We start from the raw sequence: 72,089 nt of genomic DNA, 5'->3' as shown, positions 1-72,089 counted from the left end.
AAGGGATGTTGTGCAGTCAAGTGGGGTCCTTCTCTTTGGAACTGAAAGTACCTGAAAAATGTTAAACCATAAACCGTAAGCATGAAGCTTAGTGAGTTACCCAAAATACCACTTACCATACAAATGGGCCCAACCCAATATATATATAAATGGGCAAGCCCAATCATGCAAATGGGCCCAACCCTACATATATATAAATGGGCTCATCCCAACCTATAAAAAAATGTGCCCAACCTAACAAACAAATAAATAGGCCCAACCCAAGATATTATGAATGGGCCCAGCCCAACATACACATGCAAGAGGCACAAAGATATTATGAATGGGTCCAAAAATGAGGCAACCTTGTTGGATCAATACTTGAACCCTTTTCCAAGATCCTTATAAACACCTTGATCTTCAAGATTCACCCACCAAATGAATAAAATAAGCTCAAAAATGATGTCAAGGCTAAAAACAAGCAAAAGGAGGCTATGGGTTCTCAAGGAATGATATGAGGTAATGGAGGCTGGTCATGGGAAGGATTCCAAGAAGTTAGAGCCTTTAAATAGGCTCACAACCCCACAATTAGGGTTTTAGTCAGCAGCGACTATGCCCTGCGTAGCATAACCTACGCCCCACGTAGGTCATTAAACTTGTGTCCAGAATTCAGCACCTACACCCAACGTAGCTTCCCTATGCCCAGCTTAGGGAAAAATTCCCAATTTCCAATTCAACTTCAAACAACCATAACTTATTCCTTTCAACTCCGTTTTCAGTGTTCTTTATATGCACGGAAAGGTATTGACGAGCCTTAAAATCCTATTTAGTTACCTTTGTCTTAACAGATGTCGAACTAAAACCATAATGTATGCAAGAAGCCTGACATATAACTTTTCCCATTTACCCTTTCGTTCTAACACACAAATAAAGGGCTTAGGTCTCATGACCAATATTATCAACATTAAATAAGGTCTAAGGTTTATTTCCTCAAATTCGAAAACCTTTACATGATCGATTTACGGCCCACAATCCTAAATTAAAAAAGCGTCCCAAAACAGGTTGTTCCAACTCTCCCCCTCTTAAACTGGATTTCGTCCTTGAAATCCGTCTCGGTGAGGATATTTGAAAATGACACAAGATAATTCTATAAGCTCCCTCCAATTAATTAGAATTCAAGGCATCTATGAAAAAAATCGAGAGACCACCTAGAAACCCATAATTGCCAACAACAACAAAACAACTTGAAAACACTGAGTTGCACATCTGCCGCCACTTCCCTAACTGTATGACCCAACTCAAAACGAACCCATTCAAACCGGGGAAACTCTCAAAACTGGAAATACAACCCAATTCCAACAATAAACTCCCAAAACCATGAACCTATCAATCTATATTTAGAAAGCATGCTATAAGATAGATGATCATCCTTTCGTCGTACTTACCCCTAGTCCACGACAATGATTACCACCAAACCATGCTTAATGAATACCCAAAACATCTCATTAGTGAATTTTCAACCAATCTCAACTATGGAAATAATGCCCAAAGGACCTCAATACACACTTGACTTCCTGATAAGACATCACTAACCCACAACTCTCACGAGCATAACCATTGTCAATATAAAAATCTCGCATAACATCCAAATTCGCATAATAACTCTGGTGTACAACCAACTGACAATTATCCAATTGACCTTCCAGTATTTCCATCAATAACGACTTAACTCATGAGAAACCATTCTCATAAACGAACAAGAACACTCAAAGAAGAAACTTATGAAGGGACTGCTGACAAATAACCATGGCTTTTCCAACAAGTTAGAATCCTACGAATACCCGACCCAAACTTGTCAACCACAAAGCCCCTAGTAGCAACACCACCACATTCCATCTAACTTATAAACCACAATTTGAAGACTCCAAGTTCATTTCTATGACAACCCGAAATTTCTATTCTGTACAACCATTCACTTCATTAGAAGTCAGAACTGTTTCTGCTAACTATCAAGCTTTTTGGAGTCAGTTTGAGTGTTTTAAAGTTAGTACTTCAAGAGGTAACATGAGAGAGGATGCCCTAGGGTTTATTGTGCACCAATAAAGTTCCAAAACTCCAAGAGTTTGGAGTTTACGGCCTAAACAAGGTGTTTACGGCTGTAAACCCCAAGGGGTATAAATATGGCACTTAGCCATTTTATTCACTTTTTCACATTTTCAAGAACCAAGACTCAAATCCTCTCAAGTATCATCCGATTTTCCTTCTTGATCTTCAACTATGTAAGTGTTTATTGCCCTAAAAAGTTGATATCTTACTTAATCTAGTGATCTTACGTGATTCCATTCGTGAAATCATTCCGTTTGTGTAGATCTTCAAGTGTTCTTAGTTTCACCAAGAACACCAAGAACACACACTAGTGTTCTTAGACTTCTAACACCCTTTCAAGCTTCTACATAGTAATCTTACCTTGGCTTGTTATAAGGCTTGCTACACTTCTTAATCATCTAGAAAACATAAGGAAACACAAGATCAAAGGTGTTTACGGTCCAAGATGTTCTTGGACCGTAAACCCTAATGAAGGGGCCAAAGTGTGCCCTAGTCCCTTACCAAGCCTTGGATACTAGTCTAGATCATATCCTTAAAGTGATTAGGACCTTAAACATCAAAAAGACCATAAACCTTTAGGGTTTACGGCCGTAAACCCAAGGAGAAATGGTCCATGGACCGTAAATTCCACAAAGGAGTGAAATGGTGCCCTAATCACTTCCAAAGGCTTAGACTTCAAGTAGGAATGCTTTTTATGACCTTATAAGCTTCAAATCACAAAATGGTAAAAGTACCATGAGTTTACGGTCGTAAACTCATGGGTTTACGACTGTAAACTCAATAAGATTTGGTCCCAAAACCGTAAACTCATAAAGAGTTTACCCTTGGACCCCAAACTCAATAGCCAAGTCCTACAACCCTTAGATGCAATCCTTAGCACTTATAGCACTTAAATCAAGTGTTTTACATGTCTTAGGATGTCTTAACTTGGTTAATTAGTTGTTTAATGACTAATTGGATACATATATGTGTTATTATATGTTAACTAGGATCCTTGTGTGTGTTCAAGTCTTCACTTGACACTTAGCATCCTATAACAATCCGTTCATCCAAACCACTCACTACAGGTGAGTTCATACCCCTTAATCAACCTTTTAAATGATTTTAAATGCTTTTATGGGGGGGGGATACAAGTTGAACTATTATAGTTATTGTTGGATAAGGTGTCTAAGTCCATAACTATTTCTGGTATGTACTTGACCCGACCCGGCATGGTCCATTTGGGTTGCATGGCACCATGCAATTGGATAAACTAAAATGAGAGAAATAACACTTATGGTTTATTAATATATTATAAGTTCTAATATATTAATAATATTATTTAATTAGTTTGATCAAGAATTAATTTAGAATTAATTAAGTGATCAAAAGATAACTAATTAAATATATGGGTAGATTATGTAAATCTTCCATATCTTATATAGTGGGCTAAGAGGCTCCATGGATTATCAAGTTGGGTTCCACCCATAGGATGCTCCATGGATGCTCCATGGGAGTTACAAACCCATGGGTCATGGAAATGAAGAGTCATGACACATTACGGTTTACATGGTGTAACCCTAGATGTGTTAACACTATATAAGAAACCCATTCTCCACCAAAATAGGCGACACTAAGAAACAAGAGGGCTAGAGCCGATTTTGCAAGTGTAAGATTCTCTCAAAGTTTACTCCTTTGCATTTGGTGTTGTGTGAAGCATTTGAGGCATCACACTTGGGGTGCTAGGCTCACAAGGTTTCAAGGATCATAATCAACAACAAGGTAAGTTATTCTATCTTTCATTCAAGTTAAAAATGTTCCCCATGTATGCTAGATAGGAATATAACCTTGGAATTCAACTTTCCATGATTATTAGACAAACATAGATCCAAGGTTATTAGGGTTGCATGTACACTTAGGAAGTGTTAGAATGCTCAAAACCCATCAGTTATTATATCAATCACATGTGATTAATAACTACCAAACAAGTGGATTTCTTACTTTTCAAACTGTGTTATCAAACTGTTTTACTTCAAATTGATTTTACAAACTCTTTTACATATCAAATACTTTTATTAAACTCTTTTAAACTTATATTCTGTTAAATGTGTATCTATATAGATATAGTTATATAAGTAGGATTGAAAGGACTTAGGACTGATAGCTCACCTTACTTCCTGTTCCTTGTTTGGTTGTGGACTTAAGGTATTCAGGCTATTTGTCCGAAGGTCGTTTGAATCCTAGTTATATATTACGTATATGTATATAGATTTAAAAGTTCCTTCTTTCATTCAGTTCAATACCTTTGGGTAGCAAAGGTATACACACATGTTCATACATTCAAACAACATTACTAGTAAGCTATAATAGGTATAGTTTAGGGAGATACTAATACTATTACTAGAACAGTGAAACATACAAAGAGTCAGTTCATACATGAGTCAATACTATACAGAGAGAACATAACATACAGATAGAGAATACTATGATGAGAAACAAACAATACCATACAGAGAGAACATAAATACATGCTAGACAGGGAGAGAACACACAATACAGCTAGCACATACATATACTAGAACATTACTACAGTTATGTGAGCCACGTAACGGGGCATGGCATTACCTGTCATGGCCGTTTTGTATCCAGAATCTCCTTAAGTGGGGAGCGTATGAATTTGTGTATAGATCTATACTGGATTGACTATCCTACACCTTGCTGCTTGCTACAGTGGGACTTGCAAGTCTACGGGTGCAAAACGTCATTTCTTCCGACGTCTTACATCGTCGTGTTTATAGTCGGTAGCAGAATACAGGCCGATCACATGGTACTTTCAATAACAATTGGTTTAGGGTAGTTAGTACAGCAGTAGTTACTTAATACAACACTACAGTACTATTTCATTTTCCCATTTGCATTCAATTTGTGATCTTCACACAATAAACAATAATGTAAAAACTATATTTTTGGTAAATGATAGTCAGATTTGGGAAAATACAAACTCTTATAAGAGATACACACACAGATACGGTAACACCGGGTTCATGGTATGATTTTATTTAAGTTTTATTCTTATTTTTGCCACGAACTCGGCGAGTCTACGTCCCGACTCGCCGAGTAGCAGCAGGGTGGACACGGGATTTGAGCGGTGAACTCGGCGAGTCGATGCATGGACTCGGCGAGTCGACCCGTCTGAATGAAACTCTATTTCCAGACATTGCACCCGAATTTACCCATTCAAAAACACCCATTTCGTCCCATTTTCCTCCCAGAGAGCAGTAGAGAACAACCCTAGCTCCTTTAGTGTTCTTGAGAGATTTTGATCTTCCAAAGAAGGTTTTGGAGCTTAGAAGAAGAAGGAGGAAGTTGGAGTGTTCCAGAAGTAAAGGTAGAACCGGAATCTTCTCTGGGGAAGGCATCAAACCAGGTAATAAAACCCTCACTTTGCTCATTAGCTCTTAGGTTTGTTTTTGTCCCCAATGGTTGATCTTCAAGCCTTAAAACCCCCAGATTTCGTGTGTATATGTGATAACCAGACCCTAGGAACTGAGACCCATGAGTTGGATCAGTTGCATGTCTCAAAATTGGCCAGAATGGGTGAAGAGTCGAAGGGTACTCGGCGAGTGCCAAAGTGCACTCGGCGAGTTTCATGAAGATGGCCTTAGACTCGGCGAGTTGGATAAACAACTCGGCGAATCCTATGAAGATTGTCTGGTACTCGGCGAGTCGTTCCTCAAGCTCGGCGAGTCCCTTGAATATAGCCTTGAACTCGACGAGTTGTTCTTCCAACTCGGCGAGTCATATGATCAGTCACTAGGATAAGAAGGGTTTAAGTGTAGGAGGTCCAACCCTCCGTAGTCGCACGTGGAATTAGCAATTTAACGTGTAGCTATAGTCCCAGAATCTCCAAATCTCCAGGGTTGATGTTCCGATGGAAGATTGGAGCGAATTGTGAGATCTGTTCGTCGGACTCGGCGCGTCACCCCCTTGGACTCGGCGAGTCCAGTCGCGGGTTTGTTAGTTGACCCCGTCTAGCGAGTCAGGCTGACTCAGTGAGTGGGAACAGGGACCCGATGAGTCAGAGTCGGGCTAGATAAAGAAGGACTCGGCGAGTCGCCATATGGACTCGGCGAGTCCAGTCAATCAGAAGGTTGACTTTGACCAAGGAGTTGACTTTGACCAGTCATTTGACCTTAGGGGTATTTATGAGTACCTAATCCATGTTTACGGATTTATAGCCGGAGGAATTACCGGTGCGGCAGCCAGGCGTAGTCTGAGCAGGTTTTCAGCAGCTACTCTCGAGGTGAGTTTCCTTCCAGTAGGGACGGGTCTAAGGCACCAAGGCCGGCCCGTATAGACGATATGTTAGTATCGGAGTGTGGGCGGAGCCCGTATCTCATAGTTGAGTTTGATTGTGTTATATGCCAGTAAGATAGAATTGCTTATACTTGTTGTCTGTGTGATACTTGTATGTTATTGTTTAGTAGCGGAGTGTGGGCGAGGCCCGTATCTCCATGGATAGCAGAGTGTGGGCGAGGCCCGTACCTCTCAGAAAGTAAAGTGTGGGCAAGGCCCGTATCTCTATGGGTGTGGGCGAGGCCCGTATCCCTTAGTTACTCGTTATATAATTGTATGGTATGTGGCATTATGGGGGAACTCACTAAGCTTCATGCTTACGTTTTATAGTTTTGTTTTCAGGTACCTCTTCAGCTAAGGGAAAGGAGCCGGCGCGGTAGCGACATATCACACACTCTCATGTTTTCCGCACTATGGATTTCCTGGGATGTACTCTGAATATTTTACTATGATGTTACCGGTTCTCAGACATAAATTAATATTATGAATGTTTTGTAACGATGTTTTTATGAATTAACCTAATTTAAAAATGAATTTTTAGCTGGTATTTTCGGGATGTTTCAAGTTGGTATCAGAGCCCTGGTTTGAGGGATTCGGACACACCTTCGGGGGTGTCTGGACTCAAATCGAGGGATTAAAAGATTCTTATAAAGAAATGATTTTCTAAAGACTAAGTAAAAGGGGTTTCTAAAAAGAAAAGGTGTGTGATGTGCGTGACCGGCCGAGCTCAAGTAAGTTTTCCCCAAAGTGCCCATACAAGTTTACGTTATGATTATCAGTTCAGTTTCAGTAGAACAGCATGCTAGAATAGGACTAAGGATCTAGGAATGATGCCTTATGTGCCTGCTTTATGTGTTTCGGCTTTTTGAGAATTGCATGCTAGTACAGATCAGTCAGTATGATAGCCAGAGTAGTATATACTTGATTATGTGTACTCAATGCCCGAATGCTGCTTGCTTTGTGCTATTAGGAGTTCCAGTTGTCTTTCACTAACTAGTGAACGAATATGCTAAGTTACATATTGCAAGGATTAAATAATTTCAGAAGGTTGGGTCTAGCCCTATTTCGCAGCTCTTGTTTGAGTCCAACCGTTGTAGGGTAGGACCTCTCATTCGAAGAATTATCTAGTCTGAGTAATATGTAATAGTATTCGCGAGCTAGTTAGAGAAAGAAAGCAGGGACCTCTTGTGCAGCTGATGGCAGGGAGTGGGATGGCGATTACTTAGGGCGAGAGTAGCATGAGATTTCTCGTTATGAGGATAGATTTGCTTGAGTAGTTTACTGTGTCCGAATGCTGCTTGCTTCGTACTTGTAGGGCTCGGAGTGATGGGAGTTAGCCATTAGGTGAATACGTCACGTCACATGCGATCAGGGTTGAATAATCTAAGAGTGCTGGATTTGGACCTATTGCGCTGCTCTCGTTTGAGTCTAACCGTTATAGGGACGAGTCTCTTACTCGAAGGATTATCTGAGCCTCGTCACATGTGATGGTATTCAGGTGATGGCTAATTGGCATTACAAGGAGGCCTTCAGCAGCTGAGGACTGCTTTGGGTAGAGTCAGAGATTTCCCTAGGGCAAGCCTAGGGCGAGAGTAGCACGAGAACCGCAGTATTAGTAGAAAGGACTTGGTTGAGTTGAGGCAATTCTTGAGGAAAGTACGGATAGACGTGGAAGGTAGTATGGGCCCGTACTACTGAAAGCGGAGGATCCGTACTCGATTCAAAAAGGGCCTAGACGAGACCGGGAACTTGTGATATGAATGTGAGCCTCGTTAGTGGAGTATAGTATAATGGTGGTTATGTTATGTTTTGCAGCATGGTGACCACACGACAGGGAGCAGGAGGCTCAGGATCAGGATCGGGTTCGGGTTCAGGGTCCGAACCAGTTGATGAGGGTCTACGCGAGTTCATTGCGTCAGAGATTACCAGGGGCATCCTTGAGTCGACTCCCATCATCTTCGGGTCGATCAAGGAGGGCATTGTAGAGTTGATGGAGGATCGTCTCAGGGCGTTCAGGAATGATATGGCGGCTAGCCAGTCAGGACCACGCACACTGTCCTTTAAGGACTTCAGGGGCAGTGGTGCATCAGATTTCCATGGGGCGAAGGACCCCATTGCTGCCAGACGATGGATTGCAGACCTTGAGTCTGCACAGCTGATCAGCTTCTGCCCCGAGGGGTCGAAGGTACGATTTGCAGCAGGGTGTCTACGTGACAGAGCTAAAGATTGGTGGGAGTCGGTTTGTGACTCTTTGGGAGCCGCGGCCATTGAGGTTATGACATGGCCGGACTTTGTGACACGATTCAGGGTGGAGTTCGCGCCTACGGTGGAACTCCAGCAGTTGGCACGGGAGTTCTTGGATATGAGGCAGACGACAGAGACAGTGGCGGAGATCACTGCCAAGTTCCGGGAGAGGGCGTTACTGGTGCCCCAGTATGCAGGTGATGAGGATATGAGGAGAACCCGCTACCATGACATGTTGCAAGCCGACATTCGGGAGCATGTCAGTTTTTCAGCTTGCCCTACCCTGGATTCTATGATTGCTAGGGCGAGGGAGAGGGAGATAGATCTGGAGCACATTCGGAAGAGGAAGGCAGAGGAGGGACAGACGATAGGGGCTTCGGGAAAGAAGCCCAAGGGATCAGATGGTAGGCCGAAAGGCCATTCAGGACTGGGCCGCTGCAGGAAGTGCGGCAGGTCGCACGAGGGAGCGTGTAGATTAGGATCGATAGGCTGCTACAGGTGCGGCAAGACGGGACATTTCAGCAGGGATTGTACTGCCCCTGCTCCGGTTATTCAGACATCTGAGTTGCTGTGTTTCCACTGCAACCAGAGGGGCCACAAGAGGGCAAACTGCCCCCAGTTGACAGCAGCAGCGTCAGTACAGGCGCCAGCTCCAGCGACCCTGCGGATTACAGATGGCCGGCAGGGCAAGGCAGAGGCTCCGGTGGTGAGGAGCCGGGCATTTCAGCTGACAGCCGAGGAGGCACGCGCTGCACCCGATGTGGTGACGGGATCGTTCCATGTGAACGGTATTCCAGTCCAGGTGTTGTTTGATTCGGGGGCTACCCGATCCTTTGTTTCTCTTGCACTTAGCAAGAAGTTTCCTGAGTCCTCGGGAATGTTGGAATACCCTTTGGAGGTCGAGATTGCGGACGACCGGTCGGTGCAAGCATCAGAGGTCTTCCGAGATTGTGTGTTAAGGTTGTTCGAAGAGCGGTATTTGGTTGATCTAGTTCCCATTCCATTGCGGGAAAACAAGGTCATTATTGGTATGGATTGGCTGAGTCCCAATGGGGCAGTGATAGATTGCGCGCAACAGTTAGTACGAGTCAGAGCCCCAAGTGGGGGAGAGTTGGTAATTCAGGGTGAGAGATCACAGCGAGGGCCAACCTTCTGTTCGGCAGCGAGGGCAAGGCGTTACCTTCAGCAGGGTTGCGCAGGATATGTCGCATATGTCATGGACACCCGGGAGGCGGGTAAGGCGACGATGGGCGATGTGCCCGTACTACGAGAGTTCGCGGATGTATTCCCCGAGGAGCTACATGGGATACCTCAAGAGCGACAGGTGGAGTTCAGGATCGACCTAGTCCCTGGTGCGGCTCCGATAGCCAAGGCACCGTATCGGTTGGCTCCTCCCGAGATGCAGGAGTTGTCTACACAGCTTCAGGAGCTGTTAGACAAGGGATTCATTAGACCGAGCAGTTCACCCTGGGGAGCCCCGATTCTGTTTGTGAAGAAGAAGGATGGGTCGCATCGGATGTGTATCGATTATAGGGAGCTGAATAAGGTAACGGTGAAGAACCGCTACCCACTCCCGAGGATTGACGATCTCTTTGACCAGCTTCAGGGAGCATCTTGGTTCTCCAAGATAGATTTGCGTTCAGGGTATCACCAGGTGAGGGTCAGAGAGGAGGATGTGCAGAAGACGGCATTTCGGACACGTTATGGCCACTATGAGTTCGTGGTGATGCCTTTCGGGCTCACCAATGCTCCTGCCGCGTTCATGGACCTCATGAACCGTGTGTGTAGACCGATGTTAGACCGGTCGGTGATAGTATTTATTGATGATATCTTGGTTTACTCCAAGATGCGAGAGCAGCATGAGGAGCATTTGCGGGAGGTTTTGGAGACCTTGAGAAGGGAGAACTTGTATGCTAAGTTCTCCAAGTGTGAGTTCTGGTTGCGCGAGGTGCAGTTTCTTGGGCACCTTGTCAACCAGAACGGGATTTCGGTGGATCCGGCCAAGGTGGAGGCCGTGATGAGATGGGAGGTTCCGAAATCTCCATCTGAGATTCGGAGTTTCCTAGGATTAGCTGGCTACTACCGGAGATTCATTCAGGATTTCTCCAAGATAGCATTACCCCTGACCAGGTTAACGAGGAAGGCTGTGGTCTTTCGTTGGGGGCCTGAGCAGCAGACAGCATTCGAGACACTGAGACAGAGACTATGCGAGGCGCCAATCTTAGCCTTGCGAGAGGGCATGGAGGATTTTGTTGTATACTGCGATGCGTCCATCTCAGGTTTGGGGCGGTATTGATGCAGAGAGGGCATGTCATCGCCTACGCGTCGAGGCAGCTGAAGCATCACGAGGCGAACTACCCGACACATGATTTGGAGTTGGGGGCTGTTGTGTTCGCCCTCAAGATTTGGCGTCATTACCTCTATGGGGTTCGTTGTACGATTTACACGGACCACAAGAGTCTGAGGTACCTCATGGACCAGCCAAATCTGAATATGAGGCAGCGTCGGTGGCTTGATGTGGTAAAGGATTATGATTGTGAAATCCTTTATCACCCGGGGAAGGCCAACGTGGTGGCCGATGCGCTTAGCCGCAAGGCGGCGCCGATCAGGGATATTTGCATGCGGATGACAGTGGTGACTCCGCTTTTGGAGCGAATCTGGGAGGCTCAGCAGGAGGCTATGAAGGAGGAACATCGGAAGAGTGAGCGGATTGTGGGACAGGTTTCCTCCTTCGACTATGACAGCAGAGGATTATTGACATTACACCGCAGGGTGTGGGTTCCATACCTCGGTGGCATGCGCCAGGTTCTGATGGAGGAGGCGCACAAATCCCGATTCTCCATTCACCCAGGGGCAACGAAGATGTATAGGGATCTTCGTCTGGACTATTGGTGGCCCTGCATGAAGCGGGATGTAGCATGGTACGTTGAGCGGTGTCTGACCTGCAGGAAGGTCAAGGCCGAACACCAGAGACCGCACGGCAAGATGCAGCCGTTGGATATCCCGCTGTGGAAATGGGAAGACATCACGATGGATTTCATCACCAAGCTTCCCAGGACCGCGCAGGGAGTGGATTCGATATGGGTCATCGTCGATCGATTGACCAAGAGCGCCCACTTTATCCCGATTCAGGAGAGCATCTCGGCTGAGAAATTGGCGGATATCTACATCAGAGAGGTGGTGGCACGACACGGGGTGCCAGTTTCAGTGATTTCGGATAGGGATGTGTGGTTCACTTCCAGGTTCTGGAAGAAGTTTCATGACGAGTTGGGTACTCGTCTGCATTTTAGTACAGCCTTTCACCCGCAGACGGATGGCCAGAGCGAGCGGACCATCCAGACTCTGTAGGACATGCTGCGGGCGTGTGTTTTAGACTTCGGTGGTAGCTGGGATACCTATCTTCCTTTAGCCGAGTTTTCATATAACAACAGCTATCACGCGAGTATTGACCGTTCTCCCTTCGAGATGTTGTACGGGAGGAAGTGCAGGACCCCGATATGTTGGGGCGAGGTTGGACAGAGGGTCATGGGGAGCACTGAAGTAGTGCTCAAGACGACAGAGAAGATTCAGCAGGTCCGGAGCAGGCTTCAGACTGCTCAGAGTCGGAAGAAGAGTTATGCCGATAGGCGCCGATCAGACCTGGAGTTCCAGGTCGGGGATATGGTTCTCCTGAAAGTGTCGCCGTGGAAGGGCGTCATCCGATTCAGGAAACGGGGCAAGTTGGGTCCCAGGTATATTGGACCGTTTAGGGTTGCAGCCCGAGTGGGCAAGGTGGCATATCGGCTGGATCTGCCAGCCGAACTCAGTCAGATCCACAACACTTTCCACGTCTCCCAGCTGCGGAAGTGCCTGGTGGACGATTCAGCAGTTGTACCTTTGGAGGACATCCAGATTGATGACAGCCTGAATTATATCGAGCGGCCTGTAGCTATCCTAGACCGGAAGACGAAGGAACTGAGGAACAAAAGGGTGGAGCTGGTGAAGGTGCAATGGCAGCATCGGAAGGGCTCGGAATAGACTTGGGAGCTCGCGGATGAGATGACGGAGCATTATCCGGAGCTGTTCTGAAAGGGAGCGACAGACTTCGAGGACGAAGTCTAAAATAAGTGGGGGAGAATTGTAACACCGGGTTCATGGTATGATTTTATTTAAGTTTTATTCTTATTTTTGCCACGAACTCGGCGAGTCTATGTCCCGACTCGCCGAGTAGCAGCAGGGTGGACACGGGATTTGAGCGGTGAACTCGGCGAGTCGATGCATGGACTCGGCGAGTCCACCCGTCTGAATGAAACTCTATTTCCAGACATTGCACCCGAATTTACCCATTCAAAAACACCCATTTCGTCCCATTTTCCTCCCAGAGAGCAGTAGAGAACAACCCTAGCTCCTTTAGTGTTCTTGAGAGATTTTGATCTTCCAAAGAAGGTTTTGGAGCTTAGAAGAAGGAGGAGGAAGTTGGAGTGTTCCAGAAGTGAAGGTAGAACCGGAATCTTCTCTGGGGAAGGCATCAAACCAGGTAATAAAACCCTCACTTTGCTCATTAGCTCTTAGGTTCGTTTTTGTCCCCAATGGTTGATCTTCAAGCCTTAAAACCCCCAGATTTCGTGTGTATATGTGATAACCAGACCCTAGGAACTGAGACCCATGAGTTGGATCAGTTGCATGTCTCAAAATTGGCCAGAATGGGTGAAGAGTCGAAGGGTACTCGGCGAGTGCCAAAGTGCACTCGGCGAGTTTCATGAAGATGGCCTTAGACTCGGCGAGTTGGATAAACAACTCGGCGAGTCCTATGAAGATTGTCTGGTACTCGGCGAGTCGTTCCTCAAGCTTGGCGAGTCCCTTGAATATAGCCTTGAACTCGACGAGTTGTTCTTCCAACTCGGCGAGTCATATGATCAGTCACTAGGATAAGAAGGGTTTAAGTGTAGGAGGCCCAACCCTCCGTAGTCGCACGTGGAATTAGCAATTTAACGTGTAGCTATAGTCCCAGAATCTCCAAATCTCCAGGGTTGATGTTCCGATGGAAGATTGGAGCGAATTGTGAGATCTTTTCGTCGGACTCGGCGAGTCACCCCCTTGGACTCGGCGAGTCCAGTCGCGGGTTTGTTAGTTGACCCCGTCTAGCGAGTCAGGCTGACTCAGTGAGTGGGAACAGGGACCCGATGAGTCAGAGTCGGGCTAGATAAAGAAGGACTCGGTGAGTCGCCATATGGACTCGGCGAGTCCAGTCAATCAGAAGGTTGACTTTGACCAAGGAGTTGACTTTGACCAGTCATTTGACCTTAGGGGTATTTATGAGTACCTAATCCATGTTTACGGATTTATAGCCGGAGGGATTACCGGTGCGGCAGCCAGGCGTAGTCTGAGCAGGTTTTCGGCAGCTACTCTCGAGGTGAGTTTCCTTCCAGTAGGGACGGGTCTAAGGCACCAAGGCCGGCCCGTATAGACGATATGTTAGTATCGGAGTGTGGGCGGAGCCCGTATCTCATAGTTGAGTTTGATTGTGTTATATGCCAGTAAGATAGAATTGCTTATACTTGTTGTCTGTGTGATACTTGTATGTTATGGTTTAGTAGCGGAGTGTGGGCGAGGCCCGTATCTCCATGGATAGTAGAGTGTGGGCGAGGCCCGTACCTCTCAGAAAGTAAAGTGTGGGCGAGGCCCGTATCTCTATGGGTGTGGGCGAGGCCCGTATCCCTTAGTTACTCGTTATATGATTGTATGGTATGTGGCATTATGGGGGAACTCACTAAGCTTCGTGCTTACGTTTTATAGTTTTGTTTTCAGGTACCTCTTCAGCTAAGGGAAAGGAGCCGGCGCGGTAGCGACATATCACACACTCTCATGTTTTCCGCACTATGGATTTCCTGGGATGTACTCTGAATATTTTACTATGATGTTACCGGTTCTCAGACATAAATTAATATTATGAATGTTTTGTAACGATGTTTTTATGAATTAACCTAATTTAAAAATGAATTTTTAGCTGGTATTTTCGGGATGTTTCAGATACTAGATGCCTTGGTAGAAGGCTACTGTTAGTAGGAAACATAGAGTTTTCTAGGGGATTTCAAACAATTACAAACTTTTACAAACTTATACATTACAGACTTACAAACACTTTCATACAAATATAGACACTAATATACTTATGAAATCACTAGCTTTAAAGCTGATAAACTCTTTCAAAATAACTTGTATTCTCAGGTCACCAGTAGACAGGTACCGGTGCCAGGTTTTGAGAAGATGGAGCTCGTTCAAGACTCGTCTTTTATTTTGATTCATATTTTTGTTGTCTATATAACTTGACAGGACACACTTGTATTAAATTATATTATTAATGCAATGGATGATGTTGTTGCTTGTTTACTACTATGCATTGTTGTGATACTGTACATGACGTCCTCCACCCCCGAACGTTTCCGCCGTTCCGGTTTTGGGGTGTGACAGATTGGTATCAGAGCATTGTTTATAGTGAATCGAGTATATCAACCCATAAAAGATATACGAACTATAAACACAACGGGATTAAAATACTCTGATAAAGAGTTTATACTTTTAAATAATAAAATATTTAACCAAGTATACATACCTGCATTCATACTAAAATCAGTGACACTAGGACAGTACAAAAGTATTACGATTGTTGGACAGCACAAGTAGACTTAGAGACATATGGTCAACCCTGGGAAGATATAGCCTGATCAACTATATTATCCGAGGAGTGACTCTGATGTGCCTAAGTGTGGTTGTGAGGTTGCAACAAGTCTAAAAAACATACCAACACTACTACAACGAGAATAGTAGAACAGAACATAAACTTAAAATACTAAAGGAGTATTTTGTGTTACTATAACTACTTATCTGAGAACTAAAAAGGTCTTTATTAGTATACCAATAATTGCTGAGTGGATACGCTAAGGTTATATGTACTAGGATGTCATAGACTTAGAATCTGTGATCTTTGCTCTACTTCCTGTTCCTTGTTTGGTTGTGGGCTTAGAGTTAGGGTCACTTATTCGAAGGTCTATCCTATTTTGAGTACATATAACTGGTATGAACTAAACAAGTATTAGAGTAACTGATAAGGATCCTCTTATAATTATCTAGTTAGTTCGTCTATTAATTATTTCTTTATCCCTTTTCTCGCGTAGATTACATGGATGGATTCCATATCCCCGGAGACCCGTACTATCCCAACGAAGGCAATGCTGGATGGCTTGGTGAAGAGCCAGAAGATGATCACCCAATCCCATTGGATGATCATGAAGCTGAAGGCTTTTCTGATGGTTCTGACTCGGAACCTGAAGTCAACAACCTACCCCCAGCTGCTCAAGACCCGAACCCTCGTCCAGCATTTCAAGGACTCACACCTTTGTGGGCCACAAACTTGAACAGATGGAGTCAGGAACAGGGCCAAACCATTCCCTACAATGGAGGCAGAAGCTTCTACAACCTCACCGAGGGAGGTTCAGCTGACAGGGTCCTACCCGTCATGGTCCGTAGGATTGATCGGAACACCGAGCAAGGTCGAGCAACTATCGACCGAGTCGTGGAGATTGACGCCAACTCTGGCGTTAACACAGTCCGCATTCGCCAGCTAGAGTCTGCTCATGAGAGGATTCAGGTCCGCAATGCAGCTCTACAGAGGGAACTTGCTGAAACCCAAGCTGAAGTCAGGGAACTTCGAGCTCAGCAAGCAAGATCTGAAAGGCGTATGAGGGACATAGAACGTCTTCTGTCGGAGTCAAGAACTCACTCTAGTAATTCCTGTTGCCGATAGAGTCCCATCGACTTCTCTTTTGGATATAACCGAGTTTCTGTAAAAACTCTAGTCTAATTTCCTATCCTTGTAAATCTTAGACCTGTTAGGTCTTGATTAGGTCGTAGTTTTATCAAAATTTTCCCATCTTGGTTGATGTAAGGCTTACTTCTAGGCCATTTTTCCCAAACTTGTTACATCTGTAATTCCAGCATTATTGACAGATATCTAATCTCACGGAAATTATTATCCAAACGCTATCATCTGTTAGTACTAGATCTATATTCAAATCGTTCTATTCATTTGTGCTGTTGGGCTATGGAGAGTTAGTCCATGGGTCATTCTCATCAAATTTTCCTATTGAATTCTTATCAATATCTTCATCTTTCTAAACTTATAGTTAAAAAGATGCCTCCACGTCGATCAACGAGACGCGATCCTCCAATCACTGCAACACCACCTGCTCCTCAAATCGATACGGCAGCTCTGAATGCTGCTGTAGCTGCGGTTGTGGCTATAGCCATGGCTCAATATCATTCTTCTGGTTCTACTGGGGGAGGAACCCCTGTTCAATCTACTCTTGGTGAAGCTCCTATGCGCTTGAGAGAGTGCTCCTATAAGGACTTCACTAACTGCAAGCCCAAGTCCTTTAGAGGGACTGGCGGAGTCATTACCCTCTCACAATGGTTCGAGAAGACCGAATCGGTTTTCGAAATCTGCTCCTGTCCAGAGGGGAGCAAGGTCAAGTTCACTGCTTTCACCTTTGAAGAAAAATCCCTGACATGGTGGAATAGCCATGTCAAGTCACTATCCCTAATAGTGGCAAATTCTATTGGCTGGGAAGCTCCGAAAGTGCTAATGATTGAGGAGTACTGCCCGAGGGGCGAAATCCAAAAACTGGAGGAGGAACTGTGGAGCCTAACCATCAAGGGCTCCGACATAGTCTCCAACACCACCAGGTTCTCTGAACTGGTGGCCCTCTGTCCCAACATGGTTCACACAGAGGGGAAGAAGATAGAGAGATTCATATGGGGGCTGGTGCCTCCATTCTAGGGAAATGTTTTGGCTTCAAACCCCACTACATTTGATAGTGCCAAGCAATTGGCATAGCGGCTTATAGACCATGGGGTTCGTACCCCGACCGCAACAACAACCCTGGCCATCTCAGAACCTTCCAAGACCGCTGATTCCAAGCAGAAGTTCTGGGATGACAAAAAGAAGAAGAAGGCTACCAAAAAGCAGTAGATCGTGGCAGTTCATGCTGCGATAGCACCTGCCACTGCTGCTGCTCTGGTAAAGCAGTACGCTGGAAGTTTACCTAGGTGCAACCAGTGTAACTTCCACCACGTTGGAGCCTATCGTGAAATGCAGTGCTCTAACTGCAGTAGGAAGGGGCACACTGCCCGCTTCTGCAAGGCTCTAGCAAAACCAATCACCCAAGTCCCCGGCGCTGGTGTGGGCCAAGCTTGCTACGGTTGTGGCGAGGTGGGCCACTACAATAGGAACTGCCCAAAGGCAGGGAATGCCGGTGGAGTGGGAAGGGTTCTGGCCATAGGCCACGAGGAAGCGTTTGCCGACCCCACAGTAGTCACGGGTACGTTTCTCCTCGATAACTCTTATGCATGCATACTGTTTGATAGTGGAGCGGAGAGGAGCTTCGTGAACCAAAAATTTGCTAATTTGCTTAAGCAAAAATCACGAGCACTTAAAGAATCGTTCACTGTAGAAATAACTAATGGAAAGACGGAGAGCACTAGCAGTATATTCATAGGGTGTACCCTAACACTAGATAGCCATTCATTTTCGATCGACCTCATGCCGGTATCAATTAAAAGTTTCGACGTCATTATCGGCATGGATTGGTTGAGTCTTCATCGTGCCGACATCATGTGTTACGAAAAGGCTGTACGCCTTAATCTGTCGTCTGGAGAAACTCTAGTAGTATATGGCGACAAACCCGGCACGAACCTTCGTATCATCTCGAGCATTCAAGCTCAGAAATTCTTGCGAAAGGAATGTCGTGCATTCCTTGCTCATGTGGTCGATGTGAGCCAAGAAACAAAAGACATTCAGAACATTCCAGTAGTACGCGACTTTCCCGATATCTTTCCAAAATAACTCCCAGGATTACCTCCGCAACGTCAAGTCGAGTTTAGAATCGACTTAGTTCCAAGGGCTACTCCCGTAGCCAAATCGCCCTATCGTCTAGCACCTGCAGAGATGCAAGAACTGTCCAGTCAACTTAACGAACTGCTCAGCTGTTGGATATAGTGTCTAAGTCCATAACTATATTTGGTATGTACTTGACCCGACCCGGCATGGTCCATTTGGGTTGCACTTCACCGGAACAATTTATGGATAATCGTTTGAGAATAGTATAAGTTATGATTTATTAATATATTATAAGTCCTAATATATTAATATAAAATCATATTATTTAATTAGTATTGATCTATAATTAATTTAGAATTAATTTAGAGATCAAAAGTATGACTAATTAAATATGGGCTCTTGTATTTATATAGTGTGGGCTAATGCTTATTTGGAATGGGCTAGGCTTGCATGGAAAGTCCATGGATACTCCATGGAGCTTTAACCCATGGATCTCATGGAAATGAAAAGACATGGGTATTAGGGTTTACATGGATGTAGCCCTAATCCACCACACTATATAAAGGAGGCTTTGGTTCTTGAAATTGGAGGAGTTGATGTGTGTAAACTAAGAGGGCCGATTTCAAGAAGTTTGTGACTATTATCTCAAGTTTCTAAGTTTGTGGTGATTTGTGACTTCCATTTGAGGCATCCACATTATTGGTGCTAGGCACTCAAACTCCAAGCAATCAACTACTACTACAAGGTAAGTAATTCTACTAGTTTTATTTGATTCAAGTACCCCATGCCATGCTAGTTAGGATAAGAACCTTGGAAAAATAATTATTTGCATGTATCTTAGTCAAACATAGATCCAAGGTTTCTAGGGTTGCATGTACACCATAGGAGTGTTAGAATGCTGAAAACCCATCAGTGGTATCAGAGCCTGGTTTGTTTATTTGATACTTGATGCAAAAAAAAAAAAAAACTTGAAAATCGAAGTTTTGTTCAAAAAAAGATCGTATCAAAATTTCAAGTTTTGTATATGTACTTACGATTCTTGAAATTTTTTGATATGAACATTCATAAACATATGAGTTTAGAAGATCATAGAAATTATGTGCTAATAATTGATTAGATTAATTCTTGATCTTTATGTGTTTTAATGGAGTCCATAACTAGTTCTTAAGTTATAGATAACCAAAAGTCACATTTATAAATAACCATTAAAAGAACACATAGGTTACAAAAAATGAAGAGTCTTCATTTTTAATAACCATTAACTCATAAGTTATGAGAAATGAAAATTCTTGAAAGTTTACAAAACGTGCCCTCAAGTTTTGGAACATGTAAAGTCATATTAAAAACTTTAGTTCCAACCTCTAGAATTTTAAAAGTTAAAATTCAACCCTTATACTTTATAATATTATAAGTTTAATAATATTTATATATGTATAAGATCAAGTCGTCTTACCGCTAGTACGCCTCATTCACGAAGCCGGTCTATAAGGGGGGTATAAGGTTGTTGCCTATAAAATGGCAACTTAATGGGTGTCCACTCTCACCCACCGCTTCCTTGATCGGTGGAGGGTCGTTAGCCGAACGGGTAGGACAAGGACTTATAAATTCTCATTAAAAGTATAATGATAATACTAAAGTAACTAAACTTTATTGAATTCACAATCTTAGTTATTTTAGGAAAATGTGAATAAGGTGCTAATCCATGAAATTACACTTTACACTTTGTTTAAGTCGTTAGTGGAGCATGTGTGGTTAACCGGCACACTAACTTGAACTTAACAAGGTAGGTAAAGGGTGACTTAATGTTTATCATAGTATCGATGGAGCGTGTGTGGTTAACCGGCACATCGATTGAGGGGTAATACATTAAGGGTACCAAGTAATTTTCATGGTTACTTCACACCTTGTTTTGTGATCCTCGGCATCCCAGTCACAAAACTTGAAGGGCACACTCGAGATTGAAACATGCCATTGAAGAAAGTTCAATGAATCTCAAAGAATCTAGGAGTTTCTAAACCAATTAAAACCTAATTAAATATTTCGTTTTTCATGGTGGAAATTGGTGAATCGTCATTCACCTACCTTCCAATATCATATAGCTTAGATTACGGCATCCCTCTTCTAAGTTGTAAAATATTGTGTTGGGTCCTAGCCTTAATATTACATTTGGGTGTTTTGTTAAGGACTATCTCTATATCAAATCTAATCTATTCCCTCTTCTTTTCAGATGTCTTCCAATAACAATGCTTCTGGCTCAAACCCTACTAGCTCCTTCTCTCTCATGAATCTTTGTAGGAGAGTCATCTTTGATGGGTCCAACTTTACAGATTGGATCAGAAACATCAGGATGGTCACTCGGTATGAGAACAAAGAACATGTTCTCGACAAGGAGCTGAAGGTACCTGAGCCAACTGCTACTCCTGAAGAGCTTGCTGAATATGAGGTACATGAAAGAGATGCTACAAAAGTGGCATGCATCATGATGGCCACCATGACAGCCGAGCTCCAAAAGTCCTATGAGGACTATTATCCTTTTGAGATGCACCAGGACTTGATGGACCGCTACCATCAAAGTGGTCGTCAAGAGCGATATGAAATAATCTCCTCCATGATAACAACCCGAATGAAGGATGGTGAACCCATGGGCCACATGCAGAAAATGCAAAGGCATGTGGACCGTTTACTGAAGCTGAATGTGAACTTCCCTGAGGAGTTAGCAGTAGACATCATTTTGCACTCCTTGCCATCGTGTTATGATCAATTCCACATGACATATCACATGAGCAAGGGAGAAGTCACCCTCAGCAAACTTCAAGGACTCTTGAAGACCGCCGAAAGTGGTCTAAAGGGTAAGTCGGTTGTTACTACTCCTACTCCTACTCCAACTGCGGCCAATGTCTTGGCAATCGGGCATGGCAAAGGGAAGAAGAGAAAGAACCCTTCTAAGGGTACCAAGGGTAAGACCCTTGAAGGCTCCTCTTCAAGCAAAACCAAGAAAGGTTTTGTCACTTCTTCTGCTAACCCTAATGAGGCTGAATGCTTCTATTGCCATGAAAAGTCGCACTGGAAGCGAAACTGCCCAAAGTACCAGCAAGATTTGAAGGATGGGAAAGTAAAACCCAACCATGCAGGTATATACACTATATTGTCTAATAAATCACCTCATTCTAAGTCTTGGGTCCTTGATACAGGTTGTGGTATTCACATATGTTGTGATTTGCAGGGACTAAAAAGAAGTGAGAATGTGGAGCAGGGAAAGATAAACTTGATCATGGGAAACAGGAAAGCTTCACCTGTCACCAAGATAGGAGTTTATTCCTTAGTGCTAAATAGTGGGTTTACATTAGATTTGAATAAATGTTATTATTCGCCAGAAATGGCAAGAAATGTTATTTCCTTTCATGCATTGTATAAACAAGGTTTTACCTTTTATTTTGATAATAATAATGGTAGTATTGATGCTTTCTTTAATAATGTTCTTTATTTTAAAGTATTACCTTGTGATGGCGTGTATGAAACTGTATCTGTTGTAGATAATCTAGGAAATAATGTATTGTGTATTAACTCTTCCACTATCTTAGATAAAGCATCCTTATGGCATTGTCGTCTTCGACATGTAAGCAAGAAACGTATAGGCCAACTCCAAAAGGATGGAGTCTTGGAGTCATTTGACCTAAAGTCAGATGATAGTTGTGAATCTTGTTTGCTTGGTAAAATGACAAAGTCACCTTTTACTGGCACTTGTGCTAGGGGTGAAGGTTTGTTGGACCTCATACGCACGGATGTGTGTGGACCCTTCAGAACCGCCACAAGAGATGCTAATCGGTTCTATGTGACTTTTACTGATGATTTTAGTAGATATGGATATGTCTACGTAATCAAGCATAAGTTAGAAACCTTTGAGAATTTCAAAGAGTTTAAGCAAGAAGTGGAGAATCAGTTGGGCAGGAACATTAAGATGCTTCGATCCGATCGTGGTGGTGAGTATCTTAGTACTGAGTTCCTTGACTATCTTAAGGAATGTGGGATTGTCTCACAATTGACACCTCCTAGGACACCACAGTTGAATGGTGTAGCTGAGAGGCGCAATCGGACCTTGTTGGACATGGTTCGTTCCATGATGAGTCGAGCTTCGCTACCAATCTCATTTTGCGGGTATGCCTTAGAGACTGCCGCCCATATCTTTAGTCTAGTCCCTACAAAGAAGGTTGCCAAAACACCTCACGAGGTGTGGACTGGAAAAGTTCCCAATCTAGAACACATCAATATTTGGGGTTGCGAGGCTTTCGTGAGACGCGAGACTCACGATAAGCTCGAACCCCGAAGCGAAAGGTGTATTTTCATCGGCTACCCACAGAATTCCTTTGGTTACATCTTCTACAGACCCAGTCATAATGTGGTCTTTGTAGCAAGAAGAGGATTCTTTCGAAAGAGAGAATTCATGAACCAAGGAGACAGTAGGAGGCAAATTGACCTCGAGGAAATTCAAGAGTCAAGTGGTGAAGGAACCTCAAACCCTAGCCCTTAACCTGAGGAGGAAACTCCTGTTGAGCCGACTGAAGAATCTATACCTCTGAGGCGTTCCACCAGAGTTAGGAATGCACCTGAGCATTATTATGGTTTTCATATTACTGCAGAAGGTGAGACACTTATCAGTGATAACACACTGGTAAATCTGGATGAGCCTAATAGCTACACGGAAGCCATGGCAGGCCCTGAGGCTGCTAAATGGAAAAAGGCTATGGATAGCGAAATACAGTCCATGTATGACAATCAAGTTTGGAACTTGGTTGACAATGTACCTGATCGTAAGATAGTTGGGTGCAAATGGATCTTCAAGAAGAAGACCGACATGGATGGTAATGTACACACTTATAAGGCACGACTGGTTGCAAAGGGTTATTCTCAAACTCCGGGAGGTTATTATGATGAGACCTTTTCACCAGTGGCCAAGATTAAGTCTATTAGGGTTCTGTTAGCCATTGCTGCATTTCATGATTATGAAATATGGCGAATGGATGTCAAAACCGCTTTCCTTAATGGAAAGTTGACTGAAGATGTTTACATGGTTCAGCCAGAGGGTTTTGTCAGTACAGAGTACCCCAGTAGAGTGTGTAAGCTCGAGAAATCCATTTATGGATTAAAACAGGCACCTCGCAGATGGAATCTTTGCTTTGATGAGAAAGTCAAAGAATTTGGCTTTTCAAGGAGTGAAGATGAATCTTGTGTCTATATCAAGTCTAGTGGGAGTATAGTCAGTTTTTTGGTACTGTATGTGGATGACATACTACTCATAGGAAATGACATCCCAACCCTGCAGGAAGTAAAGTCCTGGCTTGGGAAGTGTTTCGCTATGAAGGACCTTGGAGAAGCTGCCTATATCCTAAGGATAAGGATTTTGAGAAACAGGAGTAAAAGACTAATTGGACTTAGTCAAAGCACCTATGTGGACAAAGTGTTGAAAAGGTTCAACATGCATAACTCCAAGAAAGGAGAGTTACCCATCCAGAGTAACGCCAGATTGAGTAAGACACAAAGCCCAAGTACTGAGGCTGAGATAGCAGAAATGAGTCGAATACCTTATGCTTCAGCTGTAGGATCGATCATGTATGCTATGACGTGTACTCAACCTGATGTAGCCTTTTCTTGGAGCATGGTTAGCAGGTATCAGGGGAACCCTGGCAAGGCACACTGGACTGCGGTAAAGAATATCCTCAAGTACCTACAGAGGACTAAGGACTGGGTCCTTACCCTCGGTGGCAGTGAGGACTTGAGAGTTGTAGCGTATAGTGATGCTAGCTTTCAGACTGACAGGGATAATTTCCGCTCTCAGTCGGGCTGGGTCTTTACTCTAAACGGAGGGGCAATTACTTGGAAAAGTTCCAAGCAGGAGACAGTGGCTGATTCCACTTGTGAATCAGAGTATATAGCAGCAAGCGAGGCAGCAAAGGAGGCTATATGGCTAAAGAACTTCATCGAAGACCTTGGAGTTGTACCAGCTATAAAGGAGCCAATGGAGATTTTCTGTGACAGCAATAATGCGGTTGCCTTAGTCAAGGAACCAAGAGATCATGGGAGATCCAAACACATTGACAGAAAATATCACTTCATCAGACATCGAATAGAAGAAGGAATCCTCGTGGCAAAGAGGGATCATCGGATGAGAACCCAGCAGATCCCCTCACGAAGGGACTGACTCGGGCTAAGCATCTCCAACATGCTCGGAGCATATGGCTGAAGGATGATATTAGTTTTAGTAGTTAGATAATCTTGAAATTTGTAAAATGTAATTGACATTTGATGATAAATAAAAGCTGTTATTTATGAGTAAAGTGTTGCTATCTCTTGTCAATCGTTTACTATTATTTCGTTTTGCATGTTTTGACTTCCAGAATAATTATGTTATGGTTTATATCATATTATTCAAACTCTCCACAGTCGGTCATATGTTGGAAGTAGATATGAATCAAGACTGTCATGGGTTGGCTTGTAGAGGTCTAAGATGTTAGACAAAGCGGGGCTACAGCACTCATGAGTGCTCATAAGTTCTGAGTATTGGATTCAACCCACGCTCACTTGTATCACTTCATGGAATTTATCTCGAGTGATCGTGAGACGGTAATATCATATAAGTCTTCAAACCTAGAGATATGATTTGTTTCCTATGAGTTGGTTATGCATTGATTGCACGAAAACGCATTGGTAACTCGATGTTATAAACTGTGCTTTTGTGTGTAATTCAACAAGTAGTAGAGCAAACATATTAGTCGAAGTTTATCTGTTCCTTCTAGGATTAGAAGCGATATCTGGGCCCCTCGATGATTTTGTTTTGACCTATGTACCGGGCCCGGTCAGAACTAAATTGATGTGTTCAGTTAAGTTCTATGTCAAACAAATCAGAAATCGGGAAACAAATGCTGGACAATAAGCAAGACCATGTTCCATGTATTTGTCCGACTGATATCTAGAACAGAGGATTATATGATCACTTATCTAAAATGGCGCTTCATAGTTCAACAGAGTTTAAAGAGCTACGATTGCTGATCGGTTCCTGAAGTCATACTTGCAACTATAGTTATTAGACTTATCCAAGTGGGAGACTGTTGGATATAGTGTTTAAGTCCATAACTATATTTGGTATGTACTTGACCCGACCCGGCATGGTCCATTTGGGTTGCACTTCACCCGAACAATTTATGGATAATCGTTTGAGAATAGTATAAGTTATGATTTATTAATATATTATAAGTCCTAATATATTAATATAAAATCATATTATTTAATTAGTATTGATCTATAATTAATTTAGATATAATTTAGAGATCAAAAGTATGACTAATTAAATATGGGCTCTTGTATTTATATAGTGTGGGCTAATAATTAGTTGGAATGGGCTAGGCTTGCATGGAAAGTCCATGGATACTCCATGGAGCTTTAACCCATGGATCTCATAGAAATGAAAAGACATGGGTATTAGGGTTTACATGGATGTAACCCTAATCCACCACACTATATAAAGGAGGCTTTGGTTATTGAAATTGGAGGAGTTGATGTGTTTAAACTAAGAGGGCCGATTTCAAGAAGTTTGTGACTATTCTCTCAAGTTTCCAAGTTTGTGGTGATTTGTGACTTCCATTTAAGGCATCCACATTATTGGTGCTAGGCTCTCAAACTCCAAGCAATCAACTACTACTACAAGGTAAGTAATTCTACTAGTTTTATTTGATTCAAGTACCCCATGCCATGCTAGTTAGGATAAGAACCTTGGAAAAATAATTATTTGCATGTATCTTAGTCAAACATAGATCCAAGGTTTCTAGGGTTGCATGTACACCATAGGAGTGTTAGAATGCTGAAAACCCATCATCAGCAAGGGCTTTATAAGACCAAGCTTCTCACCCTGGGGAGCTCCGGTCTTGTTCGTCAAGAAGAAAGACGGATCGTTTCGTATGTGCATCGACTACAGGGAGCTCAACAAACTGACCGTAAAAAATCGTTATCCTTTGCCTCGTATTGACGATTTATTTGACCAACTTCAAGGGGCGAGCTTCTTTTCAAAAATCGACTTAAGGTCCGGATATCACCAACTACGAGTGCTAGGGGAGGATGTTCCGAAGACAGCCTTCCGAACTCGTTATGGGCACTACGAATTCGTAGTGATGCCGTTCGGATTAACAAACGCGCCCGCAATATTCATGGATTTAATGAATAGGGTGTGTCGTCCTTACTTGGATCAGTTCGTCATCGTCTTCATCGATGACATACTTATCTACTCTCGTAGTAAGGAGGAGCATAGTCAACATCTTCGCCAGGTCTTAGAAACACTGCGTTCGGAGAAGCTCTATGCGAAGTTCTCGAAATGCGAATTTTGGATCCGAAGAGTCGAATTCTTAGGGCACGTCGTTAGCGAAGAGGGAATACACGTGGACCCTTCCAAAATCAAAGCCATTGAGAGCTGGTCAGCACCAAATACGCCTATAGAAATTCGTCAATTTCTAGGTCTCGCTGGCTACTATCGCAGGTTCATTCAGAACTTTTCCCGCATTGCGAAACCTCTTACAACACTGACCCAGAACGGCGTGACCTTTGACTGGGAAGAGAAGCAGGAGAGAGCGTTCCAAACGCTCAAGCGAGCCTTGTGCACCGCACCAATACTATCCCTTCCCAAAGGGATAGAAGTCTTTGTTGTCTATAGCGATGCGTCAAATCAAGGGCTCGGCTGTGTTCTGATGCAATGAGGTAAGGTCATCGCCTATACCTCGAGACAGCTAAAGACACACTAGTTCAACTACACCACACACGATCTTGAGCTAGGAGCAGTTGTGTTTGCTCTGAAGATCTGGAGACACTACCTGTATGGTACAAAAAGCACTATCTTTACAGACCACAAAAGCCTACAGCATATATTCGACCAGAAGGAGCTCAACATGAGACAACGACGGTGGGTCGAACTACTCAGTGACTACGAATGCGAAATTCGTTATCATCCGGGTAAAGCCAACGTAGTAGCTGACGCCCTAAGTCGGAAAGAATATTCTGGTCGTAGAGTCAAATCATTGACTATGACTATCCATTCACACTTGTCCACGCAAATTAAGGAGGCTCAGCTCCATGCTTTGAAACCTGAAAACGTGGCGGATGAATCCCTGAGAGGGATGGATAAGAACTTGGAAGTCAAGGGTGGCGGAGCTTATTATCTCATGGATCGGATCTGGAACCCGAAACACGGTGGTTTCAGAGACTTGGTCATGAACGAGGCGCACAACACTCGTTATTCCGTCCACCCAGGTTCAGATATGATGTATCTGGATCTTAAAAAGCTATACTGGTGGCCTAACATGAAAGCAAAGATTGATACCTTCGTGAGTAAATGCCTTACTTGCGCTAAGGTCAAGGTTGAATACCAGAAACCCTCCGGTCTACTACAACAGCCGGAGATACCGGAATGGAAGTGGGAGCGGATCACTATGGACTTCATAACCAAGTTGCCCAAGACAACGGGTGAACTTGATACCATATGGGTCATCATCGATAGATTGACCAAGTCCGCACACTTCCTGCCCATCAAGGAGAAAGACAAGATGGAGAAGCTTACAAGAACTTACATTCGGGAGGTAACAGGAGAGAGGATGCCCTAGGGTTTATTGTGCACCAATAAAGTTCCAAAACTCCAAGAGTTTGGAGCTTACGGCCTAAACAAGGTGTTTACGGTCGTAAACCCCAAGGGGTATAAATATGGCACTTAGCCATTTTATTCACTTTTTCACATTTTCAAGAACCAAGACTCAAATTCTCTCAAGTATCATCCGATTTTCCTTCTTGATCTTCAACTATGTAAGTGTTTCTTGCCCTAAAAAGTTGATATCTTACTTAATCTAGTGATCTTACATGATTCCATCCGTGAAATCATTCCGTTTGTGTAGATCTTCAAGTGTTCTTAGTTTCACCAAGAACACCAACAACACACACTAGTGTTCTTGGACTTCTAACACCCTTTCAAGCTTCTACATAGTAAGTACTCTTACCTTGGCTTGTTATAAGGCTTGCTACACTTCTTAATCATCTAGAAAACATAAGGAAACACAAGATCAAAGGTGTTTACGGTCCAAGATGTTCTTGGACCGTAAACCCTAATGAAGGGGCCAAAGTGTGCCATAGTCCCTTACCAAGCCTTGGATACTAGTCTAGATCATATCCTTAAAGTGCTTAGGACCTTAAACATCAAAAAGACCATAAACCTTTAGGGTTTACGGCCGTAAACCCAAGGAGAAATGGTCCATGGACCGTAAACTCCACAAAGGAGTGAAATGGTGCCCTAATCACTTCCAAAGGCTTAGACTTCAAGTAGGAATGCTTCTTATGACCTTATAAGCTTCAAATCACAAAATGGTAAAAGTACCATGAGTTTACGGCCGTAAACTCATGGGTTTACGACCGTAAACGCAATAAGAGTTGGTCCCAAAACCGTAAACTCATAAAGAGTTTACCCTTGGACCCCAAACTCAAGAGCCAAGTCCTACAACCCTTAGATGCAATCCTTAGCACTTATAGCACTTAAATCAAGTGTTTTACATGTCTTAGGATGTCTTAACTTGGTTAATTAGTTGTTTAATAACTAATTGGATACATATATGTGTTATTATATGTTAACTAGGATCCTTGTGTGTGTTCAAGTCTTCACTTGACACTTAGCATCCTATAACAATCCGTTCATCCAAACCACTCACTACAGGTGAGTTCATACCCCTTAATCAACCTTTTAAATGATTTTAAATGCTTTTATGGGGGGGGATACAAGTTGAACTATTATAGTTATTATATCAATCACATGTGATTAATAACTAACAAATAAGTGGATATCTTACTTTTCAAACTGTGTTATCAAACTGTTTTACTTCAAACTGATTTTACAAACTCTTTTACATATCAAATACTTTTATTAAACTCTTTTAAACTTATATTCTGTTAAATATGTATCTATATAGATATAGTTATATAAGTAGGATTGAAAGGACTTAGGACTGATAGCTCACCTTACTTCCTGTTCCTTGTTTGGTTGTGGACTTAGGGTATTCAGGCTATTTGTCCGAAGGTCGTTTGAATCCTAGTTATATATTATGTATATGTACATAGATATAAAAGTTCCTTCTTTCATTCAGTTCAATACTTTTGGGTAGCAAAGGTATACACACATGTTCATACATTCAAACAACATTACTAGTAAGCTATAATAGGTATAGTTTAGGGAGATACTAATACTATTACTAGAACAGTGAAACATACAAAGAGTCAGTTCATACATGAGTCAATACTATACAGAGAGAACATAACATACAGATAGAGAATACTATGATGAGAAACAAACAATACCATACAGAGAGAACATAAATACATGCTAGACAGGGAGAGAACACACAATACAGCTACCACATACCTATACTAGAACATTACTATAGTTATGTGAGCCACGTAACAGGGCATGGCCTTACCTGTCATGGCCATTTTGTATCCAGGATCTCCTTAAGTGGGGAGCGTATGAGTTTGTGTATAGATCTATACTGGATTGACTATCCTACACCTTGCTGCTCGCTACAGTGGGACTTGCAAGTCTACGGGTACCAAACGTCATTTCTTCCGACGTCTTACATCGTCGTGTTTATAGTCGGTAGCGGGATACAGGCCGATCACATGGTACTTTAAATAACAATTGGTTTAAGGTAGTTAGTACAACAGTAGTTACTTAATACAACACTACAGTACTATTTCATTTTCCCATTTGCATTCAATTTGTGATCTTCACACAATAAACAATAATGTAAAAACTATATTTTTGGTAAATGATAGTCAGATTTGGGAAAATACAAACTCTTACAAGAGACACACACACAGATACTAGATGCCTTGGTAGAAGGCTACTGTTAGTAGGAAACATAGGGTTTTCTAGGGGAGTTCAAACAATTACAAACTTTTACAAACTTATACATTACAGACTTACAAACACTTTCATACAAATACAGACACTAATATACTTATGAACTCACCAGCTTTAAAGCTGATAAACTCTTTCAAAATAACTTGTATTCTCAGGTCACCAGTAGACAGGTACCGGTGCCAGGTTTTGAGAAGATGGAGCTCGTTCAAGACTCATCTTTTATTTTGATTCATATTTTTGGTGTCTATATAACTTGACAGAACACACTTGTATTAAATTATATTATTAATGCAATGGATGATGTTGTTGCTTGTTTACTACTATGCATTGTTGTGATACTGTACATGACGTCCTTCACCCCCGAACGTTTCCGCCGTTCCGGTTTTGGGGTGTGACAATTTCTGACAATCCTGGAGAACAATTCCATACCACACATCAACAATGCTTGTCCAAAAGCTCTTAGATCCGATTTTCCAAGATCTTCTCGACCTCGTTCCGCCTACTAGTCAACTAAACAACATAGTTGACGGCTAACCGCTGTCAATGCCAACCTCGCATACCGACGCAAGACCGAACTCTGAACCAAAAACTAAACAGCAAAGACTATACTAGTTTATAAAACTAAACTAAATTAATAGCTCCCATGAATGATCAAAGTAAATAGCTCACCAAACAAAGGGGGGTCTATTTCAATCTAGATAAATGTTGTGGTCCTCCCACAGTCTTATAATCACATTTGTTTCTAAAGCCCAACTGTAGTCTTTCCTGCCATGGTCCAACCATGGTCTTCGATATGTGAATGTTATGGTCCAACCTTAGTCTTATAGTCACTTCCGGCCTATTTCAGCCATGTGAATGCTATGGCCCAAATCGTAGTGTTACAACACTTTCGCAATTACAGTTGAGCGTTGAACATTATTCCTTGCATAAGCTTCAATTCAGACACAACCAAAACCAGCTATCCTCTTTTCCTTGAATATGAAACTCCGAGATGACCTGTAGTTGGGTAATATCTCCATCTAACCCAAGCGGTTCCTCCCCATTTGGATTAGCTAGACTTTGATGACTATATATTCACTCGAATTTCCAAGCTAATCCAATAACCTCACTATCTGGTTCCTAGCATCCACGCCTGACATCACCAACATAAGAGAATATGGATTCTTAGATCAACACTCAAGAGCTCCAATGTATGACTACAACCCATAATGACAAGATCCCGAGAGTTCCAACTAGTGATTACAATCTCTTATCAATAAGCAACCCCAACCATAAAAGCTTCCCAAATAATATCAATATCTCAATCTTAGATAAACCAAACAGATCCCACTAATGCATAACACATCTAATAAAATTCCTCGATTGGAGAAAGATTCTAAAATGAACCAGAATGTTGACAGAACCCTGATCGGTTTAGCCCGAATTCCAACCATGCCGACACGACTTGCAAAAACCAAACTCTACGTAGATCCTTAAGTCAAAAAACATAAGGTCTAGACATTCAAGCTTCGACTCTAACAATGCCTTATGTAATAGATACATTCGAAATACATCACAACTATTTAGAAACTAACCATGTCTAACTATACTTCGACACCTCACTATTAACGTCGAAATCTACACAAGCTAGATCTAACAACTTATTCATCAAGGTGGGAACTTTTTACCTTCTGGAGATGGAGAAGGATGCAAAACTTCAAGATACAAGCTTGCTTCTAGCTTCCAAGCTTCATCACCACCTATTCTTCCTTTGGAAAACACAAAACACACATTCAAGCTTCAAAGTGCAACAATGGAGCTAGGGTTTGCAAGAGAAGACATTTCTAAGGTTGGAGGCTGGGAATGGGGTGAAGAAATGAAACTTAAGGATTAATAAATAGGGTCCAAACCCTCAAGATTAGGGTTTTCGCCTAGACGGAGTACGCCTAGCGTACTCCAAAAACGATGTCGTTCTTTTAAATGGTTATTACGCCCCACGTACCATGCTGGTATGCCTAGCATACTCTGATTTGCCCAAAATTACAATAATGCCACTATGGGCCATTTTTCCAAACAAACTCATTCCAAGGGTCAAAAATGTAATATTTCAAAATCAAGGTATTACGCCACATCTTACACAATTTGTTGCTGCTCCTTTGGGATAGAAGTCGTTGTCCAACAACTCCTACGGTATGCCTCAGCAACCTCCTTCACTCCAACAATCCTCTTTCTTCACTCAACAGGGGCCTCTTCTCTCGGTTACGCCACACCTCATGGCTGTTGGTCCGCTTCAACAACCTCTTCAGCCTCCTTCGCCTACTTCCTTTGGAGGACGATCCTCGCAGCCAGGTCAACAACAGTACACAAATCGCGCCTCAATTTTTCAATCCATGTCGGTTCAACCTCCTCCTAACAATAACTTTTACATAAATTCTGGTGCCAACTCCCACATGACATTCAACCAAGGTATAATGCACTCCCTCACTCCCTGTAAATTAAATTCATTATGGTTGGTAATAATGTTGTTCTCCTTGTGCAATCTAGTGGTCAAATTATCATTCATTTCTCTAATAAATCTATTTCTTTAAAGAAAGTTCTTATCGAGTTTGACCCTTTTGGTTTCATTTTGAAGGACCTTAAAACAAGTGTCTCTCTTCAAAGATGCAATAGTGATCATTACGAATTATTCCTTATTCTTCCTTCGTCAACTTCGTCCGTGCCTGCCTCTTCTAATGTTGTTGTCTCGTTTGACATGTGGCATCGTCGCCTAGGGCACTCTGGCCCAACTATCTTTCAGTTTATTAATTTTTGCAATTTTATTTCTTGTTCAAATAAAACTCTTCCATATTGTGACATCCCCAATTTTCACTGTGACATCCCCATTTTTACGGCAAGAAAAGACCGATTACGTTTATGCTTTTTAATAAAAATCAGAGTAACTTCTTAAGAAAAGTATTACGGAATTTGTTCCCAAAACAAAATATGATATAAATTTTATCAAATCATTTCTTAAAGAAATGTGTTTCTATTACGTTACAAAAACTCGGGATGTCAATCATCGATATAGACCATAAGCATAAACTAAAAAGAAATAAACATCTTAGGCCACAAAACACTATCTGGCCTCAAATCCGTAATCTCTCGTCAAATTATCCAACTATGCTTTTGCCACTACCTGTAATACAATAAACTGAGTGGGTCAGGCTGGGGAACCTGGTGTCACACCCCGCTAAAGCGGAAATACGGGGCGTGGCAGTAGAAAGGGTCTCATAGCAAAAGTTAAAAGACAACACCAACCATAGTATTAAAAATCATTACAAATTTACAATGAGTTTGAACAACTTTTTAAAAGAGATTACAATGTATTTAAAAGTCAACACATGCAAATGCTCCTACAAGTGTTGTGTCTCTACGTGCCTCTTACTAGATGATTCCTGAAAAAGCATGTAAAACGAGCGTCAACTATAAAATTGTTGGTGAGTACTCACACATTTAAAAATGATATTGGTTTCATAAATCGAAATAAAAATTTTGATAAAAGTTTCCACGAATAAAAATATATTGCCAAAATAAGTAAATAAGTTTGCATAAACAAAGTTCGTTGTCATCATGAGAAATAAAGTATGTTGCCCAAATGAGATGCAACGTTCATATTCTCATGGGAAATAAAGTTCGTTACTAAAACGAGTAAACAAGTTTCGTTGCTAAAATGAGTATATAAGTTTCGTTACTAAAATACAATATAAGATTCGTATATGCATCAAGTTTCCATTCATGAGTTTACAACCCAAGCCTAATGACCGTTCCTGCCCCATTCCATCATGTCCATGGTTCCCATGATGTCAGTTCATGGAAATATGTACTCGTGGTTTCGGGCGAGTGGGGGCTGTCGACCCCAAATAGCGCTATCCATAAGACCATCGGCTCAAATATGAGTTATTAGGTTGTATCGGTTCTCCGGGGACTTAACATACAAGTTCATATCACCAAATTCATAGTACAAGTTCATAATAAAAGGTTCATACAACAAAGTTCGCATCATGAAGTTCATAACACAAGCTCATAAAATAATGTTCATAGAAATTGTAGCATGTTTTCCACCCCAAAAGATTAAAACGTAAAATAGTGGCTGTGAATACTCACAATATGCAAAATATAGCAACCAAGTTTATACGAGTCAAATAAATACAATGAACATAGATAGTTTAAGACATGCTTTCCCACCCCCAAAACATTTATAAGAAACCGAAAATAGGAGAGTCGTGAATACTCACAATATGCAAAATATAGCAACCAAGTTTATACGAGTCAAATAAATACAATGAACATAGATGGTTTAAGACATGCTTTCCCACCCCCAAAACATTTAAAAGAAACCGAAAATAGGGGAGTCGTGAATACTCACAATATGCAAAATATAGCAACCAAGTTTATACGACTCAAATAAATACAATGAACATAGATGGTTTAAGACATGTTTTCCCGCCCCCAAAACATTTAAAAGAAACCGGAAATAGGGGAGTCGTGAATACTCACAATGCATTGAGATGATGTTATTGGTGCCTTCAACAACGTTCTACTCGTACCACTACCGATTCCTACAATAATGGTATACTCTAGTGAGTCTCTAATCGAAATCTAACACTAGTATACTTACTACTACAATAGAATTATGCCAATATTGTGTCTAAATTTAATATTGATAAGTTACAAACATTTTTCTGTGAAGTTTAGATTTCTATAAATCAATTTGTTGTATAACAAATTCAAGTGGACTTTCCCATTATTGTAATGTTAAAACTTAACATTTTAGGAGGTGTTCCAATGATTAAATATTTAAAAACCAAGTTAGTTTAGTTCTAACAATTCCAAAACTTTTCATTTCAGTTTTAAAGGAAGTCAAAGACCTTAAGATAAATTTTCTTGAATTTTTGATTTGTCTAACTATTTTTCACCATTTAATTCCTTGAATAATCATAAAATCATGGAAAAATAGTAACTTATCATGAAAAATTCTTATAATTTTTGTGTAACTGTTTTACAGTGTACATAATCTGGGAAAAATATTAATATGTGTTTTCAAAAAGTTTAACATAATTTTTTTCTGATTTTTGTGTATTTATTCTATAAAAATAGAAATAAATAGATAACAGTTTCAAAAATTCACAAAACCTTTTTTTACAAATGTTATTACACATACTTAAGCTGGGAAAAATATAAAAATGGATTTCTAAACTGTTTAACCTAATTTTATGATTTTTGTACATTTAAGTGTATTAAATCTTGGGAAAATAGAAGAAAAATAGCATACAGAAGATAAAAATCATCAAAATTTTTAAGTATCATCCTAACATATTATAAGAGTTTCCGGTAAATTTTCATGAATTTTGGATGAGTAAAACTATTTTTCCTGTTTTTAGTCCATTATAAACACAAAAATTCAAGAAAAATAGATATACATTTTGAAAAATTCCCAAAGTATTTTTTTGAGTCTTAAATATAAGGTACAAGCTGGGAAAAATAAGAAATAATATTTTCACATTCCCTAAAATGGTTTTATGATTTATTGGAGCTAAATAAAAAGATAATTAAAAAGCATACTAAACAGTAACAAAAATCGATGAAACTTCATGAGAGATGTTTATTAAGTTAAAGAGTCATCCAAACATATTTCCAGAATTTATTTACAAGTGTAAGTATTTTATATGCTTTAACACTCTATTTTCTTATTATTTTCATGTAAAAATAAAGAAAATATATATTGAGCTGAAAATTTCCAGAATGCATCTTCAAACAATTTAATTACAATGAAAAACTGTTTTCTTATTTTTGATGTCGAAAAACATGCCTAAAGGCTCAAACAATTATAGAGAAAACTTGATTCTTGTGATTTTGGTAAAGATTATTGATGTTACTTTGAGAATTTTTGCAACATGTTCCAAAGACTTTTGAATCAAGATCTTTTTATACCTCTTAATAAATGATGTTAAGTGTTCAAATAAACTGTTCCTAGATTTCTAGTGAGGAATAAGACCTTTGAACATGCAATACAAAACTAGTATTCACAAAAAGGTGCTGATTGAGCAACCTTTTTGTAAAAATTGTTAAAAATCGAAATATTCGAATTTTCTAGTGAGGTCAGATGGGTTTGAATGCTAACTCACAATATTAAATTTCAGAAAACGAATCTCGAATTTTGGTTAAGAAATGAGTGAGATATGGCAGTTCAAAGTAAGGCAAAGAAATCTGGCAGATTGCATGCATGATGATTGGTTAGAAAAGTGGGTTTTCATCATTTCTTTGAGTAAATCTTTTGAAATATTTTATGAAATCATGATCCATGCATGTTATGGTCATGTTTCCAGAGATAAAAAGATTGAAACTTATAAAAATGAATACTTGCATTTATGAACAAAGTTTTGTTTCTCAAGAACTCTTAACTTGAATTTTATGTTTTAGATCCTTAAAATCGATTTTTGCACTAAGATCATGAACATGCAACCTTGTTTATCATACATGCATGGTGTTAAAACACATTCATGATGTTCTAAAAACCATTTTAACCAAAAGAAAACAAATTTGAAGAAGATCAAGAAGTAGAAGTTGGTTTTTGAAGTAATATGCACATAAAATCATAAGAAAATAGTGGAAACTTGCATGCATGATTTAGTTAGGTGTTTTTACCTTGATGAGTCCTTATGGATGATGGATATTTTTGTGCAAAATGGGTGTTTTTGCTGGAAATTTTCGTAGGTAAAAGGAAGAGAAGGAATGGAGGTTTTAGAGAGAAAAAAAGAGAGAAAATAGGGATTCTATCTCTCTGGATAGCTCATTTCTCTCGTCATCTCTTTGGAGTTATACTCCACCAAAATCGTTCACCAAAATACTGAGATTCATGCTGACTCATGAATTATTTACTGTGAAAATCTCTCCCATAAATTCAGCTTCTATGTTCGTCAGTTTTAGAGAGAAGTGAGAGAGAAGTTTTTAGAGAGAGAAAGAAGAGATGTGTGTGTGTTGGAGAATGAGAGTGAAATGAGGTGAGGGGGCCGATTTTTGAGGTGTAATACCCCTTTCTCTTTCATTTTGTTTTATAAAATTTAAGTTCCTTTATAAAATATCTCAATTTTTATATAAAATGTGCACTAAAATCAAGTTTTTATTCATAAAACCTTGATTTTTGATTTATAAATTAAGGGTAAATGTTAATGAGTTAAATTTTATTTTCCTTGAATGCATTTTCATAATTTTAATTATTATAAGATCATATTATAAGGTTCATAACTATTTTTATAGAATTTTTAAGGTTAAATTTCATAAATTTAGGTGTTTAGGGCATTTAGGGTTTTTGAGAGTTTGTAAATCTTTAGATATCAAAATCAATAGAATCTTTGAGACTTAAATTTATCTTATGGTATTATAACTCTTTTATAGTTATAATAATGTTTGTAACTTATTTTATCGGCTTATTGGCATTCTATGTAGTGGTTTCGAGATTCAAGCGAAATTGAGGAAATCAAGTATATTAATCCTAGTTTTCAACTTTGACTTAAGTTCCTACGAGACTTGGACCTAATTTATACCACTAGGTCAAGTGCATGATGTGTGTATATGGTTCATGAAAAGGTGTTCAAGTCAAGGAGTGACCCGAATTTGGATAATTACTACAGTTAAGTAGTTATAGAATTCACATAACAATGTGAAATCTAAGTATACTGTCCATCGTTTCTAATTGTTTCCAAATTTCCTAGTAGATAATAACTTAGCTTCTAATTACTAAGTCTAGTATGTGTCGTGCATATATGTGCAACTAAGTTTATTCAAATCTAGAACCGACTCGAATTTTGACGGTTGTTACACCTGGTGAGCATATAGGGTTTTCAACCCACAATAATAAGTTCATTATTTATTTTCATCAAATTACTAACCCGATTACCCGTTCCCGTTATCCTCACTTTACGTCCCTAGAGCATCTATTATAAGGGACCTATCCTAAGGAATATCATCGGGATGGACACTACTGCTAAGGGGGTTCCTGAGTCATATGTGTCCGTAAGGCAACCATGGGGGCATGGAGTACACCGTTGAATACTTCGTTCACAAACACCTACAGGTTGCGAGCCTGCTAGCGTTCCACTGGACTTCCTAGAAAAGTCTGTGGTCGTCATTCATACTCCGCTAGATGACTGGAACAACGTCAACATTGAGGCCTCTCATCTTTTTATTTCACCACCCACAAACTATTTTATCTATCCATGTTCTACCCAACATACTTGTAGATATAAAATACATACATGGTCCAGATCTGTAAAATAAAGCTTACATCTTTTATCCAGCATAACTTTCAAAGCATGAAATACATATACGGTCTAGATCTGAAGAAAAAGTCCAGATCTGAAGGAAAGAAGTTCAGATCTTTCATCCAACATAGATCTCAAAGTATATAGTTTATATATGAAGAAAAAGTTTAGATCTGAGATGAAAAAGTGTAGATCTAAAGGAAAAAGTTCCATATCTGAAAGAAAGAAGTTCAGATCTTTCATCCAACATAGATCTCAAAGTATATAGTTTATATATGAAGAAAAAGTTTAGATTTAAGATGAAAAAGTGTAGATCTGAAGGAAAAAGTTTCAGATCTGAAAGAAAGAAGTATAGATCTTTCATCCAACAAACATCTGAGGTAAACAGATAACATATTTATACACATAACACACAATTTATATAAAATACTTCATATGTATGTGTAAGATGAAAGTGACTATACACTTACATGATACGGAGTGATTCGGACAACACCTCGCTTCTAAAAATAATCTTCTTTGACAAAACCGGAAAGTTTGCTTGAAAACCGGGCTCTGCGTGGGCAGAGTTTCAAACCGAAAAACTCTTTTTCTCGGAGACTCCGGGCTCTCCGAGGTTTTCTTCAATTGCTAGGAAGGTACCTAGGATTTGGGGGGTGTTTGGGTGAGTTAGAGAGAAGATAGAGAGAGAAAGAGTTGAGGAAATGAGCAAAATTTTCGGCAGCCCTCGCAGCCCTTTTATAGGCGCGAGCCTCCTCGGAACGCTGGGCGTACCCTCGGTGGTACGCTGCGCGTAGGGGCAGGTGTCTCGCTTCGGGTGGGGCGACGTGGCCGTCTCCGGAACCGCAGAAAAAGTCAATACACTATGCGTAGGCTCCTCGTACGCGGGGCGTACTTGGTACGCGAGTCGTCCGAAGTCTACGCTGGGCGTAGCCACGCATCCAGCTTTGCAATTTGGACACTCGACTTCTAAAATTCATAGCTCTTTCATACGAGCTCCATTTTCGACGTTCTTAATATCCACACGTAGGTAAAAACAAGATCTACAACTTTCCTTTTGACTCCATTGGCTAATTCTCGACCGATCTTAAATTTATCAGTATGAGAAGATTACACTGCTAAACGACCGTGTAGAATTCATAACTTCTACATACGGACTCCGTTTTCGACTGTCTTTTTATCTTTGAACTCCTATTAATGAGATCTTCAATTCTCATTTAGGTTGTGTCGGCCAACAATCGACCGATCTAATATTTGAACTTCGGGCTGTACACTGCTAAGCCGAAACTTCGAAAAATCATAACTTCCTCATACAAAGTCGGATTTGGGCGTTCTTTTTATGGACGCTCTCGGTTTAAAGTTTTCTACGAATTTTGTTTAGATTGCTAAGGCTACAAGTCGTTATATCGTAAATTCACTTTTTACGTCTCCCGGTGTCGTGTCGGTTCCCTCGCGAAGCTTCGACGGGTCATAATTTCTTCGTTATAACTCGGATTTCGGCGTTCTTTATATCCCCGGAATCCTTGTTTCGACCACTACAACATTATGTAACGATATCGATTTTATTTCACACTTTAATTTTGACGCTTATTTTTATCCTTTATTTATTATAAATTTATAATTAAATAATAAGCATATAAATTCACATAATACTCAAATATTTCATCTTTATTACTTCAAAAGAGTTACAATAGTTGACCTAGACTATTACATCATCTGATAATGCTTAGCCCCTAAACGCGGGCGTTACAATTCTCTCCCCCTTAGGATGATTCCGTCCCGGAATCATGCGTCAGCAAACAGATGTGGATAGCGACTCATCATGTCACTTTCTGTTTCCCAAGTGAGATTCGGCCCATTCGTATGTTTCCAACGGAGTAGTACTAAGTCGACCATCTTGCGTCGTAACTTCTTAGTCTTACGGTCAACAATTGCCTCGGGCTCTTCAGTCAGCCTCTTATTTTGATCCATTCTTAACTCTGAGATTGGAATTATGTCGGGAACTTCTCCTGTGATTTTCCTCAAATAACACACATGGAAGGTGTTATGAATACCGTCTAGTTCTTCGGGTAATTCGAGCTTGTAAGCTTGGTTCCCAATCTTCTGAAGAACTTTGAACGGTCCAATAAACCTTGGACTCAACTTTCCTCGTTTCCCAAATCTTATAAGTCCCTTCCACGGTGGGACTTTGAGCAAAACTGAATCCCCAACTTCGAATGTCATCGGTCGTCTCTTCTTATCAGCATAGCTCTTCTGACGATCCTGAGCTGCTAACATCCTTTCCCTGGTCACCTTTAACTTCTCAGCAGTCTGATGGACTATCTCAGGGCCCATAAACTGCTTTCCCCGGCTTCAAGCCAACAAGAAGGCGTACGACACTTTTGCCCATACAAAGCTTGATAGGGTGCCATCTTGATGCTCGAATGGTAACTATTGTTGTAGGAAAATTCTACCAGAGTTAAGTGTTCATCCCAGTTACCTTGGAACTCTAGGGTACACGCTCTTAGCATATCCTCCAATGTTTGAATCGTTCTTTCGCTCTGACCATCGGTCTGCGGATGATAAGCTGTACTTAAACACAATTTCGTACCCAATTCCTCTTGTAGACTCCTCCAAAACCTTGACGTGAAACGACTATCACGATCTGTTACAATCGTTAAAGGAACACCGTGAAGTCTTACTACTTCCTTCACGTAAGCATTTGCAAGCTTATCCATAGACCACCTCTCGTTGGCTGCTATGAAGTGTGCACTCTTAGTGAAACGGTCCACGACCACCCAAATCATGTCGTGACCGCTCTTCCTTCTGGGCAGTTTAGTCACAAAATCCATGGTGACGTCTTCCCATTTACCAATGGGTATAGGTAAAGGTTCTAAACTCCCATATGGTTTCTGATGTTGTGCCTTAACTCTCGCAAATGTCACACACTCGGCCACATACTTCACAACATCGAGCTTCATCGTCAGCCACTAGTAGTAGGGCTTTAGGTCCCTATACATTTTAGTGCTACCGGGATGAATCGAGTACATGGTCTTGTGCGCTTCCTCCATCAGAAGATCTCTTATTCCTCCCGTCTTAGGTACCCAAATCCTATCTTGGAATACCTTCAGCCCTTGACTGTTTTTACCGAACTCCAACGTTTTTCCCAAACGTTCTTCCTTTCGGTCATTCTTCTCTAAAGCTTCTTCTTGAGCTTTCCTGATACTTTTCACAATCGTCGAGACAACTTATATTCTCAACACTCTTGGCCTTTTTCTTTCAAGATTGACTTTTCGGCTTAAAGCATCGGCTACGACATTTGCTTTACCAGGGTGGTAAAGTATCTCGCGATCGTAATCCTTAAGCAACTCTAGCCAGCGTCGATGCCTCATATTCAAATCTTTTTGATCAAAGAGATACTGAAGACTCTTATGATCGGTGAAAAGCTTGCACCTCGTGTCGTAAAGATAATGTCTCCATATCTTTAGTGCAAATACCACCGCTGCCAACTCCAGATCATGAGTGGGGTAGTTCTTTTCGTGTTCTTTCAATTGTTTCGATGCATATGCTATCACCTTATCCCTTTGGGTCAGAATGCAACCTAACCCAACTCTAGATGCATCGCTATAGACTGCGAAGTCTTCAACTCCATCGGGCAGAGAGAGAATCGGTGCTTCACATAACTTCTTCTTTAGCTTCTCAAATGCTTCTTCGTGTTTCTCACTCCAAGTATATGTTGCTCCTTTATGGGTCAAAGTTGTCAATGGAGTAGCTATCGAAGAAAATCCTTGGATAAACCTTCGGTAATATCCGGATAAACCTAGAAAGCTTCGGATCTCTCTAGGACTTTTCGGTCATTCCCACTTCATCACAGCTTCAATCTTTGCTGGGTCAACCATGATCCCTTCTTGGTTAACCACGTGACCCAAGAATTGGACTTCTCGAATCCAAAAATCACATTTGGAGAACTTTGCGTACAGCTTCTCCTTCTTCAGAACTTCTAACACTTCTCGCAGGTGCTTTCCATGCTCCTGCTGGCTCTTTGAGTAAACCAGAATGTCATCTATGAACACTATTACGGATTTATCGAGGAACGGTTTACAAACCCTATTCATCAAATCCATGAATGCTGCTGGAGCATTGGTTAGTCCAAACGACATAACCAAGAACTCATAGTGTGCGTACCTCGTTCTGAACGTGGTTTTCACAATATCTTGTTCTCGCACCTTTAGCTGACGATATCCTGACCTAAGATCGATCTTCGAGAAATAGCTCGAACCTTGCAGCTGATCAAACAGGTCATCAATCCTCGGCAATGGGTACTTGTTCTTCACCGTTCCCTTGTTTAGCTCTCTGTAATCTATGCACATTCTCATGCTTCCATCTTTCTTCTTCACGAATAACACCGGAGCTCCCCAGGGTGATGAACTAGGTCTAATGAAACCATTGTCCAACAACTCCTAAAGTTGCGTCATAAGCACCTTCATCTCTTTCGGTGCTAATCGGTATGGTGTCTTCGCTATCGATGTTGTTCCTGGTAACAAGTCTATTATGAACTCCACTTGTCTATCAGGCGGTAATCCAGGAAGATCTTCGGGAAAGACCTCCGGATAATCACACACGACCGGTATATCCTGCACCTCCTTTTTCTCCTTCTTTGCATCGATCATGAATGCCAAGTATGATACACATCCCTTGGATAAACATTTCCTGGCTTTCATCAGGGAAATGATTCTAGAATTCACTCTACGTTTGTCCCCGTAGACCACAAACGACTCTTTCCCAGGCGGGTTCACTCTTACTATCTTCTTCTTGCATAGTATCTCGACATCATTGGTGCTAAGCCAATTCATTCCCAGTACGATATTGAAACCATTCAGCTCAATAGGTAACAACTCCTCATGGAATTCGTTTCTGTTTAAGTCGATGACGATATTCCTAATGCAACTGCAAACAGGTATGAATTTTCCACTGGCAACTTCTACAACTAGGGCATCATCAAGTTTTTCTATAGTCAATGCTAGTCTTCCACCAAATTTATGTGATATAAAGGAGTAATTTGCTCCAGAATCAAACAATATATCGGCAGGCAATCCATTTACAAGAAAGGTACCTGAAGCGACGTCCGCTGCTTCCTTCGCGGCTTCCAGTGTCATCTGGAAAGCTCTGGATTTTGGCTTCGGTGGGACATTAGGCCTTGCTGCCTCCTTCTTTTTCGGGAAGTCCTTCAAAAAGTGCCCTTCCTCATTGCAACCATAACAAACTTTCTTGTTGAACGTGCACTCGTTGGCATAGTGCCCAGGCTTCCCACATTTAAAGCAAGTGACCTCCCCGTCACATTTCCCATGATGTTTCTTTTTGCACTTTTCGCACCATTTCGCTTCGCCTCCTCCTCCTCTCGAACCAGGCTTCGAAGATTTACTTTTCTTGTTGGATCTTGAAGATCCCTTGAACTTCCTCTTACCTCGGTTCTCTCCAGACCCCTTTCTTTTAGTTGGGTCTCAACATTCTTGGCTTCTCTAACGGCTGCCTTCAGCGTTCTTGCCATTTTGACTGTTGGGCCAAAGTCTGATGGCAATCCGTTAGCAAATTTCTCGATCTTGGCGAGTTCAGTCGGCACCAAGTATGGAAATAACTTCATCTTCTCAGTAAACGCAGTAGCATAGTCATCAATGCTCATTTTCCCTTTCTTCAAGTTTTGGAACTCATTGTTTAAATCGATCAGATCTATCTCGGAGCAGTATTGCATCTTCAACTGCTCTAGGAACGCTTCCCAAGACATCTTCAAGGCTTCTCCTTGTGGCATTGTATCCGCCAACAATTTCCACCAGCTCAAGACTCCGGTCTTCAGTTGTCGAACCGCAAAGACGGTTTTCTGCTTATCACTACAGTTGCAACTTTCAAATACCATCTCCATTTCGGAGATCCAGTCCATAATCTCCACATGCTTTGGGTTTTCGGAAAGACTTGATGGTTTGGCACCCAAGAAGTTCTTATACATACGTCCCTCTCGATCGATTTCCCTCTCCGGGTCGTTCCTTCTTACCACTGGGGGTTCCACTTGACTGACAGTGCGACTGTTATTCCTTCTTCCGACTCTTCGTCATTTTGTTCTGGTTGTTCAACAGGCATTGAAGGTTTGCTTCTGTTATTCAGCAACATTTGTCTCATTTCTTCCCTCTGTTCGGCCATCATAGCCCGAATCATGGCTTGAACTCCAGCCATTGTGACTGGCTCAGGTGCAACTTCGACTATCGGCACCTGCTCAATCACTTCGGGACGAGGCTGCTGATTCCTGTTTCCATTTGCGTTTCCAGCTCCACTTCGGGTTCTTGCCATTTCGATCTATACACCAAATTAGGTGAATTTAGATCTTTATTTATGATGGGCGTTTAAATTCCTCTTATCACTCCGAAACGTTACATGCTAGTTCTAATATCGTAGTCGTACGTTTAGAATCCTAAACACATAAGGTTTCCAGATCCAGTCGGCAACAAACCATAGACCCGAACAAATAATAGCATACAAGGCAAACATAAAGCATTTTAGGCATCTTTTCTAAAATAAACTAGTGCTCGTGTCTAAAATATGGAAGACACTCATCTCACGATCATCTCTTAGCATTCTAAGTTTAAGTCTAGAAATCCTACAAACTCCTAGTTCGCTTAAACTAATGCTCTGATACCAACTGCGACATCCCCATTTTTACGGCCAGAAAAGACCGATTACATTTATGCTTTTTAATAAAAATCAGAGTAACTTCTTAAGAAAAATATTGCGGAATTTGTTCCCAAAAAAAATATGATATAAGTTTTATCAAAGCATTTCTTAAAGAAATGTATTTCCATTACATTACAAAAACTCGGGATGTCAATGATCGATATAGACCATAAGCATAAACTAAAAAGAAATAAACATCTTAGGCCACAAAACACTATCTGGTCTCAAATCCGTAATCTCTCGTCAAATTATCCAACTATGCTTTTGCCACTACCTGTAATACAAGAAACTGAGTGGGTCAGGCTGGGAAACCTGGTGAGCATATAGGGTTTTCAACCCACAATAATAAGTTCATTATTTATTTTCATCAAATTACTAACCCGATTATCCGTTCCCGTTATCCTCACTTTACGTCCCTAGAGCATCTATTATAAGGGACCTATCCTAAGGAATTTCATCAGGATGGACACTACTGCTAAGGGGGTTTCTCAGTCATATGTGTCCGTAAGGCAACCATGGGGGGATGGAGTACACCGGTGAACACTTCGTTCACAAACACCTACAGGTTGCGAGCCTGCTAGCGTTTCACTGGACTTCCTAGAAAAGTCCGTGGTCGTCATCCATACTCCGCTAGATGACTGGAACAACGTCAACATTGAGGCCTCGCGAAACTTCGACGGGTCATAACTTTTTCGTTATAACTCGGATTTCGGCGTTCTTTATATCCCCGGAATCCTTGTTTCGACCACTACAACATTATGTAACGATATCGATTTTATCTCATACTTTAATTTTGACGCTTATTTTTATCATTTATTTATTACAAATTTATAATTAAATAATAAGCATATAAATTCACATAATACTCAAATATTTCATCTTTATTACTTCAAAAGACTTACAATAGTTGACCTAGACTATTACATCATCTGATAATGCTTAGCCCCTAAACCCGGGTGTTACATTCACAGCCAAATAAAACTATTTCTCTATGCTTATTTAAATCAGGGTATTCTTTTGAAGAATATATTAGTGCAAAATTTGTCCTAAAACATTTTTCTGTCAAAATAAATCAAATTAAAATCATTTTACAGAAACATTGATGGTATATTTTATTTCCTTCTTTTTATAGTTTATTTTATATTTTTAGCCCTTTTTATTAAAAATAAAACCGTATGTCATAAATGATACAGAAAACATAAGCATAACTTATCATTACATGCCTTACAACTTTTTATTATACTAACAACCTTAATCTCCTTAATCACTCGACATATACAATCACTTATCCCATAGCCTTATTACCGCTACCTGTGATATAAAGAAACTGAATTGGTCAGGTTTGGGAGCCTGGTCAAAACATATAGTTTTCAACCCACAATAATATAATTAAAATATTTTAAATATATATTTCACACCCAAACAACTAACCCGATTACCCACTCCTATTACTCTTACTCCCTGGTCCTAATATAATGATCTTAAGGGACATATCCTAAAGGATATATGTAAGCAACGAGTAGACAATACTGCCTTGGGTATTCCTGATCAATATAAGTCAATAAAGGCAATCGTAGGGGGGATAGAGTACAACGAATGAATGCACAATTCATTAACACCTACAGGTAATGAGCCTGCCGGTGTTCCACAAGACTGTCTAGAATATTCAGTGATCGTTATCTATACTCTGCTATAATTGGTCATAACAGTACAATAGAACTATAATGGTCACGACCTCACACCATTATTTTATCTTTCACAACCCTTATATACTCAATATGATTTAAGTATGATATTTAAAATAGATCAATACTTTATAAATATATAATTTAGGTACACATAAAAACCAGTCAAGTCATTTTATCTAGCATAGATATCAAAATAAACGCACGTATAAATTAAGAATTTAAATACTTTGTATTTATGTGTAAGATGAAAGTAACTATGCACTCACTTGTTAAAGGTGGATGATTTGTTGAAAACTAAGATCTTTGCCAATACTATAATTATAATATTTCCGAATACTTACTTATAGATGATAAGGAACGACCAAGTAAGATTATATCGGAGGTAGGATCTGTTTGGTATACAAAGGACACTGTTTAAAAATTCCACTTTAAACACCTCATAGATCTAGCCTAGACACCACTTTCGTAAGTGGATTGATCAGTATTTCGATTGAGGTTACTGATAAATCTTATTTATAGGTTCATAATAACAATTATAAACATAAATATAAGTTAAACTTAAAGCATCGAAAGCATAACTTAACTTATAGGTTTTCTAACGAAATAGCGGAAACTCCATGACCAGAACTTCGTCGTTGAATCTTCCTTCTGAAAATATTCTTCCAGAACTTCATCGTTGAATCTCTCTTCTAAAAAGATTCTTCCAGTGCTTCAGCGCTCATCTTACGATACTAAAACTACAGTACGAGAAGTCGAATCACGAGGGACCAAAATACTCGAGGGTGAGAGGAGAAATTCCCGAGAGAGAATGGTGTAAGAAAAGAAGAGGGCTAGCCTCCTATTTATAAGGGTGAAAGTGGCACTATTCACTATTCAATGTTTATTGTTCACTATTCACTACAAATTTTGGTGAGCAGGGTGTCGGTCCAGACTCTACTACTTTCTCGATATCTTCGGATAATTGTAACTTCTTCATACAAACTCCATTTTTGACGTTCTTTATATCCCTGGTTTCATATTTACGAGTACTACATATTTCGTTTACATTGTTTTGGCTAACAAATAACCTATCTTCGTCTCATATCTTATGTCACATATATCTGTGTACTAAGTCGAACGCGAACTTCAAAAAATCATAACTTCCTCGTACGAAGTCAGATTTCGGTGTTCTTTATACTCACGACTTAGTAATAATGATTACTATGATTTTTTTAGATTATTTATTCCAAATAATATTTTATTTTTAAACGCTTATTTAACCCAATTTATTAAGTCTAAAAATAAACTTTTATACAAATATTATGTACACATAATATCTGACCAAACTTCATGCACATACTATATATATATATATATATATATATATATATATATATATATATATATATATATATATATCACCTTTATACAGACACATATCATGTTTGAAGAACTTTTATTCATTAATTTATATTATCGAGCAACATAAGTACAACATTTTTACGAAATGTCTAGCGACAAACACAGACATTACAACTATGTCCTGCATGTTAGTTAGGGAAACATTGTTGATTACCATTTTCTTTATCGTGTACTAAAACTTTTCTAGTTTTTAACCTTATTCATTTTGAGCTATGGACTTCACATGTTGCTAGTCTAAGTGGTTTTAAATATTATATTCTCTTTATGGATGATTTCTCACATTTTTTATGGGCGTTTCCTTTGCATGCAAAGTTGGATATATTTAGTGTTTTTAAAACTTTCGGTCCTATGTGCTAAATAAATTTAAAATTGATATTTAGCTTTTTCAGTTAGATATTCATACAGAATTCAACAACCAACCTCTCTTATACTCTTTCACCACTCATGGGATTAAGATTCATTTCTCCTACCCTGACACGTCTCAACAAAACGACAAAGCTGAACTCATAGTTCGAACTATAAACAACATGCTTAGAACCTCACTCATTCAAGCGTCTCTCCCTTTAAGTTTTGGGTCGAGGTGCTTCTCTCCGCTGCTCATACAATATTCTTCCCACCACCATTCTTAAATACAAAATCCGCTTTGCGATTCTGTTCGGGTTTGCACCTTCCTACACCCATATCCAGGTGTTTGGATTCCTTTTCTACCTACCTACGACATATGATTATTTTGATACACATGACACTGATACACCTGCGTGTCCATTTCCTTATCCTCCTATCACTATTACTACTGTTAAAACTGTGAATGCATCCTATTCTTCCTCCCATCTTTCTGGTCACCCTCTCTTCGATAACTCTTCTGACTCTTCCTTTGGAGCCTCAGACTCTCATTCTCCTCCCCCACCACCTCTAATCACCCATGGTCACTTGCTCTTGCACTAGATCTTTTCGACCAAAACAAATTTTAACCTCTCTACTACTTCTGACATCTCTCTTATTCCTCGTTTTACTGATCAGGCCATGTGTGACTCTAATTGGCATGCTGCCATGAACTACAAAATGTAAGCTCTTCATTCTAATCATACTTGGGATTTCATTCCTTGACAAGCTAACAACAACATTGTTGATTTTTGTTGATTGTATCGTCACAAGTTTAACAGTCAATGTCATCTCAATTGCTACAAGGGTCGCCTTGTAGCTCAGGGTTTTTGTTAACAACCTAGTCTTGATTTTGATGATACTTTCAGTCCTGTAGTCAAACCCTCCACCAGTCAAACTATTATTAGTATCTTAATCTCTCGTAACTGGCCCATTCGCCAGCTTGATGTAAAAAAATTGTTTTCATACACGGTGGCCTTGTGGAAACTATCTACATTCGTCAACCTCTCGAATATGTTAGTATTTAATTTCTTGATCACGTCTGCCATCTTTGCAAGGCTCTCTACGGTCTCAAGCATGCTCCCCGATCCTAGTATCAACGTTTTTCCATCTTTATTTCCTCCTTCGGTTTTCATAGTAGTAATTCTAACTCCTCTCTCTTTACGTTTCATTGCATTTCTGATATCATCTATCTTCTTCTTTATGTATATGATACCATTCTTACTGCATCATATCCTTCCCTCATCTCCAAAGTTATTTTTTGAATTTTCTATCAATTCCCGGTGTATGATGTTGGACCTTTGTCTTTTTTTCTCGGCATGCCTGCCGCTCGTGACTCCTCGGGATTCTTCCTATCGCAATCTATATTTGCTCAATAAATTCTCTCATGTGCTGATATAGCTAAGTGTAATCCTTGTAGCACCCTGGCTGACACTAAAAAAACTTGTTGTTGGGGGCGATCCGTTCTATAACCCCACTCTTTATGGAAGTATTGATGGAGCTCTATAATATCTTACCTTTACTCATCATGATATTGCCTATGTTGTGTAACAGGTCTGTCTTTTCATGCACGACCCCCGTTCACCTCACTTTCATGCTCTTAAGCACATCCTTCTTTAAATCAATGCTACTCTGATACATGGTATTCATATTCTTCCGTCAGTCATTGATTGCTTGGTTGCTTACTCGAATGTTGATTGGGTTGGGTGTCCTACTACTCGTCGGTCTACCTCTGGGATTCCCTGTTTATCTTGTGAATAATATGATTTCTTGGTCCTCCAAACTACAACATGTTTCATGTTCTAGTATCGAAGATGAGTATCGGGGGATAGCTAATGTGATTGATGAAACTGCTTGACTTCAAAATATCCTTCTTTAGTTATCATGTCCGCTTTCTCATGCTACTGTTGTCTTTTGTGACAATATTAGTTCCATGTATCTTGCGTCCAACCCTTCAGCACCAAAGAACTAAGAATGTGGAAATAGACTTACATTTTGTTAGGGAGAGTGTTGCTATTGGTCATATTCGTGTTTTGCATGTTCCATCTCCATATCAGTATGCATATATTTTTTCAAAGGGCCTACCTACACAATTGTTTGTAGATTTCAAAAATAGTTTGAACTTTAGGGTTCCCCCAGATCAAACTACGGGGGTGTGTTAAAGATTTTGTACAGTTTTCTTTATTATAATGTTTTGTATAGTATAAGGGTCTCTTTATAACTTGTATCCATATATAATGATTGCAATATAAGCAACCCTAATTAACAGGTTTTCCACATCAGTACCATAAACTATGATCATTAGTTAAGTAATTGGATGGTGGTTGAAACCTAATATTGGACTCTTTCTCACAATAAATTTTTAACACTTATATATGTTGGGTTTTAAGTACTATAACACTCCTATGGTGCACATACAACCCTAATAGCTTTGGATCTAAGTTTTCTCTAGTTATACATGCAACAAAAAATTATCCAAAGCATGAAACCTATCTATCAAGAAAATTTGATACATGAATCATAAAACTTGTTAGAATAATACCTCTTCTTTGTAGCTTGTAGTTGTTGGCCTTTCAAGAGCTTAGCACCTCAAATGTGATGCCTCAAACAAGTCACAAACACCATGAACAAATGGAGAATAATGAGAGAGAGTTTAGGAGGCACCAAAATCATCCATGCTCTTCTTGGAATCCAAGTTTCACGATTTTAGGGTTTAGGGGTTACTTTTATAGTGTGGAATTCCTAAGGTTTAACTTGTAAACCCTAGTCCATTTACATAAAACTTTAAGCAATCCAATAATCCATATGATGGGCCTTTTGGACTAACTCTCTATGGACTCTCACATAGATTTAGTCCATCCCTAATCAACATGGATCGTTCGCCCAAACTATAAGTATTACTGATTGACTTAATCAGTCCCCGTTAATTTAATCAGTCTATTTTGATCACTAAATTAATTCTAAATTAATTCTTTATCAATACTAATTAAATAATATGATTCCTCAATTAATATATTATTCTTATAATATATTAATAAATCATAAATAACCTCTTTCTCAAATATCCATCATATTAAATTGTTCTGGTAAAGGCAACCCGAAATGGACCATGCTACTATCGGGTAAAGTACATACCAATTATAGTTATGGGCTTAGACACCTAATCCAACAATATACTCATTTACTTTACAACCCACGTTTACATGCCTACAATAGAAGTCAAACAAATAAACCCCCATTTTTACTTTAAATGTGGTTTTCACTAATAAATTGCATAAAATTGACTGAGTCAATATGTATAGATTCAATCCAACTTATTATTACCTTGGTTTATTTAATTTAGCTATTTGGAATATTTATTTATTGGCCATGATAACCACCAAATTGGAATTCTTGTCGATGATTGGTTATTTTTTATCAATCTTCTTTTCTATGCCCAAATCTATTCATATAGTGACTTGGAACTAGATCTCGAGATTAAGGAACCAAAAAAGCGCATAAGAACGGATGCAAGGTTACATGCCTAAACATTCGGATAATATAGGAAACCCGATTTGATTCATTAAATGACACCAATATAGAGCCATACCAAATCTTAAACTCTAAAAATTCCTCCTACTCGTAGAGGAACTAATTCTTCTAACTCAAATACATATGGAAAATCCTGAGAGAACATTGAAGAAAATATAGATATCGATGTGTGACTCCCACAAATTCGGGCTAGATATTTAAGATATAATAAGTAGTATTTAATATAAATAAAATCCTCGAATAGGATAATTATTTGTTGTACGCTTTACGAGCACTAAATAGACATTTTTGGATAGAAGATTGTTGTAACACCCCAAAAATCATGATAAAAATTTTCATTTTCAAAACTATTTAATAACCCATAAGTCTTACAAAACATTTTTTTTCCGAAAAGCCATAATCGTAAATCATAGCATCCCAAATCATCTATCAATAAAATATCTAAGGACGATATGCACAATCACGCCTTCGCCTTGACCCTATAATCTGATGCACCTGAAACCATGAAATCAAACTGTAAGCCAAAGCTTAGTGAGTTTCCCCCAAAACACCTCACACACAAAACACATAAAAGCATGCATACTGGGTCCATAGTCATCAGACTAGATTACCCGTGAACCCTCGGCATAAGTCTGGGTTGCCCTCCGGGCCCACAACTCATGTATGGATTGCTCCCGAGCCCACATCATCAGTCTAAATTTCCCTCCCATCCCTCAGCTTATGTTTGGATTGTAACACCCGCGTTTCTGGCTAGGCATTAGTGTAATGATGTAATAGTTAGGGTCGACAATTGTAACCAATTTTGAAGTAATGAAGAAGAATTATTTGAGTATTATGTGATTTATGTGATTTATGTGCTACATATGTGCCTATAACGAGGTAAGAAAATAATAATAAAAATATGCATAAAAAATAAAATAATAGATAGACCCAATATCTATGAAGAAAGTTGAAGTGGTCATGACAAGGATTCCAGAGATATAAAGAACGCTGAAATCCGACTTATAACGAAGAAGTTATGACCCGTCGAAGTTTTGCAACAAAACTGGCATGGCGCTGTGTATCGTAAAGACTGAGTTTACGATGAAATACTTTTTAGCCTTGGTGATCTAAACGAGATTCATAGTATACATTAAACCAAGAACATGCATATAGAGAACGTCCAAATCTGACTTCGTTAGAGGAAGTTATGATATTTCTTAGATTTGGCATAGCAGTATGCAGCCCGAAAATCAAATTTTAGATCGATCAATTTTTAGCCGACACAACATAAACTAGAATTGAAGATCTCGTTAATAGGAGCTCAACGATATAAAGACAGACGAAAATGGACGTCGGATGACAAAGTTATGAATTTTTAACAGACTTTAACTGTCTAATCCAGTTAAATTATAACTTTAAAAATAAAGTGAAAATTAAGTGACGGAGTCTAAAGGAAAGTTGCAGAACCCGTCGCTACCTACGCGTGGATATAAAGACGTCGAAAACGGAGATCGTATGCGAAAGTTACAGAATTTAGAAGTTAATGAAATTGTGGGTTAAGATGCGAGGATGACACATGGCACGATCCTGGCCGTTGCTTCCTCCCTACGCCTTGCCATCGGATCTCAACATATGGACCGCGTACGCCCAGCGTAGGGCTTCGTATGGCCAGCGTACCAAGTACGCCCTGCGTTCTCCGAAGTTACACCCCACATAACCCAACTTCCCAGCATATTAATAGAGGCGCAAATCTTCCATTTTCTTCACACCTTTTCTTACCAATGTCTACCAATACCCCAAACCCTCTCTTCCATTCCCTAGCACTTACCAAGTGTTAGAGGATAAGCCTGGAGCGCCAAAAGGCTTCGAGAAGAAGAGCTTTTGGCTCAGAAGTTCTTCCCCTGCAGAGCCCTGCTCCTAGCTAGACCCTCTTGTAAGTGAGTTATGCTTACCCTACTTTAAGTATAACTTAGGTTTAAGTTCATTATCGTTACTATGAACCTATAAACAATATTTATCATTGATTCAAAGTCATTATACTAATTGATCTACTTACAGGAATGATGTTTAGGCTGTTATTTAGTGAGGTGCTTAAAGTGGGCTTTCTAAACAGTATACTACGTATACCAAACATACCCTACCTCCGATATGATCCGACCTGGTTGTTCCTTACTTGATAGATTATGAAAGTAGACTTTGAGTTAATGATGAATCTGATGGGTTTTCAGCATTCTAACACTCTTATGGTGTACATGCAACCCTAGAAACCTTGGATCTATGTTTGACTAAGATACATGCAAATAATTATTTTTCCAAGGTTCTTATCCTAACTAGCATGGCATGGGGTACTTGCATCAAATAAAACTAGTAGAATTACTTACCTTGTAGTAGTAGTAGTTGATTGCTTGGAGTTTGAGAGCCTAGCACCAATAATGTGGATGCCTCAAATGGAAGTCACAAATCACCACAAACTTGGAAACTTGAGAGAATAGTCACAAACTTCTTGAAAATCGGCCCTCTTAGTTTACACACATCAACTAGTACAATTTCAAGAACCAAAGCCTCCTTTATATAGTGTGGTGGATTAGGGTTACATCCATGTAAACCCTAATACCCATGTCTTTTCATTTCCATGAGATCCATGGGTTAAAGCTCCATGGAGTATCCATGGACTTTCCATGCAAGCCTAGCCCATTCCAAATAAGCATTAGCCCACACTATATAAATACAAGAGCCCATATTTAATTAGTCATACTTTTGATCTCTAAATTAATTCTAGATTAATTATAGATCAATACTAGTTAAATAATATGATTTTATATTAATATATTAGGACTTATAATATATTAATAAATCATAACTTATACTATTCTCAAACGATTATCCATAAATTGTTCGGGTGAAGTGCAACCCAAATGGACCATGCCGGGTCGGGTCAAGTACATACCAAATATAGTTATGGACTTAGACACTATATCCAACAGTCTCCCACTTGGATAAGTCTAATAACTATAGTTGCAAGTATGACTTCAGGAACCGATCAGCAATCGTAGCTCTTTAAACTCTGTTGAACTATGAAGCGCCATTTTAGATAAGTGATCATATAATCCTCTGTTCTAGATATCATCCGGACAAATACATGGAACATGGTCTTGCTTATTGTCCAGCATTTGTTTCCCGATTTCCGATTTGTTTGACATAGAACTTAACTGAACACATCAATTTAGTTCTGACCGGGCCCGGTACATAGGTCAAAACAAAATCATCGAGGGGCCCAGATATCGCTTCTAATCCTAGAAGGAACAGATAAACTTCGACTCATATGTTTGCTCTACTACTTGTTGAATTACACACAAAAGCACGGTTTATAACATCGAGTTACCAATGCGTTTTCGTGCAATCAATGCATAACCAACTCATAGGCAACAAATCATATCTCTAGAATTGAAGACTTATATGATATTACCGTCTCACGATCACTCGAGATAAATTCCATCAAGTGATACAAGTGAGCGTGGGTTGAATCCAATACTCAGAACTTATGAGCACTCATGAGTGCTGTAGCCCCGCTTTGTCTAACATCTTAGACCTCTACAAGCCAACCCATGACAGTCTTGATTCATATCTACTTCCAACATATGACCGACTGTGGAGAGTTTGAATAATATGATATAAACCATAACATAATTATTCTGGAAGTCAAAACATGCAAAACGAAATAATAGTAAACGATTGACAAGAGATAGCAACACTTTACTCATAAATAACAGCTTTTATTTATCATCAAATGTCAATTACATTTTACAAATTTCAAGATTATCTAACTACTAAAACTAATATCATCCTTCAGCCATATGCTCCGAGCATGTTGGAGATGCTTAGCCCGAGTCAGTCCCTTCGTGAGGGGATCTGCTGGGTTCTCATCCGATGATCCCTCTTTGCCACGAGGATTCCTTCTTCTATTCGATGTCTGATGAAGTGATATTTTCTGTCAATGTGTTTGGATCTCCCATGATCTCTTGGTTCCTTGACTAAGGCAACCGCATTATTGCTGTCACAGAAAATCTCCATTGGCTCCTTTATAGCTGGTACAACTCCAAGGTCTTCGATGAAGTTCTTTAGCCATATAGCCTCCTTTGCTGCCTCGCTTGCTGCTATATACTCTGATTCACAAGTGGAATCAGCCACTGTCTCCTGCTTGGAACTTTTCCAAGTAATTGCCCCTCCGTTTAGAGTAAAGACCCAGCCCGACTGAGAGCGGAAATTATCCCTGTCAGTCTGAAAGCTAGCATCACTATACGCTACAACTCTCAAGTCCTCACTGCCACCGAGGGTAAGGACCCAGTCCTTAGTCCTCTGTAGGTACTTGAGGATATTCTTTACCGCAGTCCAGTGTGCCTTGCCAGGGTTCCCCTGATACCTGCTAACCATGCTCCAAGAAAAGGCTACATCAGGTTGAGTACACGTCATAGCATACATGATCGATCCTACAGCTGAAGCATAAGGTATTCGACTCATTTCTGCTATCTCAGCCTCAGTACTTGGGCTTTGTGTCTTACTCAATCTGGCGTTACTCTGGATGGGTAACTCTCCTTTCTTGGAGTTATGCATGTTGAACCTTTTCAACACTTTGTCCACATAGGTGATTTGACTAAGTCCAATTAGTCTTTTACTCCTGTTTCTCAAAATCCTTATCCCTAGGATATAGGCAGCTTCTCCAAGGTCTTTCATAGCGAAACACTTCCCAAGCCAGGACTTTACTTCCTGCAGGGTTGGGATGTCATTTCCTATGAGTAGTATGTCATCCACATACAGTACCAAAAAGCTGACTATACTCCCACTAGCCTTGATATAGACACTGTTGGGTTATGAGCATTCTAACACTCCTAAGTGTACATGCAACCCTAAATACCTTGGATCTATGTTTTCTCTATTATACATACAATTATGAACATCCAAGGTATTATCCTAATCTAGCATACAAAATAATAAATATAACAAGATAGAATACATACCTCTTTGATGTAGAATGTCTTCATGAAGCTTGAGTGCCTAGTGCCCCAAGTGTGACACCTCAAATGGTTCACACAACACCAAATACACTTGGAATAACTTGAGAGAAACTTGAACACTCCTTGAAATCGTCTAGCCCTCACACTCACACATTAGTGCACGATTTCTTGAGCCATGGGATTCTTTTATATGGTGGCTATTAGGGTTACACCATGTAACTCATAACTTTATCCATTCCTTATTCTCCATGGATTTTAACCTCCATGGAGTATCCATGGGTCACCCCATGGACTTAGTCCAACATAAGGAATCTTGGATCACAAGCCCACATATATAAGAATGAATGATTTACACAATCAACCCATATATTTAATTAGTCTCCTTTTGATCACTTAATTAATTCCAAATTAATTCTTGATCAATACTAATTAAATAACCTTATTAATATATTAGAACTTATAATATATTAACCAACCTTAAGTGTTATTTCTCTCATTATAGTCTATCCAAATGCATGATGCCATGCAACCCAAATGGACCATGCCGGGTCGGGTCAAGTCTTACTAATTATAGTTATGGACTTAGACATTAATCCAACAGTCTCCCACTTGGATAAGTCTAAAACTATTATTGCGTATGACTTCAGGAACCGATCAGCAATCGTAGCTCTCAAAAGCTTATGTCGAACTCTGACCTTGTCGATGAACTCTGACCTTTGTCAATGACTTGTCCATTAGATAAGGGATCATATATTCCTCCATTCTAGATATCATATGGACTGAGACATGGATTATCAATCATTCTCTCTGTCCATTTGTCGTTTCCTGATTTCCGATTCATGATGACTGACTGATTGAACAAATCAAATCAGTCCTGGCTTGGCCAAGCACTCACATGTATCATCTTTAAATCATCGAGGGGCCCACAAATATCGCTTTTATCCCGAAGGTAAAAGGAATGGATAAACTTCGACTCATATGGCTTGTTCTACTACTTGTTGAATCATACACAAAGGCACGTTTTATAACATCGAGTTACCAATGCGTTTTCGTGCAATCAATGTATAACCAACTCATAGTAACAACTCATATCTCTAGGTTTGAAGAATATAAGATATTATCGTCTCATGATCACTCGTGATAAAATCCATGAAGTGATTCAAATGAGCGCGGGTTGAATCCAATACTCAGAACTTATGAGCACTCATGAGTGTTGTAGCACCACTTTGTCCACCAACTTGGACCTCTACAAACCAACCCATGACAGTCTTGATTCATATCTACTTCCAACATATGACCGACTGTAGATGGTTTGAATAACTTAATCATTCAGGAAGAGCGACTTAGTTATTCTGGAAGTCAAAACATGCAAAGTGAAACACAAGAATAAATGAATCAAATATGGTATCAAACCCTATGAATATAAATAAACACTTTTATTTATCACCATACTGATTACTCATTATTCATTGTTTCGGTTTTATCAACTTTATACTTGAATTTAAAACAATAGTTGTCCCATGCTCCAAGCATGTACACTATGTTTTCTAAACACTAGTCATGCCATACACCAAGTATGCATACTATGTTTGTCTATGATCTTTACTTTGTAAAATAGATCAATTGAACATCACTCCAATGATCCTCTTTTCACAGTCCCAAATCCTTACTGCAAATGCAAGAATTCCAAATTCATGCCATTTACTGAAATCTGTTAGATTCTAAACTTATATGCATTGATCCTCTTAATAATTATGCACAAAGTCAGAAAGACTTGACAACAATCATTACAGAGCATTCCAAAGGAGATCAGCTCCTTGGAAAGATCCTTCATAATGCCCCAGGTATTTGGAAAATTTTAGAAAGGATGAATATAGCACATGTAATCGATCCTATATCCGAAGCATATGGGACACGATTCATGATGTCTCACATAAAGACTAAACCAGTCTTTTGCTATAATATTACCATTTCAATTTGCCAAGTTCTCAAAATTCAGATTATGAAAAGGGATGTCATAATCATAATTGAATTTTAGAACGCAAATAATGGACCCATATATAGAATTTCCTTATGTTGAGCCATTCCAACATGAAATTCATATATATATCCTTGATTAAATACGATTAAAATCTCAATCTAAGCTTTTAGAATTGAAATGAAGTATAATTTCCTCTCCCTTAATTATAGCAAAACAACTTTTTCAACCCCTGCAACCTCACGAATTGAAACTTTTGTTTTCTATAACTAACATTGCTAACTTGCAACCTTTGTCATAATTATCATGCTCCCACTAACATGATGATTATTAGCATAACACTTATGCTCCCACTAGCTTTGACATGTACTCAGAAATCAGATGACTTTCTTACCAAAGTTCAGATTTCTGATACTAGATTGTTTTGATAAAACTTTAACAAAATCATACACCTCTCTTAGATAGCTCACATGTGTGTCTAAACAATTTTAGAACTTTGAAAAGGGATGCCGTAATCATAGTCTCAATTGTTTAGACCTTTTCCACTTCTCACAAGTCCATGTTAGTGTGCCGGTAAACCACACACGCTCCACTAACGACTTTGAGAATGCAAATATCACAATTGCTATCTAGCTAAAATCTACTTAGTGAAAATGTTTCCTCACCATCATTTTCATGAATCGGAGAGAAACCTTATGACACTTAGATTTAATAGTGTATGTGTTCTTATCCATGTGAATTTGTCAAAACCATAATCACAATACAAGGTTAGTGACAAATCCAAACTCATATTGATTAAACTTGTACAATCTTAAATTCTCGCCATTTGGCAGCTCAGGTGCCTGCCATTGCTTCCAAGTAGTTGTGCAACCAATTGAGAACTCTCAGAACTCCTATGCAAAGCCAACTTGAATAGGCACAAAAATTTCAACACGATAGGTTATAAACCTCAAGTCATGTGCTAGTGAAGGACTTTAGGTTTTATTCTTGATTAAGTCTTGAAACTTTCAAGAGCTTTAAGACTCCCACTGTCCTCTTGACATATAAGACTCCCTTGTCAAATATTCAAGAGATAGTGCGGATTCTTTATCAAGACTAACACTTTACACAATTGGCCTAAGTTGGTCTCTGTTTTATGCAAAACATCACAACTTACTAATTTCAAATGTACAAGAGTAGATAACCTTTTACTCTTACATTTGACTAGTGTTAACAAACCCTCTTTAAGATATGTCACTCAAGTTACAATCTTGGAGTATGACTCTAAGAATTGTTTTGGAACGAAGTATGACTCATCTTTTTGATTTAACCATTTCAACAATTCATGACTCCTCTTCTTGACTTTAGAGGACCAATTGTGATATGGTATCTTAATCATTAAGATGATCATAAACATGATACTAAAGTACTCTCCCATCTTTTCAGATTTGAGAAACTTTTATCTTTCTGCCATACTTTGATTCTTCTTATTCGTTCTGTCTCACATTGAAACTTCTCCAATGCTACAGACTTATACTTAAACTTATAAGTATAACCATATTTACTGAACTTAAGTAAATCATGACGAATAGTCTTCTTGATCTTTTGTGGTGGACTTGACCAGTGCACAAGAATGTGTACTCGATCCCTTAGTCCTTTCCTTATTCACATAAGGAATTAGTCTTAATTTTCCAAGCTGAAAGTTCTCATTCATCATACTATACAACTTGCATGATTCCAAGTTTCGGTCCAATTGAACCTTGGGTGATGAGAATCTTTCCTTATTTGGTAATATTAGACACTACCACTACCTAAAGAATCAAATCCATTTTTCCAATATTGCTATCAATGGAATCTTATAAGCAACAACTTTTCACAAATGCCATTGTAAGGATACTTAAAATAAATAAAATCAAAACCTTTTTCTTTTATTTTAAAACTTTGCGGAAAAACTTATCCTTACAATCCATATGAAAACCTTGTTGTTATCTATTCCTAAGCAATATAAATATCATAACTCTTAAGTAATAGCCCAAAATTCTGATCACCGAACCATGCGATTGAAATCCATCTTCGTGATCAGAATCAGCATGTACTTAATAGAGTTAGACAATGGACTTTACCTGAAGTAGAGCCAAACTTATTGACTTTAACATCCTTAGGTAAATTTGGCAGCTTCGTAACCAATGCCCCTTCCTTTGGCAATAGTTACCTATGGATGATAATGGGACTATCTCAGACTTCGCCTCTCTCTTTACCATTGGGTCAACAGAGTTGACTATGGCCGATCCCTTTCCATTGGGAAGAGAGAGCTTTACTGGATATCCAATGGCATCATTGTCAATGTCCATAGCGTTTTAGGAAGTTGATCTTAGCAAATAGATAAGATCATTAAGGGTCTTGTCTTAGTCTGTTTCATAGGATTCCCAAAAGAACTCACTATGTGACTTAGAAAGTAGTTGAGCCACCAACTTTCTCAAGACTTTGACACCCAACTCTCCCGGCTTGTCAATATGTGACTACATCTCCAAGATGTGATCACACCTAGACCTTGCCTTGCCAATAGGGCTTGAGTGACCTTAAACTTTTTAGGAACTTGTGGGTTAAGGAGAATAATTGGAGGAGGTGAAAGAAGTATGATATCCATGGGACATCATCTTCATTTAGGAAAGCTTGTTTCAAGAGATTTGGGAAGATCATAAATGTCTAGACCAGACATCTTCTAGGGAGATATTCAAGATAGTTGATTTAAAGTCCTTAATATGACACCCAATATGAAATATTAAGGCTAGGACCCAACAAACTATTTTATAACTTAGAAGAGGGATGTCGTAATCCAAGCTATAAAATATTTGAAGGTAGGTGAATGACGATTCACCAATTTCCACCATGAAAAACGAAATAATTTATTAGGTTTTAATTGGATTTGAAAGTCCTAGATCTTTGAGATTCATTGAACTGTTCAAATGTACGTTTCAATCTCGAGTGTGCCCTTCAGGTTTTCTGACTGGGATGCCGAGGATCACAAAACAAGGTGTGAATAACCATGCAAATATACTTGGTACCCTTAATATTTACCCCTTAATCAGTGTGCCGGTTAACCATACACGCTCCACCGATACTATGATAAATATTAAGTTACCCTTTGCCTACCTTGTTAAGTCCAGGTTAGTATGCCGTTTAACCACACACGCTCCACTAACGACTTAAGCAAAGTGCAAAGTGTAATTTCATGGGTTAGCACCAAATTCACATTTTCCTAAGTAACTAAGATTGGGTATTAATAAGAGTTTAGTTACTTAGTATTTATCATTAATACTTTTAATGAAAGGAGAATTATAGTCCTTGTCCTACCCGTTCGGCTAACGACCCTCCACCAGTCAAGGAAGCGGTGGCTAAGAGTGGACACCCATTAAACTGCCATTTTATAGGCAGTAACCTTATACCCCCCTTATAGACCGGCTTCGTGAATGAGGCCTACTAACGGTAAGACTGACTTTACTCTTATACATATATATAAATATTATTAACTTATAATATTATAAAGTATAAGGGTTGAATTTTAACTTTTAAAATTCTTAGGGCTAACTTGGAATTAAAGTATTCATAAGTGAAAACTTTTCAAATTCCAAAACTTGAGGGCAAGTTTTGAAACTATTCAAAAACTAATTAATTCCATAACTTATGAGTTTAAAGTAGTTTTAATTATAAAAAAAAAAAACTCTTCAAGTTCCATAACTTGAGGACAAGTTATGGAAGACTTTAAACTAATTAATAAAAAAAATAACTTTTTTTTTATTGTAACTTATGGAACTAATTAAGGTTACACTTTTTTTTTTAATTTAATGAAGAGACTCTTCATTTTGTAACCTTTGCCAACTTTTATGAGTTTTATGATTCTTAAATGTGACTTTTCATATAACTTGAGGACAAGTTACAAAAACACACTTTGGAATCAACTCTTAGATTAAAATAGATTGAAAACAACTATTTCACACAACTTTTCTATTAATCTAAGAACCTCATAAGAACAAGATAATTCAAATCATCAATCTTCAAGAAATTAGCATGAACATACAAACTAATACAAATCTTGAAATTATGACAATTATCTTAGAAATTGGATTAGCATGAACATTACCACATCAAAAACAAGTTTATAAGTCCAAAAACATCTTAGGGTAATGTTCCTAGTCTAATTCCAGCCAAAACAACCGAATCTATGCATCTAACTCGATTTTTCAGCTACTTTTGCAAGTATAACAAGAAAACAAGCCTAGGCTCTGATACCACTGTTGGGTTATGAGCATTCTAACACTCCTAAGTGTACATGCAACCCTAAATACCTTGGATCTATGTTTTCTCTATTATACATACAATTATGAACATCCAAGGTATTATCCTAATCTAGCATACAAAATAATAAATATAACAAGATAGAATACATACCTCTTTGATGTAGAATGTCTTCATGAAGCTTGAGTGCCTAGTGCCCCAAGTGTGACACCTCAAATGGTTCACACAACACCAAATACACTTGGAATAACTTGAGAGAAACTTGAACACTCCTTGAAATCGTCTAGCCCTCACACTCACACATTAGTGCACGATTTCTTGAGCCATGGTATTCTTTTATATGGTGGCTATTAGGGTTACACCATGTAACTCATAACTTTACCTATTCCTTATGCTCCATGGATTTTAACCTCCATGGAGTATCCATGGGTCACCCCATGGACTTAGTCCAACATAAGGAATCTTGGATCACAAGCCCACATATATAAGAATGAATGATTTACACAATCAACCCATATATTTAATTAGTCTCCTTTTGATCACTTAATTAATTCCAAATTAATTCTTGATCAATACTAATTAAATAACCTTATTAATATATTAGAACTTATAATATATTAACCAACCTTAAGTGTTATTTCTCTCATTATAGTCTATCCAAATGCATGATGCCATGCAACCCAAATGGACCATGTCGGGTCGGGTCAAGTCTTACCAATTATAGTTATGGACTTAGACATTAATCCCACAGACACAAGATTCATCTTCACTCCTTGAAAAGCCAAATTCTTTGACTTTCTCATCAAAGCAAAGATTCCATCTGCGAGGTGCCTGTTTTAATCCATAAATGGATTTCTCGAGCTTACACACTCTACTGGGGTACTCTCTACTGACAAAACCCTCTGGCTGAACCATGTAAACATCTTCAGCCAACTTTCCATTAAGGAAAGCGGTTTTGACATCCATTTGCCATATTTCATAATCATGAAATGCAGCAATGGCTAACAGAACCCTAATAGACTTAATCTTGGCCACTGGTGAAAAGGTCTCATCATAATCAACTCTCGGAGTTTGAGAATAACCCTTTGCAACCAGTCCTGCCTTATAAGTGTGTACATTACCATCCATGTCGGTCTTCCTCTTGAAGATCCATTTGCACCCAACTATCTTACGATCAGGTACATTGTCAACCAAGTTCCAAACTTGATTGTCATACATGGACTGTATCTCGCTATCCATAGCCTCATTCCATTTAGCAGCCTCAGGGCCTACCATGGCTTCCGTGTAGCTGTTAGGCTCATCCAGATTTACCAGTGTGTTATCACTAATAAGTGTCTCACCTTCTGCAGTAATATGAAAACCATAATAATGCTCAGGTGCATTCCTAACTCTGGTGGAACGCCTCAGAGGTATAGATTCTTCAGTCGGCTCAACAGGAGTTTCCTCCTCAGGTTGAGGGCTAGGGTTTGAGGTTCCTTCACCACTTGACTCTTGAATTTCCTCAAGGTCAATTTGCCTCCCACTGTCTCCTTGGCTCATGAATTCTCTCTCTCTCGAAAGAATCCTCTTCTTGCTACAAAGACCACATTATCACTGGGTCTGTAGAAGATGTAACCAATGGATTTCTGTGGGTAGCCGATGAAAATACACCTTTCGCTTCGGGGTTCGAGCTTATCGTGAGTCTCACGTCTCACGAAAGCCTCGCAGCCCTAAATCTTGATGTGGTCTAGATTGAGAACTTTTCCAGTCCACACCTCGTGAGGTGTTTTGGCAACCTTCTTTGTAGGGACTAGATTAAGGATAAGGGCGGTAGTCTCTAAGGCATACCCCCAAAATGAGATTGGTAGCGAAGCTCGGCTCATCATGGAACGAACCATGTCCAACAAGGTCCGATTGCGCCTCTCAGCTACACCATTCAACTGTGGTGTCCTAGGAGGTGTCAATTGTGAGACAATCCCACATTCCTTAAGATAGTCAAGGAACTCAGTACTAAGATACTCACCACCACGATCGGATCGAAGCATCTTAATGTTCCTGCCCAACTGATTCTCTACTTCTTGCTTAAACTCTTTGAATTTCTCAAAGGTTTCTAACTTATGCTTGATTAGGTAGACATATCCATATCTACTAAAATCATCAGTAAAAGTCACATAGAACCGATTAGCATCTCTTGTGGCGGTTCTGAAGGGTCCACACACATCCGTGTGTATGAGGTCCAACAAACCTTCACCACTAGCACAAGTGCCAGTAAAAGGTGAGTTTGTCATTTTACCAAGCAAACAAGATTCACAACTATCATCTGACTTTAGGTCAAATGACTCCAAGACTCCATCCTTTTGGAGTTGGCCTATGCGTTTCTTGCTTACATGTCCAAGACGACAATGGCATAAGGATGCTTTATCTAAGCTAGTGGAAGAGTTAATACACAATACATTATTTCCTAGACTATCTACAACAGATACAGTTTCATACACGCCATCACAAGGTAATGCTTTAAAATAAAGAACATTATTAAAGAAAGCATCAATACTACCATTATTATTATCAAAATAAAAGGTAAAACCTTGTTTATACAATGCATGAAAGGAAATAACATTTCTTGCCATTTCTGGCGAATAATAACATTTATTCAAATCTAATGTAAACCCACTATTTAGCACTAAGGAATAAACTCCTATCTTGGTGACAGGTGAAGCTTTCCTGTTTCCCATGATCAAGTTTATCTTTCCCTGCTCCACATTCTCACTTATTTTTAGTCCCTGCAAATCACAACATATGTGAATACCACAACCTGTATCACGGACCCAAGACTTAGAATGAGGTGAGTTATTAGACAATATAGTGTATATACCTGCATGGTTGGGTTTTACTTTCCCATCCTTCAAATCTTGCTGGTACTTTGGGCAGTTTCGCTTCCAGTGCGACTTTTCATGGCAATAGAAGCATTCAGCCTCATTAGGGTTAGCAGAAGAAGTGACAAAACCTTTCTTGGTTTTGCTTGAAGAGGAGCCTTCAAGGGTCTTACCCTTGGTACCCTTAGAAGGGTTCTTTCTCTTCTTCCCTTTGCCATGCCTGATTGCCAAGACATTGGCCGCAGTTGGAGTAGGAGTAGGAGTAGTAACAACCGACTTACCCTTTAGACCACTTTCGGCGGTCTTCAAGAGTCCTTGAAGTTTGCTGAGGGTGACTTCTCCCTTGTTCATGTGATATGTCATGTGGAATTGATCATAACACGATGGCAAGGAGTGCAAAATGATGTCTACTGCTAACTCCTCAGGGAAGTTCACATTCAGCTTCAGTAAACGGTCCACATGCCTTTGCACTTTCTGCATGTGGCCCATGGGTTCACCATCCTTCATTCGGGTTGTTATCATGGAGGAGATTATTTCATATCGATCTTGACGACCACTTTGATGGTAGCGGTCCATCAAGTCCTGGTGCATCTCAAAAGGATAATAGTCCTCATAGGACTTTTGGAGCTCGGCTGTCATGGTGGCCATCATGATGCATGCCACTTTTGTAGCATCTCTTTCATGTACCTCATATTCAGCAAGCTCTTCAGGAGTAGCAGTTGGCTCGGGTACCTTCAGCTCCTTGTCGAGAACATGTTCTTTGTTCTCATACCGAGTGACCATCCTGATGTTTCTGATCCAATCTGTAAAGTTGGACCCATCAAAGATGACTCTCCCACAAAGATTCATGAGAGAGAAGGAGCTAGTAGGGTTTGAGCCAGAAGCATTGTTATTGGAAGACATTTGAAAAGAAAAGGGAATAGATTAGATTAGATATAGAGATAGTCCTTAACAAAACACCCAAATGTAATATTAAGGCTAGGACCCAACACAATATTTTATAACTTAGAAGAGGGATGCCGTAATCTAAGCTATAAGATATTGGAAGGTAGGTGAATGACGATTCACCAATTTCCACCATGAAAAACGAAATATTTAATTAGGTTTTAATTGGTTTAGAAACTCCTAGATTCTTTGAGATTCATTGAACTTTCTTCAATGGCATGTTTCAATCTCGAGTGTGCCCTTCAAGTTTTGTGACTAGGATGTCGAGGATCACAAAACAAGGTGTGAAGTAACCATGCAAATTACTTGGTACCCTTAATGTATTACCCCTCAATCGATGTGCCGGTTAACCACACACGCTCCATCGATACTATGATAAACATTAAGTCACCCTTTACCTACCTTGTTAAGTTCAAGTTAGTGTGTCGGTTAACCACACACGCTCCACTAACGACTTAAACAAAGTGTAAAGTGTAATTTCATGGATTAGCACCTTATTCACATTTTCCTAAAATAACTAAGATTGGGAATTCAATAAAGTTTAGTTACTTTAGTATTATCATTATACTTTTAATGAGAATTTATAAGTCCTTGTCCTTCCCGTTCGGCTAACGACCCTCCACCGATCAAGGAAGCGGTGGGTGAGAGTGGACACCCATTAAGTTGCCATTTTATAGGCAACAACCTTATACCCTCCTTATAGACCGGCTTCGTGAATGAGACGTACTAGCGGTAAGACGACTTGATCTTATACATATATAAATATTATTAAACTTATAATATTATAAAGTATAAGGGTTGAATTTTAACTTTTAAAATTCTAGGGGTTGGAACTAAAGTTTTTAATATGACTTTACATGTTCCAAAACTTGAGGGCAAGTTTTGTAAACTTTCAAACCTTTTCATTTCTCATAACTTATGAGTTAATGGTTATTAAAAATGAAGACTCTTCATTTTTTTTTCTAACCTATGTGTTCTTTTAATGGTTATTTATAAATGTGACTTTTGGTTATCCATAACTTAAGAACTAGTTATGGACTCCATTAAAACACATAAAGATCAAGAATTAATCTAATCAATTATTAGCACATAATTTCTATGATCTTCTAAACTCATATGTTTATGAATTTTCATATCAAAAATTTCAAGAATCGTAAGTACATATACAAAACTTGAAATTTTGATACGAGCTTTTGAACACAACTTCGATTTTCAAGTTTTTTTGTTTTTTTTTTTTGCATCAAGTATCAAATAAACAAATCAGGCTCTGATACCACTGATGGGTTTTCAGCATTCTAACACTCCTATGGTGTACATGCAACCCTAGAAACCTTGGATCTATGTTTGACTAAGATACATGCAAATAATTATTTTCCAAGGTTCTTATCCTAACTAGCATGGCATGGGGTACTTGAATCAAATAAAACTAGTAGAATTACTTACCTTGTAGTAGTAGTTGATTGCTTGGAGTTTGAGAGCCTAGCACCAATAATGTGGATGCCTCAAATGGAAGTCACAAATCACCACAAACTTGGAAACTTGAGAGAATAGTCACAAACTTCTTGAAAATCGGCCCTCTTAGTTTACACACATCAACTAGTACAATTTCAAGAACCAAAGCCTCCTTTATATAGTATGGTGTATTAGGGTTACATCCATGTAAACCCTAATACCCATGTCTTTTCATTTCCATGAGATCCATGGGTTAAAGCTCCATGGAGTATCCATGGACTTTCCACGCAAGCCTAGCCCATTCCAAATAAGCATTAGCCCACACTATATAAATACAAGAGCCCATATTTAATTAGTCATACTTTTGATCTCTAAATTAATTCTAGATTAATTATAGATCAATACTAATTAAATAATATGATTTTATATTAATATATTAGGACTTATAATATATTAATAAATCATAACTTATACTATTCTCAAACGATTATCCATAAATTCTTCGGGTGAAGTGCAACCCAAATGGACCATGCTGGGTCGGGTCAAGTACATACCAAATATAGTTATGGACTTAGACACTATATCCAACAGAATCTGGACTAATAATTAGTCGCAATAAATATTAGACTAAAATCTAGTAATAATGATACTAGGTTTTGTCGAAGGAAAAGAAAATTGTTAGAAGCGAAGCGCTGCCCGAATTACGAGTCATCACTTTAACAAGTGAGTGCATAGTTAGTTTCATCTTACACATATATATGAAGTATTTAATATAAATTACATGCTATGTGTGCATATTATATGTGTTCTTGATATTTATGCTGGATGAACGAAATATACATGTTTTATTCGATTTAAACTGTAAATGTATTTTGTACCTATAATTATGATGGGTAAAGATGGGTAGATGATATAGATGATGAAATAAATGATGAGAGGCCTCGATTTTTAAGTTGGTTTACTCATCTAGCAGAATATAGATGACGACCACAGACTATTCTAGACAGTCTAGTGGAACGCTGGTAGGATCGCAACCTGTAGGTGTTTGTGTACGATGTGTTTACCCAGTGTACTTCATCCCCCTCATGGTTGCCTTACTGACATATATTGTTGGGGAATCCCCCAAGCAGTATTGTCTATCCCTATGATGATCCTTAGGATAGGTCCCTTAAATTATATACTTTAAGGACAGGAAGTAAGGATAACGGGAACGGATAATCGGGTTGAATGATTTGATGAAATTAAAGAACTTAATTATTGTGGGTTGAAAACCCTATGTGCTCACTAGGCTCCCAAGCTTGACCCACTCGGTTTCTTGTATTACAGGTAGTGGCAAAAGAGCACAGGAGTGTCGATCTGATGAGAGATCTATGGATCACAGGCCATTTGAATAATAGATATTTGTAAGGTCTGTACTATTTCGATCTGTTTATGCTTATGTACTGTACTGACAATGACATCCCAACGCTTTTAATATAATTAAAATAATTTTCTTCGAAAATGTTTTTATAAGTTCTTTATCATATTTTTCGGAACAAATTCCGCAGCATATTTCTTCAAAAGGATACTCTGATTTTCAAATAAAGCATAAACAAATCGGTCTTTTCTTGCTGTGAATTCGGGGATGTCACATTTGGTATCAGAGCATTAGTTTAAGCGAACTAGGAATTTGTAGGATTTCTAGACTTAAACTTAGAATGCCAAGTGATGATTGTGAGATGAGTGTCTGCTATATTTTAGACACAAGCACTAGCTTATTTTAGGAAAGATGCCTAAATTGCTTTTATGTGCTAAACGATTTGTGATACTTTATATGTTATTACTTGATCGGATCTATGGTCTGTTGCCGACCGGATATGGAAACTTTATGTGTTCATATTGCTAAACATTCGACTACGATATTAGAACTGGCATGTAACTTTTCGGAGAGACAAGGAAGATTTAAATGTCTATCGTAAATAAAGATCTAAATTCTCTTGCTTTGGTGTATAGATCGACATGGTGAGAACTCGATGTAGACTAGGAAACGCTAATGGAAGTTCTAATGGTAATCAATAACCAGTGATTGAGCGTGCATAGCAAGTAGCAGCTGCACCTGATCCAATCACGATAGCAGGAGTCCAGGCAATGATTCGGGCTATGATGGTCGAACAAAGGGAGGAGACGAGGCAAATGTTGCTTAATAGGGATGAACCTTCTGTACCAGTTATGCAACCTGAACTGAATGCGGGACAGTCTGAAGAAGGAAACTATAGTAGGTCCGTTAGTCAAGCCGAACCAGTGGTTAGAAGAAATAACCAAGATGAAGGAATTGAAAGGAACAGATGCAAGTATAAAGACTTCACGACTTGCAAACCATCAACTTTTACTAGGAAAGAAGATCCAATTGGAGTTATGAACTGGATCTCTGAAATGGAGTTAGCTTTCATAATGTGTGGTTGCAAGGGCAAGCTACAAACCACTTATGTAGTGCGTCAGTTCAGAGGTGGTGTTGTTTGCTGGTGGAACACTTTGGGGAAGACCATAAGCCCCAATGAGCCACTACAACTGACATGGGCAGAGTTTCTGGTACACTTTAAACGCAAGTTCTGCTCAGCCCAAAACCTACTGGAGCTAGAAAACCAATTTATGACGTTGAAGAAGGGAAATATGTCCATTGATGAATATACCAATGACTTCATAGACAAGATGGAGTTTTCTTTGCGCATCGTCCCTGATGAGCTAACGAAAATCGATAAGTATACAAAGGGACTACGATGGGAGTATTTTGTGCCAGTATATCAGGCACCTACTCTTGAGGCGGCCATCTGGGCTGCTAAGTCTGTTGAAGTAATAATCAAGGACAGAACCGCCAACAAGTTTGAAGTTGGCGAGAAGAGGAAGTTTGAGGGATCTTCAAGGTCCAAAAAGATAAGCAAATTCTCTAAGCCTAGTTCTAAAAAGTTTGGAGGACGAGGAGGTGAAGCATGATGGTGTGATAAGTACAAAAATAAACACTTTGGAAAATGTGACGAGGAGGTGACCTGTTTCAAGTGTGGAAAGTTTGGGCATTACGCCAATGAGTGCACATTAAACAAGAAGGTGTGTTTTGGATGTAAAGAGGAAGGGTATATTTCTAGGGACTGCCCGAAGAAGAAGGAGGCG

Source organism: Lactuca virosa, chromosome 1 (assembly GCF_052849685.1).
Source record: "Lactuca virosa cultivar CGN04683 chromosome 1, Lactuca_virosa_CGN04683_v6, whole genome shotgun sequence".
NCBI classification, from domain to species: Eukaryota; Viridiplantae; Streptophyta; class Magnoliopsida; order Asterales; family Asteraceae; genus Lactuca; species Lactuca virosa.
This window is presented reverse-complemented; position numbering follows the sequence as displayed.